Genomic DNA, 71577 nt, shown 5'->3' on the forward strand with positions numbered 1-71577 from the left:
ACGTGCGGATGCAAGCTGCACGTTGAGAAGCAACGTGGGTCACGTGCTTCGCACCGAAGTACAGAATCTATTAGCAAAAGGGGCGATAGAATTAGTCCCCCCCAAGCTAAAACATATGGGTTTTTACAGCCGCTATTTTCTGATTCCGAAAAAAGACGGCGGTCTCAGACCCATTCTAGATTTGAGACATTTGAACAAAGCTCTCATGAGACAGGCGTTCAAAATGTTAACTATCAAACATATCCTCGCGCAAGTGCGCACGGGGGATTGGTTTGTCACAATGCAATGCAACTGCACATCCAATGGCGCGAGCCAAGGGGGCGTGACCTCAGTCTATAATAGTCCCCGAATTCACCATTATAGCAGATTTTACTCCTTCAGCAACAAACTTCACGTCTCTGACCATTTATTGAGCCTTCGCCGTTGAACAAGCCTTCAGCCTGAGCGAGCTACAGTTCAGCAGACGACACATTTCACCGTGTTTCTCCTGACGCCGTCTCTCCTGTGGCTATCCGGTGATATCCTGTTTCATTACTCATTGTATTCTGTGTGTTTTATCTGTACGAGCGTTGTATCAAATGCCTCGTGTCAAGACCTGCGCCACTTGCGGATGCAAGCTGGACGAGGCGGACGAACACGCCAGCTGCATTCCATTCCTGGGACTTCACCACGCGGAGAATGCACTGTCTGCCGGCGGATGTGCGGCCTGCGAGAGCATGCCTATCTCCGTGCTGCGAACTCGGCTGGCCCTCTCCCGTGACGGCGACGCCGCCTCTCCCACGCTTCCTTCTCCGGCCCTACTTCAGCCGAGGAGGAAGAAGCGCCGCAGCCAACGGCAACCGGAGAGCATAGATGTTAGTGAACACACGCCGGCCACGTCCCCGCGTGCCTCACTCTCTCCAGCTCGTTCATCTCCGGTCCTGTTCGAGGGAGGATAGACAGGCTGTCGTCGTGCTCGCTAGGCCCGCCGAAGGAGACAAGGACCCTGAGGCCTTTCGGGACCTTCGAAGCGCCACGGACCTGGCCTTGAGAGCTACCAAGGTAACAGCGCAGGCTATCGGGAGGAATATTGCGAGTTTGGTTGTGCTCGAGGGCCACCTCTGGCTTACCCTCACTGACATTAAGGAGAGAACGAAGTTCCTCGACGCCCCAGTATCCAGCACCGGCCAAGGCCAGGCGTCACTTCCTGCCTAAAAGCTCAAGCTCGGCGTCGAGTACTCACAAGCCAGCCCCGTCGACGCCTCGGCCATTAAAGCCCGCGAAACAGGCCTCTCAGCCCCGCCTTGTGGCTGATGCCCAGCGCCAGCCGAGAGCAACCAAGAGCTTCCCGCTTCTCAAACGGCAAGGCCCCAGACCAAGCACCGCGCCCCACACAGCGCCGCCAAAGTCGTCCTAACATGCAGGGGAAAGAGAGGGGGCACGGGTCCCGCACTCGCCGGACCACCCTCAAAGAAGCCAATAAAACTTCCCACAGCCCCCTGTTCGGTTCAGGCGGCTGGGGATTTTATTACTGCAAACAAGCCCGCAACAGTAAGCGCGTTCTTGCAAACAAACGGCGTTTTCACAGCGACCCATATAAAGCAAAAAAAAAGTATGTTTCACAAACACAACACATGGGTTCATGGTCCCCCTTCATCAGGCGGCCCCTCCCCCGTTGTAATACTGACTTCCCCACACGCAAATGCTTGTACAGTCAGTCCAATACTCAATGTGTGCACATCACAATATAAGGGTATCAGGTCCCCCTTCACTAGGCGGCCCCTCCCCTGTTGTAACACTGACTTCCCCACACGCATATGCTTGTACAGTCAGTCCAATACTCAATGTATGCACAAATCACAATATAAGGGTATCAGGTCCCCCTACATTAGGCGACCAGCCCCCATCTGTGTGTCATGCCCTAGCCACACGGGTTCTAGCCTGGCAAGCTATCCCCGGTGTGTCGAGTTGGTTCATAAACACTATAAAGCGAGGTTACTCGCTCCAATTCGCTCATAGACCCCCAAAATTTCAGCCGGTTCTCGAGACTTCGTTGAGAAGCAACGTGGGTCACGTGCTTCGCACCGAAGTACAGAATCTATTATCAAAAGGGGCGATAGAATTAGTCCCCCCCACGCTAAAACATATGGGTTTTTTACAGCCGCTATTTTCTGATTCCGAAAAAAGACGGCGGTCTCAGACCCATTCTAGATTTGAGACATTTGAACAAAGCTCTCATGAGACGGGCGTTCAAAATGTTAACTATCAAACATATCCTCGCGCAAGTGCGCACGGGGGATTGGTTTGTCGCAATGGATCTGAAAGACGCTTACTTTCACATTCAAATAAACCCTCGTCACAGGCCATTCTTGAGATTCGCCTTCGAGGCCCAGGCTTATCAATACACCGTTCTGCCGTTCGGTCTATCGTTGGCACCCCGTACATTCAAGAAGTGTGTGGATGCAGCGCTTTCTCCTCTGAGACATCAGGGAGTGCGTGTGTTAAATTATCTCGACAACTGGCTGGTGCTGACACAGTCGAGAATCGAGCTTTTAGCTCACAGGGATTTGATTCTCGGCCATCTAAAATGCCTGGGTTTCACAATCAATGTTTCAAAAAGCAAACTAACCCCCAGCCAGAGCGTGATCTTTCTGGGCACAGTTTTAGACTCGAGAGCTATGACAGCGCGACTCACACCAGAGCGCGCGGTCTCAGTGCGAGCACTTGCTGGCACTTTCAGAGCGCGCGAGCACGCGCCACTGGAGAAATTTCAGAAACTGCTTGGTCTCATGGCAGCAGCATCGCCAGTACTCCGCTTGGGATTACTGCGCATGCGCTCACTGCAGCATTGGCTGAAACTTCGTGTGCCAACTCACGCATGGCAGTCAGGCAACTTGCGCATTATGGTAAATCACTGTTGTTTAAGGACCCTGATTCCCTGACGGGCTCAGAACTGGTACCACGAGGGGGTGACTATGGGAACAATTTCCAGGAGGAAAGTGGTTCTTACAGATGCGTCCAACCTGGGTTTGGGAGCGCTGCACGAGGGCATGCCTGCATCCGGCCTCTGGTCGAGCACGGAGCAGAGCTTACATATCAACTGTCTGGAGATGAAAGCAGTTGGATTGACCCTGAAGGCATTTCTGTCGAACCTCAGAGGTCACCATGTTATAGTCCGCACAGACAATATGTCAGTGGTGGCCTACATAAATCGCCAGGGGGGCATCAGGTCAGGAAACCTGCATGCGATGGCGAGAGACCTCCTCTTATGGGCACAAACCAACCTGAGCTCTCTGAGAGCAGCGCATATACCGGCCGTCCAGAATGTGGGCACGGATATGCTTTCATGGGGCAACCCTCCCCTCGGCGAGTGGTCCCTGAACCCACAGACGGTCAGTCTGATATGGAAGGTGTTTGGCGAGGCCGAAGTCGACCTGTTCGCCTCGAGAATCAACACCCACTGCAAATTGTTCTTCTCGAAGGACAGGGACGCGCTGGCCCATGTCTGGCCCAACCGTCCCCTTTATGCCTTTCCCCCCGTCTCGATGATTCCACAAGTCATCAAACGGGTCACAGAGAGCGGGTGCCCAGTCCTTCTGGTGGCCCCTCTCTGGAAAACCAGACCGTGGTTCCCGGAACTGGTTCAATTATTGGACACAATCCCATGGCCTGTCCCACTGAGGAAAGACCTCCTCACACAGGCGAACGGGACATTGTGGCATCCGAGACCCGATTTATGGGCCTTCCATGTTTGGCCCCTCAACGGGTACCCAAAGACCTTCCTGAGAAGGTCTTAAGCACTATATCTGAAGCCAGGGCCCCGTCGACCGGCGCCTTTATGCTTGGAAATGGTCTGGTTTTTCCAGCTGGTGTTCGAAAAATCAGGCTGCCCCAGAGTCATGTGAGATATCTGTGGTTCTCTCATTCTTACAGGAGCTGCTGGATGCGGGTCGCTCCCAGTCCAGGCTCAAAGTGTATGTGGCAGCCATAGCAGCACATCATGTTCTGGTGGCTGGCAAGTCACTGGGAAGAAACGACCTGGTCGTGAGATTCCTTAAAGGTGCTCTGAGAATGAACCCCTCCAGACCTCCATCTGTGCCGTCTTGGGACCTCTCCACGGTCCTGGGGGCTCTGAAAGGTCCGCCTTTCGAACCGCTCCAATCGGTTGATCTAAAACCCCTCTCGCTGAAGACCGCTCTCCTTATGGCGTTGGCATCTATCAAGCGGGTGGGAGATCTGCAGGCGCTCTCTGTGAGCCCTGCATGTTTGGAGTTGGGTCCAGATGACTCCAGAGTCATCCTCAAGCCCAGACATGGTTACGTTCCTAAAGTGCTCTCAACACCGTTCAAAGCACAGGTGGTGACGTTATCAGCCCTCCCTCCTTCTGCAGAGGATGGAGAGGTTAATCTTCTCTGCCCTGTCAGAGCGCTGAGAATCTATCTGGAGCGTTCTGCGTCTTTTAGACAATCAGAACAGCTTTTTGTCTGCTTTGGTGGTGGATCCAAGGGGGATCCAGTCACTAAGCAAAGACTGTCTAGATGGATAGTGGATGCTATTTCTATGGCTTATACCGCAGCGGGTCAAGTTTGCCCTGTAGGCATCAAGGCCCATTCGACCAGAGGTATGGCCTCGTCATGGGCTTGGTTATCTGGCATTCCCATTAGTGATATTTGTGATGCGGCCGGCTGGTCCTCGCCTTCCACATTTATGAGTTTTTATAATATGGAAGTGCCTTCCCTGCAGGCGAAGGTGCTTTCGGTATGATTAAGACCCGTCGGTGGCCGGTCTTGTCATATATTACAGTGCACAATCACATTCACATATATATATAAAACCCGCTGCTGGCCGGTTGTATTTCATGCATAAACCTGCTGTTGCTGGTTATATTTACATATATAAAACCCGCTTTTGGCCGATTATATGACATATATAAAACCCGCTTTTGGCCGGTTATATGACATATATAAAACCCGCTTTGCCGGTTATATTCCATACATATATAAAACCCGCTTTGGCCGGTTATATTCCATACATATATAAACCCGCTTTGGCCGGTTATAATTTGATATATAAACACACTTGACTGGTTATATGTTCGTATACTAATAACCCCGACAGTGTCTGGGTTCATTGGTGTAGTATATTGGGTTATTTCTAACTGATGTAAACTATTTTAGACCTGACGGTGTCTGGTCTATTTATACATAATTATGCGGTTATGGCTTGTTCTGTATGCTCAGGGGTCCTGAGCTGCAGTGGCAGCCAGTTACTCAGTGCGGCGTTTTGCATGGCGTCCCCACTGCGTATAGCTACGCAATACGAAGTGACCGTTCGAAAGGGAAATACTCGGTTACTCACGTAACCCTCAGTTCCCTGAGTTAGGGAATGAGTATTGCGTAGCCAGCCGCACTATGGTAACATGGCAAGTTGTCGCTTCAGTCGTTAAACCTGCTATAATGGCGAATTCGGGGACTATTATAGACTGAGGTCACGCCTCCTTGGTGGGCTCTGACGTGTATGACGCAGAGTGTTCTAATTGGTCGCACGTCAGAGGCGCCCGCGCCATTGGATGTGCAGTTGCTGCAGCGCAGCCTATGAGCGAGCCAGACGTTCATGTTAGCTGTGCAGCTGGTAATGCGCTTTGCATAAAGGCTTCAGTAAATCGAGGAAAAGGAGTTTCCCCACTGCGTATAGCTACGCAATACTCGTTCCCTAACTCAGGGAACTGAGGTTACGTGAGTAACCGAGTAGTTTATTTTGTTTTTTCTTCCTGAATACACCCTCTGTCATTGGTGAAACTTTACTTATGTTATTGTGAAAGTCTTTGTGGTGTGATTACAAAGAAAACAAACTATAATGGTTTACTTGTAGTTGTCTTAGCATTTTAAGCTGTTATAAGAAATTTTTACAACCGTACACAAATCAACTTTATAATTATGGACAGACTTTTAATGAGACAGACAAGATAAAAAAAACTTCTTTAATGTTTGTTTTACAGTGTGACAATGGAGATATCCTGCAGCACATAATGAAAATTGCAATCTGCAAGAGGGATTATCAGGAGGATTTCAGCATCATCTTGGAGGGGATGCAAGTCATGGCATGGCTTGGAAAATCTGGCAAGAGCCTGTGCTGTTCTTCTTGGACTCACGTATACACTAAACCTCACCTACCGGAAAGAATTGAGGCACACTTCTGAGGCCTTTCAGAAGCTCTTCTTGGAACTGGATGTTTGCATGTTTTCCCCGAAATTACTAACACTTAAAAACAAACTCATGACTTAGATTGAGACAATGCATTATGACCAAGTTCATTGATGAATGTTTAATATTGTTCTACATACAAGCTTTCAGCGAGTACAAATTATTTTATATGTTTTGCTACAAGTTATTCACAAGTTTTAGTCAAGAATGTGACTTTTCCAACAGAAATTTGTATGCACATGTTTTTGTGTAAAAAAATGACTTTCTCAATGACATGGAAAATGTTAGCATTTTTTTGCTTTTATTTTTCATATCTTAAAACTGCTGTCTTACATTTTATATAGATTTGTTTTATTTGTGCAAAAAATACAGAATAAAAGCATGTTTGATAACAAAAAGTGCATTATGTATTCATTATTATCTTAACCTGAAAAAGGCAGTAAATGTTATAATTAAGTAAATTTCATTAATACAAATGAGTAAATTCTGCTTGATTTATTTGTGAGACAACTTAAATTAAAAAAGCACATTCCACTAATAATATTAAATTCATCTTGTGCCATAGACTAAATAATTTAGGAAATTTGACTTAATTTATTCGGGTACATTTCACTAAAAAAACAAACCTTAAAATCTACACAAATATAATACGTGTAATATTGTTACCATATTTTTTTAAAGTAGACTGCATGTAATATTTTTTACAATGTACATGTAGTGCAGTTACTGCTCGTGTATGCGAACTGACAAATCACCATTCAATGTGTTATTTTGAAAAGTGTTTTTTTATATATTATATTTTGGCTTAATTCTATTTGCTATTCAGATTTTACCTCAAATATTACATTTGAATTGGAACAACATAATGAGAAGTAATTGGGATGTTAATGCTACAGTAGAAGTTTTCTTGATAATCGTATCATGTTTACTGTGACTAGATAGCTACTTCAGGTATATCACACATTTCAAACTAGTTTATATTGTACTTCAAGTACAAAAAATAATTTGGTAATTCTGTATTTTTGGGTTTATATGATAAACATGTTTGAAAGTGAAAAATTCCCTATGTTTTCCCTTTTTTTCAAAATGGGCACCTTTAGCATCATTTTTCTCAAAAACTGCAAGGTTGTGTGCGGAGAACTTTTTCCTAAGGAATCTCTATATATTTCTGATGTTCAATATAAAAAAAGTAGGTAGTGCCCCACTTGGTGGAACGAAACCCTATTTCTAGGCCTCTTTTAGGCTACCGACAGCGGCTTATGTGGATTTGGAAAGAAAACAATATAATTTAATAGGGTTTATTATTTATATTTTATACTATTGAGTTAAGAACTAATTTCTCAGCACACAGCAGTGGAATTAATATTAACTACCATCATTGTTAAAATGGGGGGGGGGGGGGGGGGGGGGATGGGATGGGATGGAGCACCTCTTGCTCGCGTGCTCTAGATTCCGGGAGATTTGAACTAATTTGCAGGCATCAGGGAGCCGCTATCAATATGCGGGAGACTCCCGGAACTTGTGATATATCTATTCACGTAGCCTTTCGAAAACCGGGACATTCAGTGTCCCGGGAGAGTGGATAGATTTTCCGGGACAGGTTATTTTAAAAGAAGGACAATCCTGGTAAAACCGGGACAGGTGGCAACCCTACTTAGCGCCGATTCCGCCAAATGCATAATCAGTTAATTTGAAACATTCACAGCATCTACCTCTAATGCTTTTTTTAACGGGTATGGTTGTAACACGGGGAGAGTTGTAACACCACCATTTCTACCACTTAGGGATAAGATAGGAGTCATGTAATCATTTCAGTATTTACCTACTTCCTCCCTGATACTGCATTGTGGTTGTCAAGTCTGGAAACCGACACATTCTGAATTTATAGAGAAAAAACTGATTTTGAGGTAAGAAAGTAATTTTTTTGATCAAGACTATTTTTTGTCTAGTATCTAAACTATTGCAGATAAAATAGTTTGACTTATATTATATTACAATGTAGTTTCTTAGGCAACATGTGATGCAGTTTTCCCCTGCTAATTTCAAACCAGTATGCTAATACAGCTAGCTAAACAGTGACTGACAGGGGTGGGGTGGGTTGTAACACTTTTTGAAAAAGTGTTACAACCATCCCCTATCATACAACTGATTGATTTTTATATTTTTACAGAATACCCTTACAGAAGGGCAAGTCAGTTAGATCAGCTGCAAAGGTACATGGGACCCTATGCAGTCTCTGGGCCCACAAAGCTTGCACTACAGGGTTACCGGCATTCATTTGTAAGCACTGTGACTCTGATTAAGAAGACACACACACACACACACACAGATATTGTTTTTTGTTAGAAATTGTGATATGTTTATCAAGTATACTGTTAAGTAAGTTTGTTCAAGTAGACACAATTACATATACATATACACACACAAAAACACACACACACACACACACACACACACACACACACACACACACACACACACAAGTTAATTAGACAGTCTGTTCCATAGAGGGAGTGAGACTGTTCTTTTATGTCAATAAACCTGTTTTTGAAGCATATCATATAGTGTGGCATGATCCATTTTGCCCAATTCTTTTGGACCATGTATGTGGGGCTAGATTATAATGACGCTGCTCTCAAGGACATTTTTAATTCCTGCTTGGATAACCCCCTGCCTGCATGGGCGATGGATTCTGGATTTCTGGGGTTTCTCCAGGTACCTTGGTCATCAGTAGGTGGGGAATGCCAAGTCGACCAGTATCATCTTTCAGCTAGCTCCCTCCCCTTCCTCGTTTGTCACGTCAAGTCTATGATCCTCTTCTACCAAGAAACTAAGATCCAAACGGAATGGGGCAGTCCAGTCCACCACAGCTACCCCAGAGTCAGTCAAACCAACCGCCATCTTCCAGGCATCCAGGTCAGTCCCAATCACTTCAACATCTGAGTCAATATCTGTTATTCACGAACCAATCAAGTCACCCACTGTCATCTCTCATACATTCAAGTCTGTTCCAGCCATCTCTGGGTCTGCTGACTTTAACTCTGTCTTCCCAGTAACTGCCAAGAGTATTCCTGTTACTTCAGAGTCTGTTTCAGTCACTGCTGAGACGACGAAGGTCAATGTGTCATGATTCTGCCCTCGTGTCCTTGATTTTCTCTTGTCTTGAGGCAGGATCATGACAGAATCATGTTTTGTGTGCAAGCACATGGTCTTATTTTGAGCCATGTGCTTGTGTTGTCTCGTTACGTTACCCCGCCCCCTTGTTATCCTCATCTCGTCATTATTGTCTAGTCAGCTTCACCTGTCTTTGTCATTAGTGTCTCCCTATTTTATCCCCTTGTGTTTGCTGTCTTGTGTCGGTTCATTGCCAAACGTTACTTGTGAGTATCCTGTGAAAGTCTTGTCATTGAAGGTCTAGTCATTGTTAGTATCTCTCGAAGTGTTGTTTGTTTTCTAGTATTTTGTCAGTGTCCTTGTCTAGTTAGTCACCCAAGTCCTGTCTTGTTTTGCCCCCTCGTGGGCTTTGTTTTCCCCTTTTTGTCTTCAATAAATTGTGTGAAGAGCATTCAGTCTGCTTTTGGGTTCGTCAATCTGCATCCACGTAACACAATGTTATCCTGCCTGGGTTCGCTGAGTTAGCTGTAGATAATACAGAGGCAGCCCAGCACACAGTATCAGTCCGTCGAAAGAGGAAGAGAAGGGCCCGTTCAGAACCGACCACGATTCTCCATTCTCAAGCTTCAGTTCCAGTGGTTCCTGAGGTATCAGGTCCAGTGAAATCATCCAAGCAATTGACTACTCATGTCATGCCCTCAAAGACAATTTCTGCCAGTCCTGTCATGTTCACAGAGGCCAGTCCCAGGCTGCCTCTGTGAAATCTAACGAATTTAACAAAACTAAATCTAACAAAACTAACGAATCATGTGAATTCGTTACGGAGAGAGGATCTCTATCCACAGATAGAATTCATCTCCCGGCAGAGAGAGAAAATCTCTCTGAACCCAGGCATCTGAACCTGGGGCCTATTTCCTGTGTGTTATTGCTACTAGGCCTATACAGAATGCCAGGGCCGTTTCTACACGGTCCTTATATGGCTGTAAGTGGCAAGTGTTCGAAGGGTGGTGCGATGGGCGCGGTCTCATCTTATCAGTGGTCAGTTCCTGATATTTTGTGTTTCCTCCAAGACCTCATGGAAAAAGGGAGGTATTTTTCCACAATTAAGGTCTACCTGGCTGCGATTTCGGCCTGCCATGTGGGTTTTGATGGCTCAACAGTCGGGCAGCATTCGCTAATCCGCAGATTTATGAAGGGTGCCCGTCGCTCTTTGCCAGTCATCAGGAGAACTGTTCCTGAGTGGGACCTCTCCATGGTGCTGGAGGCTCTGTCTCAGTTTCCTTTTGAGCTTTTGGGAAGTATTTCCCTGAAGTTGCTGTCTTTTAAGACAGTTTTGCTCTTGGCCTTGGCATCAGCTAAACGTGTCAGTGAGCTACATGCACTAAATTCTCTCTTAGTGGAGATAAGGTTTCCCTTAAGCCTAATCCGGCCTTCATGCCGAAATGCTTTCCTGCGTTCACTTCAGAGGTGTTGGAGCTGTCCGCTTTTCACCCTCCTCCTTTTCCCTCCCCGGAGGATCAGAGGCTAAATGCTCTGTGTCCCCTCCGTGCTTTACAGACATATATGACCAGGACCAGTGCTTTCCGGAAGAGCGACCAGCTCTTTATTTCATGGTCGCCCCCTCATAGAGGGGATCCCATGTCTAAGCAACGCCTCTCACATTGGCTTGTGAATGCTATAGCCTTGGGCATATGGATCAAAGGGAGTGCAGCCCCCAGGGGACATCAGAGCTCATTCCACGAGGGGCTTAGCCGCCTCTTGGGCTTTGTTTAGGGGAGTCTCACTGCAGGACATCTGCTCCGCTGCCAATTGGGCTTCTCCTCATACCTTTGTGCGTTACTACCGGCTGGATGTCACCAGTCAACCCAGTCTCACGGCAGTTCAATAGGGTCACCTCAAGGGTGTGTTTTGTCACCACTTTTATTTGTGCTCTACAGCAATGACTGTCAGAGTATGTTTGAATCAAGGCATATTATCAAGTGTGCTGATGATTCTGTAATAATTAGTCTTCTGCAGGATCACGAGGTGGGCCATGGACCAGTTTTGGACAATTTTATCTCATGGTGCAAACTCAACGTCTCTAAAACCAAAGATATGTGTATTGAATTTCGCCATAATCCTCCAACCACAGCTTCAACTTTGATTAATGGCATAGATGTGGTAAGCCAATACAAGTATTTGGGCACCATTTTAGATGATAAATTGAACTTTGACACCAACACAGACTATATTTGTAAAAAAGCTAATCAGAGACTTTTTTTAAGAAAGTTGAAGGGGTTTAATGTTGATAGATCACTTCTGAAAACTTTTTATTCATCCTTTGTTGAGTCCGTTTTAACCTGTGCTATGATCTGCTGGTTTGGCAATTTGAGTGTAGGCTAATTAACAAAAACAGACTGGGAAAACTGTAAATATAAGTCGGAAAATAATTGGCAGCACTGATCTCAACAGCATTGAGCATGTGTGAGGCCAGAGCTACACAGAGGGCAATGGCCATTTTGACTAACATCACTCACCCACTGCACTCTTTTTGTTTTGAGTTTTACCTCCTACCATCAGGAAGGAGGTATACTTACCGAAAACGTGCTAAGTCAAACAGATACCTGAGATCATTTGTACCATCAGCTGTTGGGTTTCTCAACTAAATATGGGTACATGTGTATTTATGTTTTTATCTATTTATTATCTCATGTTTTTATGTGATTTTGTGTGAATGTGTATGTGTTGGCTACCTGCTGTGAACCAAATTGCCCCTTGGGGACATTAAAGACATTTCTATCCTTTCAATTCAATTCTCATTCAGTAATGTTTATGATAAAGCAGATGTCAATAGTTTAAATACCGAAAATAAATTGTTTAGATTATGTGTAATGCAGTAACTATCAAACATGTTCTAACATGTAGTTAGTTGTTCAATCATGTTATTCATGCATGAATCCTTATGACTACTGTCGTAAAGGATCGGTCTTCGTTGGTTCATGATTAGTTAATTTTTTCACTAATCATGAGTTCATGTTGAAGTAACTAGTAATTCAGATATTATTACATGATTATTCATGTACTGTTTTTGTAAAGTTTTACCAATTAATGAATAATCAAAAGTGTTTGCTGGATAAACTGATTCATTGGTTGACATATTAATTTAGCTACATCAAGTTAATCAGATTAACTAATACAAATATTAAGAATTATTCATAACAAGTTATGATTAATTATTAATATTTCCTCTTTGAGCTAATTTGCTACACATTTTTCAGTCCATCCATCCTCAGAAATCTTCTCATGCCTCTAAGAAATCCATATAAACACTTTGCAATTTGTTTTTATATTTTCCACAATACCGTGACCTGTTGCCGGATATAATATTATGTACTGTACTATGTCCTCCAAAATGCTGTGTGTAGTATGTGTGTTGTGGTTATTGTAAGAAAGTTCATGCAAGTTTTATGTTACTGCAGCAGGACCTGCAAGAGAAAACCAATTTCATCCCCACATATTGTAAACGACAATAACTCTTGAATTGACATGAATTGCAATACTCCCCCATAAGAGGGTGCAGACATACGTGTTTTTTTATCCCTATATTGGTTATACTGATGTCTCTTAGTACTATGATTATGAAAATACACAGAAAAAATTTTGATTTTTTTATTTCAACCCCTGTTGTAATAAAACAGAAACCTAATCACATCAATCTCTGTTCATGAGTGTGAGATTTACCAGCAATGCTACCCTTGTGTTTGATCATTTATAATGACACTACTGCAACATATGAACATCATGTTTTGCTCATACTGGTAACTTATAAGGAGAAACAGAGTGATTCAGAGATGTAGATTCTTAGTTCGGGAAACATGTCAGACAAAGCTCATATGGCCTGAAGTTGATTTGTATTCCTTTTATGAACTCAACGTACTATCGAAAGTGCATACCTTTACCAGATCTGTGAAGAAAAACATTAGAATAAATAAGTAACTGGGCATCATTTCATAAGTCAAAAGCAACAAGACACGGCTATAAAATCTTCACATTTTTAACAAAATCATTGTAGGAAATCATAGACATATTCTATACCTGGTACACCCTTTCCAGTCTCGAAGGTCTTTTCAATCATGTCTTTGTACGTTTTAGTCAGGAATTCCTCCAGAGATTTAGTATATTTCTGAAGGCATTTAGTGGAATCAGAGAAAAGGAGGTTTCTTTCACCTTCTGACTTGAACAGGTTGGGTTTAGATGCCTAAAAAATGGGGGAGAGAATTTAACGATGAGAAAAAAAGATGCTGCTTTAAATGCAAGTAAATAAAACGTAAACAGGACTGGAGATTTACATGACATCACAAAAGATGTAAACAGAATCTGTGAAAGAAGAAAAATGAGATCCACAGGAAAATCTACAAAGAGCTGAAATGAACTCACTTGAGCATCCATCAGAATGGACACCACATCACCGCGTACATCTTCTCGAGTGACCACAGCATGAGCCGGCACTTTGGCAAGGTGACATGCATCAAATTCAGAGTATTTGAATGTTTTGTCGGGTGATTGTGGGCAGATCAGTTCAAAATCATCTGCCTTCAGTTGCTTAGCCCAGTCTGGTCCTTTACCTAAGTAGATATAGAGAAGGAACCAGACCAGAAAAATACATATTTAAAAATGTGACACTATGAAAAGTGTGAAGCTTTATTAATGGACGTAAACCAAACTAACCATCTGTGTAATCCCCAACAATAGAGTGCTTGATAAAAGCAACGTCACCAGTTTTTTCTGCAAGACACCTACAAGAGGAGTGAGATTATGGTGTATTTAGATTTTGGATTGGAGTCAGCATACAGATCTAAAAAAAACAAATTTCCCGTTACATTTTTTCATATTTCCTACGGTCCATTACCTGAAAGCCCCATCATAGCCATAATATATCTCTGCAGAAGAGGCTTTGCACTTGCTCTCATCTCCAACAGCCTTCCCACTTCCTTTACACAGTTCACACATGGTTGATGCAGGATCAGCACCAGGAGCGCAGCCTTTACTGAAGAATGTGTCTGAGAAATGAAGACAAAATATGTTATTTTATGCAATTACATGAACTAAATCTGAAAGAATCAATAGAAAACATGAATTAACCAGCTGAGAATACACACTCAGTGATACTCACATAGACAGTCAGGTGTTTTGCCACATATTACTGAATCTGGGACTTTCCAACCAGCATTGCGGTTCAGGCCAGTGTGGCAGGACTTTTTCCCTCGCAGTTTACTCCACGTTACACCCGAGTCCTTACGCACAACCGCCACAACACTGTAAGTTGAGGTGTCTGTGCACATCACAGAAAGGTTCATAGCAGGATTATCAGATCAAGTATAGAAAACTGTTGTCAGACAATTGATGAGAAAATGCAGACTAGAGCTTCACAAAAGTGGAAGTATGTAATACTTGCCTCCATCGGGACAGCTTTCTGCAAGGAAGAAGAGAATAACATTTTAGGCTTCATCAAACATGTAAATTCTGACTAATAGGTTTCTTCTGAATTGATTCATGAAATATGAGGTAGTGTTCATTCTTACGTTCGATATACTGCTCAACCATGGCTGGAACTAGACCGCACTTTCCAGCAATATATACCTGGCCACCATCAGCTGCAAAGGCATCTGCTTCTTTGCGCTTTAGTGAAAATAAAACAGAATATTAACCTACAGGTGGACAGCAAGTAAAGATGACTGACATCAACCTCAGCACTCATACATGTGACCCAACAATACCATGACTTTCTGGATGCACTCTTCCACAGATGATGCCCTTCTGCACTCCATACGAGGAATCTGTAAACTGTCACACTTCTGTTGCTCTGCGTGGCTAATAGTACACCATTGAATTTTACGGTCCGTAGCCGGTGCTGGCGGGGTCCCAGCTGATGAGAAATTATAAATAAATACAATATACAATCATGCTTTTCAAGTAAATCTCAAGAACTACAAACTCAAGGACCCAAAATTGCTTGTCAGCCTTAAAATGGGGCATCTGAAAACACATGATGCTAAAGCATTTCTCAGAACTTTTTAAGGTGTTCAGATAACGTTCACACAAAAAATGTGGTAATACTTTATTTTACAGTGTCATTGTTACGTATGTTACATGTAGTTGCTATAGTAATAACTATAAATTAGGCATAATTACATGCAACTAACCCCAAACTAAACCATAATCCTAACCCTATAATAAGTACTTAATTGTATAATTACAGTGTAACAAAGACACTTTAAAAGAAGTGTAACCAAAAATCCTGAATAAAATTTATGTTTAGCAATTAAAGGGTTAGTTCACCCCAAAATGAACATTTTGTCATAATTTACTCACCCTCTTGTCGTTCGCAATCCGTAAGACTTCAGTTAATATTTGAAACATAAATGAAGATATTATAATGAAATTATAGAGATTTATGTCCCTCCATTGACAGCCGCAACTACCACTTTGACGATTCAAATAGTTCATAAAGAGATTGTAAAACTAGTCAATATGAATCAAGCTGTTCAGTCAAAATTTTATGAAGGGACACGATCACTTTTTAAAGGTGCAGTGTGTAACTTTTGGCGACAACTAGCGGTTCGGTTGCGAGTTTGCCCTAAGGGCTCAGCCCACTGCTCACCCCTCCCTTTCGAAGAAGCTACGGTGGCTAAAACGGGACAAACATCGTCGTCTGAGACGGCAGAGAATAGCCAGAGTAAACCAAGTTTCTGTACCACAGTCCATTATAAACCACATCATGGATAAAGATTACAAAGCGATAGTCAGGTGAGGATCAAGGGTCTTAATACATAATATAAGAATAGTAATCAGCTGATTGTCTCACGAATGTAACCAGCACATTCTCCCCACATAGCAAACCCATAATATAGCGAGGGAGAAGAACCACATGAAACTATGCAACTATATATTTTTTCTAACAGGGTAGTAAAAGTTTAGCTGGCTAATATGAGCTGTTACTGTGGATGAGCTGGTTAAAGCATTAAGCCTTGTTTATACTGGACGCGTGCGGCAAAAATGACATGATTGAAACAGCGCGTGCGCCTCCGCATCCCCTAGACACCACTTACTACACACAATAGGCTTTTTTCTCTGATTTTGGAAACTCGATCGACTTAAAATGCTTACAAGATCGACGGGTTGGTGATTCCTGTAACTGTTTTACGGTCAATGACAAGAGTACTAATACGTGAAACAATCCAACTACATATTTACACCACTGACAAGGGAAAAGTCACTACTCACGGTGTTTATGGCTAGCTTCTTCTAGCTTCCTGCGGCTTCTCTTTCAAGGTAATGACGAAACGCGCTCTGTAACGCTGTTTGTTCGCTGACGGCTACGGTAGAAACATGACAATCATGACATCACAATATGGCAACCTTCATAGAAGGGGATTCCCGCGCCTATGTAGATATAAATGTCTCACTCTAAGGTAATAAAAACATTACGGTTTATTAAGTAAGTTCTTTATACACCACTGAACACATAGTTATGGATGTCATATTGCATTTCTGTTAATAGATACTCAAAATGTTTACACACTGCACCTTTAATGATGAACAGATTTAATTTAGGCTTTTATTCACATATAAACATTCATCAACTATGGTAAACAGAAGCTCAAGCATGTTCGCTTGACCTGTGAGAACCAATGAGGTTCATTCTCGTGTTACGCAGCACGTTTGAGCTTCAGGAAGAACCAATGAGGTTCATTCTCACGCCAAGCAAGTACATGTGAGCTTGTTTATGTTCGCTGATCAATGTCTATATGTGAATAAAAGCCTAAATTCAATCTGTTCATCATATAAAGCGATCGTGTCTCTTCAGAAAAAAAAGTCATATGGATTAGTTTTTTGATCTCTTTATGAAGTGTCAAAGTCTCAGTTGCGTAGCTGTCAATGACCGACAGAAATCTCTCAGATTTCATTAAAAAAACTTCCATTTGTGTTGCGAAGATGAACGAAAGTCTTGCGGGTTTAAAACAACATGAGGGGGAGTAATTTATGACAAATTTTCCCCCTTTAATGAATGCTAAATAATTAAAATAAATGTTGTTTAATGCATGTTTATGTGTGGCTTCATTGTCCCAATACTTTTTTAGGGACACTGTATACATTCACATGTATTTTAAGTATAATTGTGTCACCTTTAAGGGCATGCATGGTCTCATAATAGTCTTGTTTCAGGTAGAGGAAGGAGTCTGTGCTCTTTGGGAGCTCCACCAGGCCAGATGTAGAGTCTGAGAATATCAGATCTTTTTCCCCAAAAGCATCGAAAAGATCTGAATCCTGTTGAACACAACAAGAGGCTTTCATTGTCTCCTGAATTACAGGGTGAAATATCTAGATTTAAATCAATATTTCTCACTTTCTGAAAACAATGATATAGTCTTTCTTTAGTAATAATGTAGTATGGTGAAATTAAAAGTTACTGATGCAGCATCTATTGCAATGACATACCGGAATCTGTCCAAGGACTTTATAAATGTGCTGTGAATCAGCATCCTTGTGGGCGATGACAGCACGGGCAGGCTCTTTGCCGAGGTGACAGTCCTTGTACTGGTCAACCTCTTTCCTAGTGCCGTCCGTGCACAACAGCTGGTAGTCCCGTCTCTCATTTTCTTAATAATTCAGATTAGACAGATTATCTCTAATAGTTTTGTGACATTGGATAATATTTTTGATTTTGGCAAAATATATCACTCACCTGGAATATACATCTGGATTGCACCCTGGCAAATAAAGGCAACGTCTCCATCACCCTTTTTCAAGCACCTGGAAAGGATGCATGAGTTATATTGTTGTTTATACAGAGAAGACAATGGAAATATGAGTGCATTAGTGTGGAAGACTCATACTGCAAGGCTTCCAAGCAAGGTGTGAATTGGCAGAGGCAGTCACCCTGGCAAGCTGCGCACAGGTTTGGGTATTCTGCTTTTGATATTCCAGGAACACAACTGCGCGAGAAGAACTGTGACACAGCTGGAGAACACAAAAAAAATGCCCCATTATTCAGTTATACTTCAATTACACAACAATTCACATAACCAAAAATCAAATTTAATACCTCAAAGGTCATTCACAAGTAAACATCCCATTTTGAATGAGATTTTTATATTTTCAGTTTTCATTTTCACTTTAGTTTGTTTTAACAATTTTGTTATATGCTTTTGTCCCTTTTTTATATATCTAGATTTAAGTTAATTACATTTTATTTCACTTTTAGTTATAGTAATTTTAGTACTTCAACTTTTTTTTATTTCAGTTAGTTGCCAATGCAACATTCCATTTTTGGTTAAGCTTTTTGAGTTTAGGTTTTTCATCTAATGTTTACATTTTATTTTTAGCGTTATTATCCCAGCTTATCATACGACTACTCGCCAAATGAATAAATACATAAAATATAATATAAAATATTGATTTGAGCTTTTAATTATTTTATCCTCTGAGAAAAAATAGTCCATTCACAAAACAATTGGTCTAGCAACAAGACGAACACTGCACCAATATCACAGCATAAAGCCCTCTAAAGGCTGTTGTTAGAACAATAGATACATGAGACTCAAGATGGCGGCAGTTTGGTTTGTATGAAACGAGAGTCTGTGGTGTGATACGATGGTGCTGGTTTCAATTGCATGGTTGAGTGGACTGATATACAGCGTTGCCATGGCAATGGTTAATATTAGGAAATACCAGGCCACTAAATGCCAGTATTTCAGAGAGCCAAATAATATTAATACACATACGATCTCCTATTAGAGCCAAACTTACCCTTCTCAAGAGGCATGTCATCAGGACCATCCCAGTCAATTATCCTGTCTTTAACCAGACTTCCAATAGGTAAATTCCAGCCTCCAGACGTTTGATAACAACCGTGGCAGGAACGCTTTCCCTTGAGATCTTTGATGCTGAATTGAGTGTCAGGCTTTACCACAGCTACAGCATAACAGGACTCTAGAGAAGAAGTGAAGCAGAGATGAGGGGAACAGACTCAAAAACACATCTGACAGAAACCACCGCTAAATTGAGACATATTTAGAAAGGATTTCAGCATGTACTGGAAGATGATGCATCATCCAATATATTTCTAAAGGAAACAATTGGAAACATTTGCTAACATAGTTGTTATAGCACAAATGGAAAACCATGAACATCATTATGTGTCATTATTATTAATTTGAAGAAGTGTCATTAATGTGAAATACTAAATCAAATATTGGTAACAATTTACAATAAGATTCCATTTGTTAACATTAACTATATTAGTTAACATGAATTAACAATTAAAAATATGCCTAAAGCATTTATTAATCTTAGTTAATATTTATTTCCACATTTACTAATGTGTTATTAAATTCAAAAGTTGTATTATTAGTTATATCTGTTCATATTATTTAATGGACCTGATCAAACATGAACTAACAATGAATTGTATTTTATTACCTCTATAAAGCCAACTTTGTGTGTGTGTGTGTGTGTGTGTGTGTGTGTGTGTGTGTGTGTGTGTGTGTGTGTGTGTGTGTGTGTGTGTGTGTGTGTGTGTGTGTGTGTGTGTGTGTGTGTGTGTGTGTGTGTGTGTGTGTGTGTGTGTGTGTGTGTGTGTGTGTGTGTGTGTATTTTAAGATATATTGTTATAAAGATCTCACTATTATACTTTAAAACCTATCGGAATTTCTTCTTGCATATTAATATCAACTACTGCACTTTTTCAAGGATGAGCTCCATATTCTTCTGATGTATCAAATATGATGCTCAACAAAAAACACATATGCAAACTTTTTTTAGATTTTTAAAATATTTTGTCTATAGATTTGTCTATAGATTCTATAAACTCTTGCATTTAAAAAAAAAATCTGACTATTGTTTCACATTTCAGACTACAGTGTAAAGTAACATTAACAAAAATGAATAAACACTGTAACAAATGCATTAACAATGCATTGCTCATTGTTAATGATCCATCTGAATTACACAATAGGCTACATCATTTTAAACAGACTTATATTTTTAATTCAATTGTTTGTCAATTAGCAATAAACCTTGTATTTAGATTGAAATATAATACTCAATTGGTCTATAGGTTATGATGATAAATTAAGATGTTTGAAATCCAATTCACTGAACTCCATGAATAATGAATTATAATAATTATTTCATTAAAAATAAAAAACATTTGTGTGTGCGTTTACATATTCTCTTCATCAACACTACAATAAAATATTTACCTTTTTTATTTTTTTCTGCAATGATAGGACGGAGTTCATAAGGTTTGAGTCCACCGAAGTAAACATGTTGTCCATCAACAGTGACAGCATCTACTTCACCTTTCTGTGAATTATAGACAATTTAATGAAAATGATATAGTTTAGACTGAACAAAACCCCCAAGGGTGAGTGAGGTAAAATAATACACGTTTTATTACCTCGATGCTCTTTATGCAGTCAGTTATAGAAGGCTGGCGAAAACACTCAAGATCTGGTGATTTGGTGGCAAGGTGTTTGCATTTATCCAGCTCTTTCTGTGTTTTCACACACCATTTGACTTTCTGAGCACTGGCTGAGGGCAGTGCCACAACTGCGAAAAAAAACAATCAGTGTTAAACACAATTATTAAATAAGAACTGAAGAAGACAATGAAAACAATATCAAAGACGAGAATTACCAAGGCAGCCCAGCAATGAGATGAGTAGGATGTTCATATTAGGCCGTCACCAGGGGTTTCTGGTAGGAGGAGACGGGAGAGACGATGCTTTTTATAGGAGGTCTGGAAGCACTAGTGGGCTCAGGCAAACACAAGACATCATCATCATCATTGTTTGCTCATGATTTCTCAATATCTGCTTGTGCAGGCAGTGAGCCAGTTCACATTTGCCAAGTGGCCATTTTCTTTTTCTTGAGTTTCATGGAAATTCCCTGGTGCAGCTAATGTTATTTTCGAACATTTATTATCCATTTAAAAATAAACATTAGCTTTCTCTTTTATATAAATAAATAAATAAATAAATAGTAGAACGGTACAATAATACCTTACATGCACCTAGAAAATCACATTAAAACATGACAATACCTTTCATTAAAATCTACAGTTAGTGTGATTTTATTATTTTTAGTTTAACATTTGCAACAAAAGTATGATATTGAAATTGTAGCTTGTAGTTTTGAGTGCAAAACCACATTTATACAACTGGACTTTTAACTCAAACTTATTGTTAAGGTAAAGTCCCTGTGACAACTAGCCCGGTCTCCCCTACTGCTGTATGCATCAGCATAAAAGTGTGTGTTGATTTATCCAAACACAGTCTAGATTCACATTCCTTACATGCTCCTAGACATGATTAAATCATTTTTTGGTGGGTATCATCATTTGTAAAGACATTTGCCCAGAGTAAACATTGTCTCTGTTCAGAGACCATTGCAGGTATGTGCTGTTGGTTGGTTTGTATTTAACTTTCGTACATTGTAAATATTACTCAATGCAAGAGTGTAAAGTGCAAACTGATAGAAGTTCAGCAAAGAAACCAAAAAGCCTTTTTTGGGGTATGTCAGTGATGACGTCCAGATTAAACATTGCTACTAAATCACATAAATCACACCAGTGTGTCACTGGCATTGCACAAGTCTGGGCTTTCCAGAGAGAGAACGGGAATGAAAAAAAAAACTGTACCAGTTATAGTTATTGCAAAATACGATAAAAGCATTTTGACTGATTAAATGCATTATTTGGCATGCCATTTGCACTATCAACATTGACTCTTTTTAATTTCAGTCTTCTATCCCAAAGAAAAAGAAAACATTTGTTTATAAAAGGCAGTATTATGAATTTAGAGCAGTGGGTTTCAGTCTTGGTAATGCATTGACAATGATTTGATCCCTGATCCTAATTAGGAATGGAATCCTGTATTGGGTCAATGACAAATGAATTTTTGCACAATAAAGAATAGGAAAAACCTTTTACAATCTGCATGTGCTAAGTTATAAGAAATGTACTCTTTGCTGGTATCATATGCACTTCTAAACCATTTTCAGCTTAAATGTAATAACTATAAAAATGTCATGTGAAAAAAAGTAGTGCACACATTTTAATAATTTCAAGGTAAAATGTTGTTACAAATATCATGAATTACTAATAAATATCATTATGTTTTCATTAATCACATCAAATGACATTTTACGTATTGATCTATCTTGTTTCTTGTCGTAAAAAGTTCAAATTATATGATATTTTAACAGACTTATTGACCTTGACACCAGTTTTATTACTGTTAACTAAAACTAAAACCATAAAAAAATTCATTACTTGAAATAAAATAAACATTAACTGAAATAAAATATTACAAGAAAATTAAACTTATGATACTACCGCTTGCCAGGTCAACATTTCACATTGTCATTTAGTTTAAGATTAAAAAAAAGTAAATTAAAACTATATATAAATAAAAATAACTAATAACTAATAAAAATGACAAAAACACAATTTAAAAGAAAATATAATAATAAATATACAAAAAGAATAATTCAAAATATTAACAAAAAACTAGTACATCAATGACACTAAAATAACACATTTTGAGACAGTCAAGAGGGTCTGCAGGGGTCATTGCTATGATATCATTTCCTGTTTTTTTCCCCTGCATGTTAATTGCATTAAATGACCTTGATTTGATTGGCATGCATTTTTCAAATATTAATAAGCAGTGAAGCGGTTAAATTAAAATATTATTATTTAAAATATTATTAAGAATCTCATTCTTATCATTGGCTTTTTGGAGGATTTTTTCTTCATTTTGTCAGAACAGTTCAAACAACCAACTTTGACTTTTCCAGGTCCAGCTGTCTATGAACTCTAACCTCGGACATTCCGCTATCTGAAGGAGATAACAGACAGGCTTCAAGCAGATGCTCCATCAAACATTTTCCACGGATACAGAGCCATTCTTTGAAGAGATCATGTGCCATACAATGAAATGCTGATAAATGGCAGATCATGATAAATATGGTAACATGTGATTGACTGAAAATATACTAAAAGCATCATGTCCTTCTCTTCAAGTACGTCAAACTAGGAAATCAAGGTTGCAGTACTTCAAAAGGAAATGCAATCGACATTGATCTTGAATTTTGTGCTAATACTTCAAAAGCTAAATACAAGACTTCATGCAGACTGCAGTCGCATTTAGCAGCACATTAACTGGTTTCTGAGAATGAACAAAGGTGACTGAGATTCAGCTCCCTTATGTAACCGCTTAGATATTGTACTGGAGCACTTTATAAGATCTGAGCATGCAGATATATTGCGCTGGTTCTAATACCAGATACTGGCTGATCTGTGCTGACTCACTGGTGGTGAGTGTTCAAGTCTGATTATCTCTCAGTTTCGATTATACATTCCCAAGTATGAGTACAGCTGTGCCTATATGTGCAAATCCTGTGGTTGACTGACCTGAGTATTTGACCAGCTGTAGCTATTTAACTTAGCCCTTTACCAATACTGCCGGGCTAGACAGCTTACAAGTTGTCCAATTCAGATGAATTCAGACATTTATATATTAGGTGGTTGATTTATTTAAAATTTCATCTTCATGAGGATTTTGGTACACCTGTGAAATAAACAATAATATGTTGCGTAGCAGTCAGAGTTGTTACATGATTTAGTTTTTGTGTTGGATCTTATTCATATTTTATTTGCTGGGCGTTCAATGCGAGACGAAAAGGAGAACTGGTTTGGTTGGTATAGGGTTCGGTTGTTTCAGTGTCCATTTCATAAGTGGCACCTTTTGATCCACAGTCATTGATGTTATAAAGAAACTAAAAGGCCAAATCCTGTCAAAGTTTTAAAAAAATGTCTATGTAGAAAAAAACAGTTTATATTAAAATATACATAAATAAAAAGATATTTCATATTTTATTTCTATCTAGATATTAAATTATGCAGCATTCTTGACATTATTAAGTCCATGAAGTTGGCTGGATCAGTGTGTGAATATTAAAAACACAATAATATACATTTCATAATTATAATAAATTCAGTTAATTACATAACCATTACTCAGCTGTGTTTTTTAAATAAGCATTTTCCTATAGATTCTCTTAAAATTGTTTTATCTCAATTCTTTACTAAACATAATGCGAATAAACACATAAACAACTTTAGTCATTCATTAAGAGAGGTTCAGAAATATTCTGTGAGTCTGTCACAGTGAGGTTGCAGCGAGGATTATTTGAGGCAGGATCTAGATGCAGGAGTCAACTTTTAAAAATAAATCAAAATGACAAACCCTCGGGATAACAAGAAACTATTTACTATACACAGACCTAATGAGTGAATTAACAAGGGGAATGTGGACACAACAGGTTGCTATGGTAACTAACAGGCACACAGGCTGTGTCTGAAATCGCCTCCTCTATCTTTCCGCATTCACTATTCCCTACATTAGTCCACTGATATAGTTTACCTGAGGGAGTGAATGAAAACAATTGAACAAATTCAGACACTAAGTAGGCTATGCCAGAAGGCAGGGCTACCGCTTTTGCATAGTTTGTGCTTGATGTTTAATTTGAACAGCAAACAGTAATTAAATATTTATCTTGAACTCCTTCATGGAAGCTATGTATAAACCTCAATTAAACAATTTAATAATCAATTAAAAATGAATGTATCTGTATGTCATTATGCTGTACTCACGCAAAGAGTATAGAAGTAACAAGAGGCGAAACTCCTTTGCAGTTTTGGTAACAATTAAGGGACTTTAAGCAACAGCTGCTGATGTAACGGCAACGGCAACGCAACAATCACTAAGCAACAGTGAAGAGTAGGCTACGGCTTAGGGGATAATTTAATCATTTGACAAAATACAAATAAAGAAAGTGATTTTAAAAAGCAGGAGAGGGTTGCTTTGGCCATTTAATGATATACAACATAAACAATTACAATGCCACATACCATAAAACATAACATTAACTTTCTTAATCTTTCACGTAGTAAACTACGGGAAATCAGCTGTTCTCCCGTAGTAGACGGTTACAGTAGAACGCCGTGAAGTAGCAGTTACGTCGCGCATGCGCAATAGATCGCCAGAACGCCGTTGCCGTTCCACCAGAGGCCGTTGCTTAAAGTCCCTAGCTAGATGGCGCTGCTGTCGCGCTGACGCCATTTTGGACTGAACCAACGGTTTTACCGTTAGCAGAACTGTACAGCATTATGTCTGGAAATAATTGGAAACAAAGAAAACAGTGTTCTGCCATCAACTGCAACAACTACCAGTGTACAACTAATCAACTAGCATTTCATAGATTCCCCAAAGATCCAGAGAGGTCAAGTAGAAAAGGTTTTTATTAATGTTAAAGTGAGCAGCGTACGTACGTCTCCATAACGTTAAATAGCGGCATGGATGTAACAGTGCAGAGAAGTTGTGTGTGACAAGGAACAGTGCAAAAACACTCTTGTTTACATGGTGAAACTATTCAATAGAGTCAGAATCCATCATATATTACGAACCCAAAATCGACAACTCTCACAGCCCAAAAAGAAGCGCTACAGAAAAGTTTTAAAGCTAAGTCATCTGTACATTAACTCTCTCTTTCTGTATCAAATGTAACATGTTGTACAAAGTTTTTATCAGTCAAGAAGATTAACTATATTATAATAAAACTAAAGACTAAAACATACCATTGCCATTCTATTTGTAGTAGCCTAACGTAAATGTGTGAACTTTACTTGCACAATGTTTGATTTGTGTAAGTTAATACAGGCAGAAATGATGTGATCTTACCATCACCAATTTAATTTGTTCATTTTGTGACGATCTTCTATTACTATTAAATATTCTCTCTTGACTATGTTGTCCCTTTCACATACTCACTGTTTATGTTTTGGCTTTTTCAATTAATTTGTTTATCATTTCATGAGGAACATGGGCTGCTGTTACTGGTGTTATAAAATTGTGCTGTGTATGAAAACGGGAGTTATCCCCAAAAGGGGGATAACATAATTATGGTTTAATTATAAACCGATCCATAAGTATTATTTTGCAGTACATTATTCAACACGCCGTTTTAGTTTAGGCTATAGAGATATTAAAAACTAGAAACTACTATTTAGTTCCTTTAACCGCTTTTGAATTGGAACCGGTATCGTTCAAGTCATATGACAGTGTTGCGTTCAGTCCAAAATGGCGGAGTTGCTGCTCTGCGCATGGGCGCGTTAGTTGCAATGGAACGTTCTATTGAGTTTCGCCTCTTGGTACTTCTATACTCTTTGACTCAAATTGGACTAGTGGTTTAGAAAATGGATGAATGGATGATTGACCTGGGGGCGGAATCTTCAGGTCATATGTGGGAACTCTCAATGTGCATTATGGGTATTCTCTAGTCGTTGAGCGTACATCAGTTGTACAGTCATTATTGCAGTGAATTGTGGAATTGAATGAGGTAACTCGATAACGTCCACAATGGTTTCATACACCACTACAAATGGCTGTTCCCTCAAACAGTGATATTTAAGGGTATAGGGGGTGATTTCGGACAAAGCACTATCAGGCAATGACTCTGCAGGCAGCATTTGCGCAAGACACTTCACGAAATTGATTTCTGACAGACTTCTGCGACAGCCTAATGGTTTAATGATCTACAACTAAAAAGAACGAGCTTTGGTGACTAAGTGAATATTTAATCAGTACAATAGGCTAGTAATTTCTCGCTAGAAATGACATCAGAAGTGGGAAAACGTTGTTCAAAAATGTAGACTACATTTACACACAAACTTTTTTTTTTTTTTTTTTTACACACAAACTGACCACCCACCGCAAGTTTCAGATGCCATCTTTATTTTTTTAGCTCTACTGTCACAGAATGGACATTTTGCACAGGATTGTGGGATATCATAAAACAGCGAAGGATACATCTAATGCTGCCTTCCAAAATCGATCATGAAGTATACAGTATATCAGTAGACAGGAAGTGAAGTGAAGCTAACAGATGTGCTTTCCTTGGAATGCTTCCTCCGAAGGCAGTATATTTAAGCTTTAGAACGCAGATCAACCAATGAAGACAGGAAATAAACACAAAACAGAACAAAAACCCGACAGTGACATTGAATTTTGTTTCTTTTTAAGCTTTAATTTGGACCTTGTTTGGTTATTTTAATTTTATTGTTCCACAGTGATATTCAACAAAGTAGGCTACAACCAAACAATGCTTTCTACTATTTATTCTTTTAAATTTAAATTTCTGAGTGACTCAAAAGGTATTTCTGTACAGTATTATTTTTTTCTTAATGAATTTGGCCACGTAATATTTACCATGTAAGCTTTTGCAAGACTTGAGATCCCATCACACATGTAAATAAATATTTCTCGGGACATTCATTGGAATTGTCTTTTTCTAACCTCATTTACCAGCCTTTGAACCTCATGTGACTCATTCACATTGTCCCTTTTCACCCTGCACACCCCTTACTCTGATTAGGAATATGACTGTTGGAGAGGCTGTGGGCTGTTAGGTTCTGATTAGGTGACGGATGAGTAAACCCTTCTGGGTGCCGATAAGAGCACAAATAATGAGGAGACAGGTGATCAGATTAATTCTTTGTATTGGAGTAGATGAATGGGCCACAAAGGTATATTCAATGATGTACATAGTCTGAAAGATAAATACAATAAAGAGAATGAATAAACTAAATATATAATAAGCATTCACTGTTACTTAATGAAAAATAATTATTCCTAATATGCATCATTGACGTTTCTCTACTCAACATCCAGTTAAATGAACAGAAACAAGGTATTCCACAGGGAAATACATGCTGTAAGCGACCATTTGTCATCAATAACATACAATGCCCATATATGGATAACATCATGGCTCATATGAAGAGCATTCAAACAAACATGACGCTAATCAGTAGTCTGGTATTATAACATCTTAACAGACCAACATCACCTCATTAATTACCCATAACACTGATATGTAGCTTAATAAAGAATGAATAACACTTTAAATAATATTACCGATCTGAATAACACAGAACGATCTCTACAGGACATGTCCGGACATGCACGTATGTCACAGACGCATAACTCTGTTCAGATTACGTTTAACACAATTATAATCAAATTGACTTACTTTGTAGGTCAGTTACTAACATCATGATATTACAGCTGCAGCAATCCCCACGAACGAAGGAATCAACAACTCTGACAGCTCGCACAGATCACACATACACAGCAGATAGCGGCAGCGCAACTAACTACTGTACACTGCTCGACATATTACCATGACTACGGTTTCAGAATAAAAGTCCCGACTGAATGAGCCTTTAATACAGCCGCCCCCAAAGATGTGGAGCATCTTTGCTACCATGAAAGGCGACTTCACTAATCAGGGCTAGAAGCATTAGGACCATCGTTTGGTAAGGCCGGCAGGATGACTAGGCGGGCTACCGGTCTGGTATAAACTTGGCCCTTTATCTCCACATCAGCTGAACGGATATGACCATCCGGGCTTAGGTGGGTCTTGATGACTTGTCCCACAGGCCATAAGCTCCGAGGTAGTTGGGGGTCTACAACCAAAACAAATGTTTTCTCCTTCAAGTCGGGAGGAGAGGCTTGCCACTTCTGGCGAGTTTGGAGGCTAGGAAGATAGTCCCTTATGAACCTGGACCAGAATCGGTCCGCTAGGACCTGGGAATGTCGCCAGTGCCGGCGACTTAGCATCTCTGATTCTGGGTAAATGACTTGAGGCAGAGATCCATCAGGCCGCCCCATGAGGAAACTATTTGGCGTCACTGGGTCAGCATCTGCAACATCTGACGACACATAACCCAAGGGTTTTGAGTTGAGGATGGCCTCCACTTCCAGCAAGACCGTCATTAAGACTTCCTCGGGAACTGACTGTGAACCCAAAACCGTGTACAAGGCTGATTTAACAGATCTCACCTCCCTTTCCCAAACTCCACCGAAGTGGGGGGCCGATGGGGGATTAAAGTGGAAATGGATCCTCTGGCGAGCAAGCTGATGCTGTATATCAGGAACTAATGCAGCATAAGCTTCCCGTAATTCCCTTTCACTCCCGCGGAAGTTCGTACCTCGATCCGACCATAACTCAGCCGGTGTCCCTCTTCTTGAGACAAACCTTCTAAGAGCCATGAGGAAGGAGTCGGTACTCATGCTTGGGAGTAGGTCTAAATGGACGGCTCTCGTGGTCAAACATTTAAACAGAATACCCCAACGCTTCTCCGTACGTCTTCCAAGTTTGACCAGCAATGGTCCAAAGCAGTCCATTCTACAAGAATGGAAGGCAGGCTTGTAGAGCCGCAGGCGAGCAGAGGGGAGATCTGCCATCTTAGGGATTGTCGGCCGGGCCCTCCACCGTTGACATTCTGGACAGTCATGCTGAAACCGCCGAACAGCTTCGCGGCCACGTAGAATCCAGTAATATCTCCGTATTTCCGCGAACAGCCGTTCAGATCCAGAATGATGTAATTTGTGGTCATAGTGGTGAATAATCAAACGAGTGACTGGGTGATTAGGATCCAGGACCAGAGGATGTAAAACGGAGTCCTCAATGCCTGCAGCTCTCCTCAAACGACCTCCTACCCTGATCAGACTACTGGACGGATCCATTTCAGGGGCTAATGAAATTAGTCGACTTTTGGACCTGACTGACTTTCCATTCCCTAACACTTTATAATCCTCAGGGAAGGATTCCTGCTGCACCCGTCTGAGGATATGGAGCTCAGCCTGATGGTAATCCTCAGCCTGTGGAGAAGTCCCTGGAGAAAGCGTAGTTCGAAGTTCTTGGGCTGTCACGTCCAATAGTTCCTGCCAGGTGTGGTAGTTCCATCCATCAGTGTAGCCAGAAGAGGGAGGGAAGGTACTGATCCCACAGAAGGCAGATTTCCGCAGTTCAACCTTGTCTGCTATGGTCTCAGACTTAGGTATTACTGGCCAATACTTGGGATCCTGAAGGAGAAAGGAGGGTCCTTGAGACCATCGGTTTGGTGCAGCAAGATATTGGAGAGGTTTCCCTTTAGTGAGGTCATCAGCCGGGTTGTCTGCCGAGCTTACATAATGCCAAGAACACTTATCCGTCAACTCCTGGATCTCAGCGATTCTGTTTCCTACGAAGACTCTGTATCGACAGGACTCCGAATTCAACCACTGGAGGACCGTGGTAGAGTCTGTCCACAGGGAAATAGACTTGATACGTAGGGTCAACTCGTTCTCAAGTAACTTAGCCAACTGTGCTGCGACTAGACTTCCGCAGAGTTCCAGTCTTGGAATAGAGTGAGCTCGTCTAGGAGTAACACGCGAGCGTGCTATGATGAAGGACAGGTAGGTCCGACCTTCCTGGTCGGTAGTCCGGAGGTAAGCCACCGCTCCATATGCCTGCTCAGAGGCATCCGAGAAGATATGTACCTCATGGGTAGCTCCACTCATTCCAACTTCAGTAGGGACATAAGGCCGGGGAAAGGTGATACAAGGGAGGTATTGGAGTTCCTCCTCCCAAGTATTCCAAGACTGGAAGAGCTCAGGTGGTAGGTTGGGATCGTCCCACCCTCTCTGTTTGTTCCACAGTTGCTTAATGATGACCTTTGCTCGAGTCGTATAAGGTAGAAGCCAGCCAAGAGGGTCGTATTGGGAAGCTAGGACCTTATAGATATTCCTTAAAGTAGGAGTGTTATATATCACAGGTCGGTGCTTGTAGGACAAAGTGTCCGTCTGCCAGTTCCAGCTCAGACCTAGCGTTGATTCAGGGATGTCTGACTTCTCCTGCGTCAACCACAGTTCCACACCCACAGCTCGGGCATTGGTTGGTAGGTGACTCACCACACCAGGATCACTGCAGGCCCACTGGCGAATTTCAAATCCAGCTCCAGAAAGGATATTTCGTAGTCGATCAATCAAACTTCGCGCTGCATCAACAGTAGGCAGGCTCTGTAGGCAGTTATCGACATAAAAACATCTCTCCACCGAAAACCGAATCGCCTCATCTGTCTGGGGATGTTGCTGTACATGGCGTTGTAGTGCGTAGGTTGCACAGCATGGACTGGAGGTCGTGCCAAAGGGTAGTACCTGCCACTCAAGAATCCTGGGTGCCTCATCCATCTTCAGGTCCCGCCAAAGGAAACGGAGTAGAGGACGGTCCACAGGTAGAAGGCGGACCTGGTGAAACATCGCCTTGATGTCCCCACTCACTGCCACAGGGTGTTCTCTGAAGCGGATAAGAACGCCCAACAGCGAGGCCCCAAGGGTGGGCCCTGGCAACAGGTACTGATTGAGGCTTTGTCCTTGATACTGATGGGAGCAGTTAAAGACAATGCGGAACTTTCCATTGTGACTAACAATGTGGTGAGGGATATACCAGCATTCAGTCGAATCAGGTAAAGGGTCAGTCGCTTCCCGAACAGCTCCTGTCTCAATGAGTTTCCTCATTTCCTCTTTATAGACCTCAGCCTTTACAGGGTCCTTCAGCAGACGCCTTTCTACACTGCGAAGGGTAGGTAGGACTGACTCCTTAGGTGCATTCAAAAAAGGCATGTCCTTTTGCCGCAGTAAAGGCGTAGCTAACCGATTGATACCCTGCATTTGATGGGTGAGAGTTTTAGTTTCAAGCAGCTGAAGAGCCTCGTGATCTTGCTTGGACCGGGTTACATCTTTACCCTCCCACTTCGGAACCGCATCCAATTGCCACAGGCGTTGAACGTTCTGGAAAAGTTCATCCTGAATTGGATCCATGGATGTTAACAGGCATTGCCGTGCTGCAGGAGGCCACCCCATGGAAGGAATGGGGCCCTGAAGCGTCCATCCTAGGCGTGTATGAACTGCAGCTGGCGCACCCGGGCCGCCCCAACGGACAGGCTCCGTCGGAATTATGAGATGGGGCTGATCGGAACCGATGAGAAGTAAAGGCTGGACGTCAGTAAGTGTACTGATTGGAAGACCCCGCAGATGTCTGTACTTCTGACGTAGCTGTTGTACAGGGTAAGACTGGCGTGATAGGTTAAGACGATCTGCTGTAAAGGCATGAGTGATCTTATAACTTGTTTGGGGTTTACAGAGGGAAGAGATTTGAAAGGATATGGAAGAACCATGAAGGACCTGAATATCGTCTCTCACTGTCCGCAATGGAAGATCTTCAGGGACACCCTTGATGCCCAAGGCCTTAACTGCAGTGGAGAGCAGAATAGTCCTCTCCGAGCCGTCATCCAGGAGAGCGAAGGTGTCCAGGGTGCGATCTTCATAATGTAAATTTACAGGAACCACTTTGAGCATAACTCGACCACTGACAGAGGGTTTATCCAGGAAGAGCCGATCTGGAGAGGAATTTGTCAGGCAACTCTTCTCCACTTGAGCTGAATTCTCCCTTGGGGATAGACCAACATTCACCTCATGAAGAGGGCGGAGATGGGTGCCTTGGCAGAGGTTGCAGGGCTTCTTAAGGTCACACTGAGCAGCATGGTGTGCCCTAGCGCATCGCCAACAACGGTTGTTAGTACGAATCCAGGTTCTGACCTGGTCTGAGGTAAGCTTATTGAAAGATGCACACTGGCTCAGGTAATGCTCAGTCTTATCACAGAATGGACAATAACGTTTCACTTTAGAAGGCTGAGTTCGTGAAACGGGACCCTTCCGAGAGACTGGAGTCTCAACCGGGGGTTCTCCAACCCCATGCAGGATGGTCACAGTTCTCTTTCCAGAATCTGGCTTAGCGTGAAAGACCTTAGACATCGGCTCGGAATCGTAGCTATGGCACCATGTTTCGTAACGGAGCCAGTTTGAAAGGTCAACCAGATTAGGGGTCGTGCCGGGTTGGTGGAACATATGACGACGAAAGTCAGCGCGCAGCTCAGGGGGAAGCTTACCGAGAAGGCGCGCAACATGGGACCCACAACTCAGCTCCAGTTCACCATCGCGTCCCAAGGTTCTCAGTAGGCCCACTAGTGACTGTACCTGTAGAGAGAACCTTTGGAAGGCAGATATATCACCTCGCTTGATGTCAGGACTCTCAAGAACAACAGAGATCCTCCTTAAGGCAAGCTGATGCGGTTGGCCGAATTTCTCATGAAGTGCAGCCATCGTATCAGTGAATGGGGTAAGGGAGTTCAGATAAGCATCCGCGATCATTCTAGCCTCCTCAAGCCTAAGATGATCCACTAAGATCTGGTATTTGAAAAGTTCCGTCCCGTCTGGAGGTAGCAGGTTCTCTAAAGCTATCCGGAGTCGGGCAAACTCACCCGGATCAGGCCGGCTGAACTTAGGTATTGTAGGGGTAGGTCCTCTGTACACATATTCAGACCTGGAAGGTGGTAGAAGGGGTCGATTGGGTTCTGCCTTTGGCGCTAAGGTAGGACGAATCGAATAAGCAGGCACCGAGCTGAACCGTGGGGAGATAGGCACTGACGTGCGGTTGACAGGTAAAGACATGCCCGCAGGTGTTAGCAACTCTTGAATCTCTTCAGGGGTAGGAGGGGGGGGAAATCCCCAAACATCAGGAAAGTAATGTTGAGGAGGGCGTGACTGAGTAGCTGCGGAAAGGGGATACTTCCTGGTCCCTGGCATCACAGGTGAGTAAATCGTGGCACCCGTATCAGACAACGCAAGGGCATCCACCCGTGTTCTCAGGTCAACGTCAGGCTCAGGCCATGGCGGTGGGGGAAGCTCAGCGACGTGTCCCTTTTCCATTAAGGTTGTGGATTCATACGGCCTCACGGGGGGACTGAATAACTGAGACGCTGTCGGCTGTGCTGGCGATAGGTTGTCTCCTTTAGCTTTACTGAGATCGACTCTAAGGGACTGAGCCTCCTGAACTAATTCTCTGACTTCTGCACGGACTTCTCTCAACTCCCTTAAGTCAGCCTGTAAAGCTTGATGTGTCTGCATTAGTTGTGCATGCTCCTGGCGCAAATGCTGTCGCTCACTGTCATGTGCAGAGGTGGTGAAATCAGCTGCCGAAGGTGACGAGAAGGATCGCTGAGGAAATACAACAGGCTGTGGAGGCATATAACTCGAGGACATGATCTGTGAGCCACCAGAACATACCAGGTCACCACCAGGGGCAATGGCGTAAGGCTGGAAGGATGGGGGAGGAGTCCGATGGACAGGTGCCTCCCAGGTGGGTTGTACATCATGCTCAGCGACAGGTCTGCCTCGGGTATAGTGTACCTCATACTGCTGTAGGTAAGCTGGAGGACGAGTATGGCGCTTAGGGCGAGTTCCTCCAATCATCTCCTCATCAGAGTCCATAACTTCAGAAGGGAATACTCTATCCGGCTCGAAGGACCAATTTGTTGGAGAGGCTGTGGGCTGTTAGGTTCTGATTAGGTGACGGATGAGTAAACCCTTCTGGGTGCCGATAAGAGCACAAATAATGAGGAGACAGGTGATCAGATTAATTCTTTGTATTGGAGTAGATGAATGGGCCACAAAGGTATATTCAATGATGTACATAGTCTGAAAGATAAATACAATAAAGAGAATGAATAAACTAAATATATAATAAGCATTCACTGTTACTTAATGAAAAATAATTATTCCTAATATGCATCATTGACGTTTCTCTACTCAACATCCAGTTAAATGAACAGAAACAAGGTATTCCACAGGGAAATACATGCTGTAAGCGACCATTTGTCATCAATAACATACAATGCCCATATATGGATAACATCATGGCTCATATGAAGAGCATTCAAACAAACATGACGCTAATCAGTAGTCTGGTATTATAACATCTTAACAGACCAACATCACCTCATTAATTACCCATAACACTGATATGTAGCTTAATAAAGAATGAATAACACTTTAAATAATATTACCGATCTGAATAACACAGAACGATCTCTACAGGACATGTCCGGACATGCACGTATGTCACAGACGCATAACTCTGTTCAGATTACGTTTAACACAATTATAATCAAATTGACTTACTTTGTAGGTCAGTTACTAACATCATGATATTACAGCTGCAGCAATCCCCACGAACGAAGGAATCAACAACTCTGACAGCTCGCACAGATCACACATACACAGCAGATAGCGGCAGCGCAACTAACTACTGTACACTGCTCGACATATTACCATGACTACGGTTTCAGAATAAAAGTCCCGACTGAATGAGCCTTTAATACAATGACATTAGATGTAATAATAAGAAGAAAGAAACTGTGTTCTTCAAGATCTTCCACTGAAACTTTACCAAAATACCTTGATGTTCTCTGATCCACCACAACTGACCATCAAAAAGTGTTTTAACCATACAATAGTATGATTAAGCACTCTATTTTATCTCTCACATTCTCTTAAAGTTGATGTTCTTGTGCTTGTTACCACGCAGGCGAGCTGTAATGGAAAGTTAATTTAGTACTTTCCTTTATGTGTTACCCTGAGAAAGAATCATGACCCATGTTGAGAAACATTCTAAATATTATTTTAACTCATTAGCAAAATGTTAATAAAGTCATAGAAAAACATTAAATGTGCAATAGAAATTCAGAGTATTGTAAAAATGTACATTATTGCCTCAGGTTTTATTATTTATGGTGTTGGCGGGGGTAGTCATCTAACAGTGAAGCATCTTGGCCACTATTGCGGATTGTGGCTTTATTTCCAAGTAGGCTATCGATTATAAGGGAATGGCGTTCACTGCGGTTCCCTAGATAAAGAACTGCAACCCACATAGTAGAATCATAGTAGACACATTTCTGTGATCTTTGCCTGGAAAACTGTGCTGTCTGCATGTGGGTGGTGGAAGCACAGTAGGTAAATATCTGAGCTGGCAGCACAGGTAGGGGTGAGAATAATCAATACATGGGCTAGAGAAACCAGATCATATGGCATGGTTTGTATGGTTATATTATGACCATATGGCCACATGGTGTGATGTGCAAAATACTTTTTTACAGATCAATATCTAATCAATCATATCTAAAATTGGGAATAAATGTAAAATAAGAATAAACAATGAGAAAATATGAACTATGAACACACAAAAAGTACCCTAATTATTAACAGGGGGTTGTTACAGTTTTACTCAATCACTTTGGCACATTTTTAAGACACAACAGTGTACTAACATTCTCTAAACTGTCAGTGTAAATGTGTCAACTGTTTGCTTGAACATCAGAACGCTTGCATGTCTGCAAAATGTACTTACTCACCCAAAACATTTAATCCATTCTTCAAAACCTAGTTATTGAGTCAATAAATTGGCCAATCATGTTAGCCAATCTGGTAAAAATGTCTAGAGGTTTTTTCACCATGGAAATATTTGTTATAGTATGTACTTTCAATACAATACATGAATGCCAGTTTTGTCTACAGATGTCAACAGTAGGAAAAAATATACTAGGAAAATTAAATTCTGTAGTACATAAAAAGAAAATTAATGTATTTATACAGTACATTTATTTGTACAGAAATGTATGTAAATTGAAAATTCACAGTTGCTTGTTTATTTTTACACACTCCTTCCCCTAACACTAACACCACCACCATTTATTCTTGCACATCTTCTTATTACTCATCCACAACAAGCAACAGTGAATTTCCAGTTTACATGTAATACATTTCTACAAAAATAAATGTGTGACAGTGACCTCTGGTGATCAATTTGTGACATGAATCTTGAGGGTCACAGAATTCTCGACAGAAAAGCTCCCAAAATAAAAATAAAATTCTGGTATTTTATACTCACCTTCATGATATAACAAACTCGTGTGGTTTTCTTTCTGTTTTTGAAATCACATCTTCTTAAGCACTGCTTAAGGCTGCCTTCTTAAAACGCTCTCTAAATTTACACATGAAACAAGTTCATTCCATTAGTCCCTCAGTACATAATTGTTTACGAGACCCATGCCATAATAAGTATCATTTTCTGGAGGTTACCTCATTGTACCATCACTTAATGTATTCGTTAAAACACCAATTAAAGGCACAATGTGTACGATTTTTGGATTACAATAGCCTATCCAAAATCCACCAGAACAATTTTATTTTGTTGACTTGTGTATTTTCCATTATTCCAAATGTTTCCAGCAATGTTCAGATCGAGATAAATCAGCTGTTTTTACCAGTGTAACGGCCTGTGTCATGGCATTACTGCTGTGCTGCAGCAACTGCACATCCAATGGCGCGGGCGACTCTGACGTGCATCCAATGAGCTAGCCCAACGTCAGAGCCCACCGAGGGGGTGTGGCCTAGCCTATATAGACCCCCGAATTAGCCATTATAGCAGATTTTTACTCCTTCAGCGACAGTACACATGTCCCTGAGCTTTCTACTGTTATTCGCCGTCGAACAAGCTTTTTCAGCCTGAGCGAGCTTCTCTTCAGCAGCAAGCTTTTTGTTTTATTTCAATGCCTCGTTCAGCCTGCGCCACGTGCGGAGGCCGTCTGCACGAGGCAGACCAACACTCGAGCTGCATTTCCTGCCTGGGGATCGACCACGCGGAGAATGCACTCTCTGCCGGCGGATGTGCGGCCTGCGAAAGCATGCCTATCTCCGTGCTGCGCAATCGGCTAGCTCTCTCTCTCTCTCGAGACGGCGATGCCGCTTCAGCCACGCTGTCTATTCCAAGGAAAAAGAAGAGTCGCAGCCAACGGCAACCGGAGGGTATGGAAGTTGGTGAACACACGCCGGCCGCGTCCCCGCATGCTTCACTTTCTCCTACTCGGACGACATCACCGGTCCTGTTTGTAGGAGACCAGCGCCCTCCCCCCCACGTGGAGGGCCTCGTCTCCTTCGGCGGATCTCTCGAGTGCAACGACAGCCTGTCCATTGCCGCGGAGGATGAGTGGCCGGGCTCTCTCGACCCTGTCACCGCTTCTCAGTCTGTGGCTAGTGGTTCAGCGACCAGGACAAACTCCGACGCCGAAATGCTTCGGATCCTGACGAAGGCCGTCGCGGACCTCGAGCTAGAGTGGACCACGCCCGAAGGAGCCGCCGCGTAGTCGGCTAGATGGATGGTTCCTGTCGGGGCGCCAGCAGGCCCCTCGTCACAAACCAGCGCCATTTTTCCCCGATGTCCACGAGGAGCTCACCAAGTCCTGGCGCGCTCCGTACTCAGCACGTGTGGGATCTGCAGTTTCCGGGACGCTCTCCTCTGTGGATGGCGCAGCGGAAAAGGGTTATGAGTCTTTGCCGCCCCTCGAAGAGGCCGTGGCTGCTCATCTTTGCCCGAGCACTGCAGCTAGCTGGCAAGCTAGAGCCTCTCATCCCAACAAACCCTGCCGAAACACCTCAGCCCTCGCTGGACGCGCGTATTCCGCCTCCGGTCAGGCTGCATCGGCCCTGCACACGATGGCCGTGTTGCAGGTCTACCAGGCCAAACTCCTCCAATCTATGGACGAGGCTGGCCCGGACCCGGAGGCCTTTCGAGACCTGAGAAGTGCTACAGACCTAGCGCTGCGTGCTACTAAGGCTACAGCACAGGCCATCGGAAGGAACATGGCGAGCTTGGTCGTGCTCGAGCGCCATCTTTGGCTTAACCTCACCGAGATCAAAGAAGCCGACAGGACTAGATTTCTCGACTCCCCGGTTTCCAGCTACGGTCTCTTCGGCCCGGCCGTGAAGGGATTCTCGGAGAGGTACACAGAGGCACAGAAAGCATCCCAGGCTATGCGATACTTCTTGCCAAAACGCTCCAGCTCCACGACCAGCAAGCCCAAGCCACCGCCTTCGCCTCATCCAGCCAAACCGATGAAGCAGGCCTCTCAGCCCCGCCCCGCGGCCGCTGATAGCCACCGCCAGTCAAGGCCCGCAAAGCGCTAACCGCTCCCCTGGTGTCAAGGCCCGCGGCCCAGCGCCGTGATTGACCAGGTACCTCCGAAGTCGTCCTAGCACAAGGAGGAAAGAGAGAGGGCTCATGTCTCGCGCTAGCTGGACCACCCTCTAAAAAACCAGCAAAACTTCCCACAGCTCCCTGTTCAGTTCAGGCGGCTGGGGATTTTATTATTGTAAACAGGCCCGCAGCAGTGAGCTCGTCTTTGCAAACAAACGCCGTTTTGACGCCGTCAGTTGTACTGACTCATATATATTTTTCAGGCCCGACAGTGTCTGGTCTGTTATGTATATAAATATATTTGTTGGGTTCTGGCTTTTTCTGTTAGCTCAGGGGTCCTGAGTTGCAGGGCAACCAGTTACTTAGGGTGCGGCGTTTTGCATGGCGTCCCCACTGCGTATTGCTACGCAATACGAAGTGACCGTTCGAAAGGGAACTATTCGGTTACTATCATAACCTCAGTTCCCTGTGAGAGGGAACGAGTATTGCGTAGCCGGCCGCACTATAGTAACTGGTGAAGTTGTCGCTTCAGTCGTATAAACCTGCTATAATGGCTAATTCGGGGGTCTATATAGGCTAGGCCACGCCCCCTTGGTGGGCTCTGACGTTGGGCTAGTTCATTGGTCGCACATCAGAGTTGTATAGCGTATAGCTACGCAATAGCTTTTTTTCACAAGACGTCACTGCGTTGCCATGGCGATACATACAGATGGAGGGCAGGAAGTGATTTTCTATATTTAGGAATCAATATAACAAACTAAAAATGCCTATGTTTTGCGTTGTTTATGGTCGCTCAAATCGATCAAACCACAAGGAGTTTTTATCGTGTGCCAAAATTTGTTGTTCATAAGGGGGGGAAATACAAGAAATTGACAGAAAAACATCGGAAAAATTGCCTTGCAAACCTACGTCTGCGGTCGTGAGGAGCCGAATCGGAAAATGCCCATGTGTGTCAGTGATCACTTCGTCAAAGCTGAGTTAATACAGCTTATGTGTCTGTTTGTGCAACGTACCAGTCTTTGAACTTTGTAAAGTCAAAGTATGTCTGTGAGACGAGGTAGTTGCTGATATCTACCGCCTCAATGGCAGGCAAATCTTTCAATTCAGTTGAAAATCGGTCCTCTTCATAACTTAAGGATCACGTCCAACACATGTTTAGATTTTTTGTTTATATATTTCTCTTGTAATAGCGTCTAAAGTAGTACAGTACGGACTTTCCTCCATCTCGTCCATTGCGTTCTTCACTTCCTGCCCTCCATCTGAATTTCGCACGTCAACACAGTCACGTGATTGCAAACAACCTATACTCGTTCCATCTCTCAGGGAACTGAGGTTACGATAGTAACCGAGTAGTTTTACTTCCATAGAAACCATGGAAACACATTGACTTATTGTGTTTTATTGGACAGTCTGGATACCTTAATCAACAGAAAAACTAATCATTATAGCCTACTGTAGCTGTTAGTCTTGTTTGAATCTCATTTTCTTGATTTTCCGCAAGTAACGTCCCAGCTAACACAGTTACGTTGTGAAGACAAAAATAAAAATATATATATAAAATATTTTTTATAGTCGTAAAAAATAAATAAAAATAAAAATATGAGATGTATCGGCCCAAAAAGCACGCCGGCCCACCGGGCATTTGCCCGGTATGCCAGATTACCAGTCCAGCCCTGAACGGAACTGTTGCATGATAAGCCTGTGTTGACTTATTTACAGCACAATAAACTATAGCATGTTCGTTCTGAAAGCTTGTTAATTACTCACTGTTTTTCCATTTTAATGCAGTTAAAATAATCTTAATGTTTTCACTGTCACGTGCTCACAGTCAGCCTGTTTAACGTTACCCACAATACATGTTACGTGTACATCTCTTCATTTTGACATGGTTTTATAAAGTTGGTTGTTGGATCTTTTAAATATGAAATTCAAAATTAGAGAGTAGAACATGTTCAACTAAATGTTCCTTATTTAATTCACTTCTCTTTCTCTCTCTTAGGAGTCAGTGATGATGTTGTCCATGTGTTTGTCCATCCATTGAAGTTCTGTCTATGTGGTTCACGTCATGATCAAATTTGTTTTTGTGTGTGTTCAAGTTCAGTTGTTATATATTATTTTGTAAAATATTTTGTGTGTTCAATTTCAGTTGTTATATATAATTTTGTAAAATATTTTGTGTGTTCAATTTCAGTTGTTATATATTATTTTGTAAAATATTTTCTGTGTTCCAGTTCAGCTGTTATATATTATTTTGTAAAATACACAATCTTAAATCTACCCCCAGAGTCATCCTTGTCTTCCCTCTGTACTTGAAAATGTGGTCCATCTAGTGACTGAAAAGACTATAACGTGATTCCTTGTTTATTTTACTTGAGTTATATAGTATGCTACTTAGACCCAATAATTTCTCAACATTCCTAGGAACCCGGTTTAATTGCAATAAAGAAAGTAGTATTTGGGTGTAATAAAACTTGAAAAAAAAACTCTAATGAAGTTAAAATTGGTTGGAAATACTGCCTTGGTGGCACTTTTTTCGGTCCTCCAAAACTAGGGTCCTGGAAATGCGTTCCTGGGACTGCGGTTCTCCGACTCGGTAGGTGGCGCTGTCACAAAAAACTAGGGTTCTAGAAATGCGGTCCTAGAAGTGGGGTCCTGAAAATGCAGCCTCCGGGACTGCAGACAGATAATATTGTCCTCTCCTCGTGGTTGTTCAAAGTTCCAGGCAGAATCTATGGGAGACGCATTAACATCTCGCGAGATAATCCCATCGCAGGATTTTGTAATATCGCGAGATCTTTTGTTACTACATCTTGGCAGCGCAGTTTATGGTCTGGGCAATTACATCCAACTCAGACATAAATGGTGATACATGTATATAAATACATTCCATAAAAAATAACAACGAATATATCAGGTACAACAGGTTAAAATAATGACTAAAATGCAGTGGCTTTGCCATCACTTGACTACACTGGGCATTTTTGATTATAATTTATAAAAACAAGATAAAGTAAATATATTTTCTTTTGTATACAAATCGTGTATTTCATAAAAATAATTCCTGATAATTTTTTCTGTCTTGCTAGACTAGACGTGCAAAAGACGCCAGTGGACGTCTTTACAACCTCTTAAAACTATTTGGGCAATTACATTAATTATTGCAGTATTAACCATGCGAGGATTAAGGGCAGCTTTTGCATATTTAACAAGGATTTCATCGAGGGTCATGATGGACTATAAATGCACGTGTAAAAGACGCGCATATTAGAGGAAGACGCTGATATCTGGACTGAATTGATGCGTGAAGAATGCACTTCCACAGCAGTCACGAGTAACAGCAGGAATAGGCGGTTAAAGTTTTCTATGCTTAAAGGGTTAGTTCGCCCATTTAAGACATGAAGTTGTATGGAATCCTTACCAGCAATATAGTGCATAGCATACACACTGACCCACTCTGTCGTCACCTCCCTGGACAGAGTTCTGGCCGCTGGAAGTTTTTCAACAAAGTACTCCCGGTTAGTTTCCGGGGCCTCAAAACTGTGCGTTTTTACGTGAAAAAATGATTGCGCATTGCGGAACGTGCGCACTTTTGACGTTGACAGCAGCGCGGATTGATAGAAATGGAAAGAAAATAGTGCCGATTAAAACTGAGGTATGAATTTTGACCGTCGTGTTTTTGTGTGTTAAATTAATCAAGCTTTGAAACGCAAATCATTTTTTCACGTAAAAACGGACAGTTTTGAGGCCCCGGAAACTAACCGGGAGTACTTGCTTGAAAGACTTCCAGCGGCCAGAACTCTGTCCAGGGAGGTGACAACAGAGTGGGTCATATGCACTATAGTGCTGGTAAGGATTCCATACAACTTCATGTCTTAAATGGACGAACTAACCCTTTAATTTGATTTGATGACAGTCACGAGACCGATTACTCGATCCAATCACGTTGATGGATAAAAATAAAATAAAATTAAAACAAGCATGTAAGGAGTAACGACCACAAACAGAAGGAAAATAGCGGAGAAAAAGTACCGATACATCACTTAAAATGTACTCAAGTAAAAGTAAAATGACACAATTTTTAAACTACTCAAAAAAGTACAATTTCTAAAAAAAAACGACTTAATTACAGGTCCTTCTCAAAAAATTACCATATTGTGATCAAGTTCATTATTTTCCATAATGTAACGATACAAATTAAACTTTCATATATTTTAAATTCATTGCACACCAACTGAAATATTTCATGTCTTTTATTGTTTTAATACTGATGATTTTGGCATACAGCTCATGAAAACCCAAAATTCCTATCTCAAAGAATTAGCATATCATGAAAAGGGTCTCTAAACGAGCTATTAACCTAATAATCTGAATCAACTAATTAACTCTAAACACCTGCAAAAGATTCCTGAGGCTTTTAAAAACTCCCAGCCTGTTTCATTACTCAAAACCGCAATCATGGGTAAGACTGCCAACCTGACTGCTGTCCAGAAAGCCATCATTTACACCTTTGTAAGGGGTGTACAGTTAAAGACCCAGAACCAGATATGAAGAATGAAGACCCAGAGTCAGAATTATAAAAAATTAAAGAAATATTTACTGAAGATAGTTTGCAGTTTCATCAGCAGAAGTCAGCTTCAAGACTCACACAGGAGTTCGTAGGCCGCCCCCCTTACAGTTACAAAGATCACAGCAGTTATACCATTTCCAAGGTCTAAGCTACGTCATTGCTTACAGGATGAATGACTCTCATTGGCTATGAAATAGATAAACACAGTAATTTTCCACACATATACAGATAGACTGAAGCATATCTTTTTATCTCCATGCCACGCCGCATTGAAGCAGTCATTTCTGCGAAAGGATTCCCGACCAAGTATTGAGTGCATAACTGAACATAATTATTTGAAGGTTGACCTTTTTTTTATTAAAAACACTTCTTTTATTGGTCGGATGAAAGTGGATTATGCAGCTGAAGTTAGGCACGTCATGACCTTCCAGGTCGCAGATTTGGGTTGCTGGGCGCCAGCATGTCCAGAACAACAACTCAGTCAATCTCCAATAATGCCAGTGGTTCCTTAACCTGTAACCAAGAACACTAACACACACACCGACACACAGCTTGTCCAAGGTTGGATTTGGCCAGGCTCTCACTATAAACAGGAGAGTCCTCTCAAAACATCAAGATAATGCGTTCTTTCTCTCAAGGATAGTCTTGAGAGGATAGACTTTAGTCTAACTGGAAAGAAAGGCTTTAACAAAGAAATGGCCCCTTAAACTATTGGCTTCAATGACCCCTATATGTTTTAACACATTGAAGACCTTTCTCAAACACAAAACAAGTCCCTATTTCATTTCTGGAAGCTGGGTTAAATAAGCAAGCACTGCATTCAGATATCAAATACAGACATTAAAGAATACATGAAAATAACATTTCAGTAATCACACTGGTAACTTATATAAATAAAGTAAAATCTCCAGAGAAGTCATTCAACTCATTTGATATTTAGAAGGAAAAATATTGATTAATACCTTAATTATAATCAATCATTACATAAACATTGAAGCAGCAGTGGATTCCAATCCACCCCCTTCACCTTCAAGCAAGAGGGTAAGACACAGAAAGAAATTTCTGAACAAATAGGCTGTTCCCAGAGTGCTGTATCAAGGTACCTCAGTGGGAAGTCTGTGGGAAGGAAAAAGTGTGGCAAAAAACGCTGCACAACGAGAAGAGGTGACCGGACCCTGAGGAAGATTGTGGAGAAGGACCGATTCCAGACCTTGGGGGACCTGCGGAAGCAGTGGACTGAGTCTGGAGTAGAAACATCCAGAGCCACCGTGCACAGGCGTGTGCAGGAAATGGGCTACAGGTGCCGCATTCCCCAGATCAAGCCACTTTTGAACCAGAAACAGCGGCAGAAGCGCCTGACCTGGGCTACAGAGAAGCAGCACTGGACTGTTGCTCAGTGGTCCAAAGTACTTTTTTCGGATGAAAGCAAATTTTGCATGTCATTAGGAAATCAAGGTGCCAGAGTCTGGAGGAAGACTGGGGAGAAGGAAATGCCAAAATGCCTGAAGTCCAGTGTCAAGTACCCACAGTCAGTGATGGTCTGCGGTGCCATGTCAGCTGCTGGTGTTGGTCCACTGTGTTTTATCAAGGGCAGGGTCAATGCAGCTAGCTATCAGGAGATTTTGGAGCACTTCATGCTTCCATCTGCTGAAAAGCTTTATGGAGAAGATTTCATTTTTCAGCACGACCTGGCACCTGCTCACAGTGCCAAAACCACTGGTAAATGGTTTACTGACCATGGTATTACTGTGCTCAACTGGCCTGCCAACTCTCCTGACCTGAACCCCATAGAGAATCTGTGGGATATTGTGAAGAGAAAGTTGAGAGACGCAAGACCCAACACTCTGGATGAGCTTAAGGCCGCTATCGAAGCATCCTGGGCCTCCATAACACCTCAGCAGTGCCACAGGCTGATTGCCTCCATGCCACGCCGCATTGAAGCAGTCATTTCTGCAAAAGGATTCCCGACCAAGTATTGAGTGCATAACTGAACATAATTATTTGAAGGTTGACTTTTTTTGTATTACAAAAACACTTATTTTATTGGTCGGATGAAATATGCTAATTTTTTGAGATAGGAATTTTGGGTTTTCATGAGCTGTATGCCAAAATCATCAGTATTAAAACAATAAAACACCTGAAATATTTCAGTTGGTGTGCAATGAATCTAAAATATATGAAAGTTTAATTTTTATCATTACATTATGGAAAATAATTAACTTTATCACAATATGCAAATTTTTTGAGAAGGACCTGTACCGAAACGTGAGTATTTGTAATTCGTTACTTCACACCCCTGAACGCGATGGATTACAGGGCGATAGAAGGTCCATTAAATACACAGGAGCTAAACCATTTAGGGCTTTATAGGTCAGTAGTAGTACTTTGTAGTTGATACGGAACTTAATAGGTAACCAGTGTAGAGATGATAAATTTGATTTTATATGATCATATTTTCTTGACCTAGAACACTAGCAGCTGCATTTTGCACTAAAAATGTCCCATATGCCCGGCCGCGACCTGCTTTATACCACAGTAACGTTAATAAAACTTGAATAGCCTACATTATCTCATCCATGACCATGACCCATGAACATGATTTCTGCCTGAGTCCTGTCGGCCGTGCTTTCCATCGGCTGTGGAGCTGAAGACAACAACTCCCATGATTCCACGCTCATTCACATCGTCTTTAAGCTATACGCTTTTGTTATTGATTTGACTAAGCGACCTCTAATGGTGAAGCTTACATACAGCGTCTTTAAGTATGTGTTGTTCTGTTGTGTAATCATAAATGTCTGTTTATGATTCTAGTCTTCCTCACTTCTCTGATCCCAGTTCAGGTTTTCACATCCTGTCTAAGAAGGTGGTCCGAAAATCCCTTTGAATCCCGTCTCAGTCTCGGAAAGCTGGGTGCACACTGTGCAATTTATTGTAGCAGTCTTTTACGATTGTTCTATTTTAGACTGTTCGAACATGATCCTAGTAAGCCATGTCCCACTGTAAGATCTCAGTTGAATGTCAGCTGTATGCCAGCTTTACCTTTTTAACCTTGATTTTGAGCATAAACCAAGGCAAAAATCAAAAGAGAAATATTATGGAATGTTAACATAAAATAATTGTCTTCTATCTAAATATATTTTAAAATGTAATTCATTCATGTGATGCTAAGCTGAATTTTTTGTATCATTAGCCTACTCCATTCTTCAGTGTCACATGATCCTTCAGAAATCATTCTAATATGATGCTCAAGAAAGATTTTCTTATAAATTTTGAAAAAAAGTTGTGCTGCTTAATATTTTTTCAGGATTCTTTGACGAACAGTCAACTTTTCAGATACTGCTCATCACTCACACTAACAAACCAATGCATTTTCACTGAAGAAGTTGTAATGTGTAGCATACAGCAAGATTCTCTTATAATCAATATTTTTTTTAGAGCTTCAACCAATATTATTTTATTTTTTTATGTATACAGAATTATCTAACATTAATGGTAAAGTAAATCGTGCAAAAATTACCTGTTTAAGACTATTGCAGAAATAGGTTGCACCATTCCAATCCAGTGGACGTCTTGAGTTATTAGCATTAAAAAAAGCTATTCGTCTGCCCCCAGTGGCCAAATCCTTCTGCTCATACTGTTCATAATGTTGGAGCACTACTAAGAAACTGTCACTTTGAATCACTTTACATTTTGTTCAAAACCGCAATGTTCCAACCAAGAATCATGCCACGAAACCGGATACTGTTAGATCAGTTAGTGAAGAAATACTCAAGTGGACCAGCTATCCCTTTTGTTTCAATGATTATATTTGAGAATCAGTTTTTGTGGAAATGATGCAGTATATAAAAAAGGAGACAGAAACAGAAACTATAGCTAAATGTCACTCTACTGCATTCGTCCCTGCACATTGCAGATGAGATATGTGAGGGTTTACCTCTAAATAAGCATCCACCCCAATTCATCACCTGAGCCCATGTTCAACAGGATCCCAACCTGCGGATTTTGACAGGAACTGGTAGACATTTTGGAACTGATGCTCCACCCCTTAGAAACTTTGCATACACATGATACACAATGTTTTTCTTATATCAAGGCCATCTGTAAAAGCTTTTGGGGTTTGAATTCCATATCAAAATGAGCTTAACTCGTGTACATGGACTGTCTTGAAGAAATAGACCCAGACAGAATGGGATGTGCCAAGTTGTTTGTAAATAAATACGTTGACAAATGCAGCTCAGGGGACGGTCCCTATGAACTACCAAATGTTCTGTGTATCCTGGACTTATAAAAAAAGGAAAAAAAAGAAGACAAGTGGTAACAGGGCACAGTCAATTCAGTCTTTCTAGGGCACAAGTGACAGGATAGAAGGAGGTTTGGTTTATCTACAAGGGGAGGGGCTAATTTCTCTCCTGCACAAACACAGTCTCCTGCGGACACAGTCCTGCTTCCTGCAGTGTGATGTCATAGTCCAAATGAGCGAGTCTTCGGCGGGGGAAGTTGGTGACAAGTTCGAAGCGTTCGTTGGGGAATCCCTTAGACTGAACATGTCTCACCAGTGCCTACAAAAAAAAAAAAAAGAACAAAGGAAGAAAATGAAGGCTACAACAACAAATTGACTTTTTTGTTTTTAGATTAGATCATTACTATCTTAAACTGAAAAACATTAAAAATCAAAATTCAATATATATCAAATTTGGAAAAACTTATTTTTAAGAATGTCTTTGTGTTATATACATCGAATTAAGGCTTTAATGCCCGTTTATGTTATCGTGGGCACTTGAAAAACTGTGAAAAATTCTAGATATCTTATTATCTGAATCGTTTCTTTTCCATCAACTGGTTAAAATGTACAAATTAACCGGAATGAAAATACAAATTTGCTTTCTGACAGTATATGGCGCTTATGGAAAAGCAGAAATACCCCAGTACTCAAAGCAACTGCGCAACTTTCTGTTTCTGACAACCGCTTGAAGTTGTCACAGAGAAGAAAGGAAGTCAAACTGTACAGGTCCTTCTCAAAAAATTAGCATATTGTGATAAAGTTCATTATTTTCCATAATGTAATGATAAAAATTAAACTTTCATATATTTTAGATTCATTGCACACCAACTGAAATACTTCAGGTCTTTTATTGTTTTAATACTGATGATTTTGGCATACAGCTCATGAAAACCCAAAATTCCTATCTCAAAAAATTAGCATATTTCATCCGACCAATAAAATAAGTGTTTTTGTAATACAAAAAAAGTCAACCTTCAAATAATTATGTTCAGTTATGCACTCAATACTTGGTCGGGAATCCTTTTGCAGAAATGACTGCTTCAATGTGGCGTGGCATGGAGGCAATCAGCCTGTGGCACTGCTGAGGTGTTATGGAGGCCCAGGATGCTTCGATAGCGGCCTTAAGCTCATCCAGAGTGTTGGGTCTTGCGTCTCTCAACTTTCTCTTCACAATATCCCACAGATTCTCTATGGGGTTCAGGTCAGGAGAGTTGGCAGGCCAATTGAGCACAGTAAACCATTTACCAGTGGTTTTGGCACTGTGAGCAGGTGCCAGGTCGTGCTGAAAAATCAAATCTTCTCCATAAAGCTTTTCAGCAGATGGAAGCATGAAGTGCTCCAAAATCTCCTGATAGCTAGCTGCATTGACCCTGCCCTTCATAAAACACAGTGGACCAACACCAGCAGCTGACATGGCACCCCAGACCATCACTGACTGTGGGTACTTGACACTGGACTTCAGGCATTTTGGCATTTCCTTCTCCCCAGTCTTCCTCCAGACTCTGGCACCTTGATTTCCTAATGACATGCAAAATTTGCTTTCATCCGAAAAAAGTACTTTGGACCACAGAGCAACAGTCCAGTGCTGCTTCTCTGTAGCCCAGGTCAGGCGCTTCTGCCGCTGTTTCTGGTTCAAAAGTGGCTTGACCTGGGGAATGCGGCACCTGTAGCCCATTTCCTGCACATGCCTGTGCACGGTGGCTCTGGATGTTTCTACTCCAGACTCAGTCCACTGCTTCCGCAGGTCCCCCAAGGTCTGGAATCGGTCCTTCTCCACAATCTTCCTCAGGGTCCGGTCACCTCTTCTCGTTGTGCAGTGTTTTTGCCACACTTTTTCCTTCCCACAGACTTCCCACTGAGGTGCCTTGATACAGCACTCTGGGAACAGCCTATTTGTTCAGAAATTTCTTTCTGTGTTTTACCCTCTTGCTTGAGGGTGTCAATGATGGCCTTCTGGACAGCAGTCAGGTCGGCAGTCTTACCCATGATTGCGGTTTTGAGTAATGAAACAGGCTGGGAGTTTTTAAAAGCCTCAGCAATCTTTTGCAGGTGTTTAGAGTTAATTAGTTGAATCAGATGATTAGGTTAATAGCTCGTTTAGAGACCTTTTCATGATATGCAAATTTTTTGAGAATTTGGGGTTTTCATGAGCTGTATGCCAAAATCATCAGTATTAAAACAATAAAATACCTGAAATATTTCTGTTGGTGTGCAATGAATCTAAAATATATGAAAGTTTAATTTTTATCAATACATTATGGAAAATAATGAACTTTATCACAATATGCTAATTTTTTTAGAAGGACCTGTATTTACATGCTTTCAAACTGCCAAAAACCTTTCATCAAAGTTATACATGAATTTTGAAAAATACCCATTCTTGTCTTAGGACAACTTTGATTAACTTCTTTGATCCACTTCAAATGTTGACTACTGTATAATCTTAGTACTTTGATTCTAGTATTCACTATATTTCGTATTCAAGTCAAGTTCAAAGACATTTAAAGTCGTAATATTTATTTTCAAACAGTTGTTTACACTTTTACCAAAACATGCCAGCCCAGACAAGATATCTAGATATTGGTTAAAAATTCTTAAATATTGTTATTTTGCATTGGTTTACTTTATACAGATTCTTTTTGTTACTTGAAGAAAAGTTATAAAACTTAATTGAAAGGACTGCACTGAAGTTGGTTTATCTTTTCAACATGTTTGTGTAATTTGATTAAGGGATAAGTCGGCAATGGTGAAAGAAAGAGTGACACCTTTGAACTCTACAAATCGAGAAACGCTTTACCCACCATAAGTTTAGCTTTAGCAGACAATGCTATCTGTTCCCTCTGGCCATCTGGATATCGCAGCATTAAGCGGGCCTTTGGACCTGCGGACAGAGTCATTTTAGTACATTTGTTATTACCACATTCTCTCTGAATATTATTACCATGTATAAAAGTTCAAATCCTTTAAGAGTCACAGTTCACCGAAAAACTGTCATTATTTACCCCACGTCATTCTAAACCTGTATGTTATTTTTTTCCTGCAGAACACAAAAGGACAATGTTTGAATATCAGCTCTTTTCCATAAATAACAGAACAAAACCTACACAAGCTTATGACTTGTGTGCTCTAATGTAAATCTTCTAAAGCCATCCAATAGATTTGTGAAATGATCAGAATGAAATGTAAGTCATTATTCACTGATGATATGATATGCATATGATTGAATCACTGAATCAAGAGTTAAACTCACAAACAGGTTTGTAAACTAATCTTTCAGTCCGATTTGGAATTTGGATCGACTAGTTCTCGTCTGGCTTAAAAGAATGATTCATTCACAAATAGGATTGCTTCGGTTCTCACATTCAGCTCACTGTCTAAATAAGTTCATAATGGTTCACAAATGATCAGAGAATAATGACTTCAATTTCAATGGGTTTCTCACACAAATTTGACTTTATAAATTTGGAATATAATGCACAAGTCATATGAACTACTTTTAGGCTGCTTTTACATCCACTATGATCATTAATATCCTTTTGTGTTCTGTGGAAAATATAACTGCAACATAGGGTGAGTAAATATTGAGAGAATTTAATTTACTTTGGCTTAAAGCGCTAGTTCACCCAAAGATGAAAGACACCTGACACAACAGAGATGCCGTATACCGTTGTCATCTGGATCTGCTGTGCTGGTGCCGGCAGGTTCTGAGGGCTGGTGTGATGTTGATCTGTGGTTTTCTCCCAGCCGCTGTTGGGATTCTGTTTGTCCTGTCTGACTGTGACTGAGCCCAACTGGCTCTAGGTGATTCTTCTTGCTCTCCTCTTTCCTGTGGCACAACTCTTTGTGTGGGGACTTCCTGTGATGGGCTGGGCTGTCCGGCCTGGTGGGAGGAGCTACCTCTGCAGAGATGAGTCCATCTAAAGAATCCTCATTCTCATTATCCGAGCCGTCAACCGAGATCAGGCCCTCGCTGTCAGAGAAAGGCTCGGCATCTGAATCATCATCTGAGCGTGACTCTGCCTTGTCCTGGGCGGACTCATAGTGTGTTTCTTGAAGAGAGGCCCGGATGGCTGCTTCTAACTGACTGTCCTCACTGGCATCTATCAAACTCTCCTGTATAGACAGATAAAGGATTGTGATGTTAAGAAAATATGTTTTTTCAGGAAGCTACAGAACCTTAAAGGGGACACTTACAGAACGAGCACGTTTGGCCGGAGGTTGACTGGACTGGCCATCCAGCTGCCCGTGCTCTGATAGGAAGCCTGTGACCTGATCCAGGAATGAAGACACGTCTAACTGGTTCCACTCAACCATCTTTTGTCCTGTGTTTGTCAGAGATGAAAACACTGAAATACTCTGAATTTCAGACAGTAATCAGAAGCACTTAGATACATTGTAATTTTTTTAACCCAGTTTTGACCATACATAAGCTTATGAAATATTCATACTTTAATATTTTTCAACTTAAGATGATTTTGTATCTGATGAACAATTTATTAATGAATGAATGAAACATTTAAAAGGTTTGCATGTTACCATGTTATTACCACTTTTTTTATTTAAAATAAATGAGCAATTCTTTGAAAATTCTAATTACACCTGAACTGTAGCAAAACCAGTCTGAAGCGAGAAAAACACTTTTAATCAATATTTATGGAAAATGTTAACGTTATATTATACAGTATGTTAAAAATGTCATATGACAATTACCAGTACACCATTGTAATCAATGGATTTTAATTAAACATCTAGTTTAAAACACACATACCAGGTTCATGGAAATATATTCTCGGAATTAATGTTGGTTTCATATGGTATATTTTTTTATTTCCATTTTCAATAATATTTTTAATTTAATGTCTTTAAAAATGTCATGTAAATTCAAGTACAAGCAATAATAACATTAGTTTTTAAATATATTTTACCAAGGTTAACTAATAAATATCATTATGTTATTGGGTAATCATTTTACAACCTAACTTACCTTGCATTGTCATAAAATATATTTTGTGATCATTTAATTTTTTTATGATGCATTTTTTACTTTATGCCCCCTAAAATGAATTTTACATCAGGAATTAAAAACAGGCTTATTATAGAAAAGGTCTTTTCAAGTCAGTGAATTTTTGAAATTCATTGTTAAATAAAGGATTACATCCAGACAAAATTAGCATCATGTCTTTGATCCAAACATTTTGTCAAAAAAAGTAATAAATACAGTAAAAAGATACATTGAGGAGTGATTCAGCGATGCCTTGTGTGTCTCACCTGTACGGGGGTCCAAGATAGAAATATAGGGGAATTTGTTAAGCTTGTAAAACTGAATGTACCTCTGGCCTTCCTCGCTGTCATGGTAAACCTATAAGAAAACACAGCTTGCCTAAACAATTCAACAGCTAATATTCACGTCATGTAAGATAGAGAGACAGAAGACATTCATGTCTGTGTGAGTTGTTTACCTGCCAGAATATGAAGTGTTCTCTGATGATGGTTTTCACAGCATCATTGCTCCACACGTCTCGGTTTAAACACTGACAGGCAAAATCCTGGACATTCTGAATGTTGATCATCAGCCATTTGTTTTCAAGCTGACCGGAGTCTTTTGCCTGATGTGAAAAATATATATTGTGGGAAACAGTTAATACAAATAGTTGGAAATAATGGCTTGACTTACAGAAATGTCCCAGATTTAATACAAACTAAAAAGCAGAAAAATGCCGCTTATACTTTTGTAGAAGAGTTTTTTTTTTTAGAGCTGAGAAATATAATTGTTTTTAGGTGAACAATTCTGCATTGATGCACAACAAAAGAACCGATTTTTAAAGTATGTAATTAAATAGGCCTTTCTTAAATATGAATGATTTGTTTTATTGTAAAAAACAATCTATTATATTCTCTATTCTTCTATTATAGACTATATTGATAAAAACGTTGCGTTTGTCCTTCACAAGCAAAGCACTAATGAGGCTGAATTAGTTCAATTAGGACATTTAAGTAGCTTTTATAAACATGCCTTTGAAAAACATTTCTGGTGTGCCATTACTGATTGAGACAAAACAATGGCAGTGGCATATTTTAAGATATGTCAGTGCAAGTTGCTTTCAGTTAAAACACCTCAAACATTCATTTTGTTTGACCTGGCTTAAGCCTTGTCTGTGAAAGCGAGGGTATATGTGTAAAGCCTCAGTTGATACCTGGGGATAAATGGACAAACTTGTAACTTTTATAAAATAGTATTTCTAAGAAATATAAGAAATATATTTCTTAAAAAAAAACAAAAAGTTAAAAAAATTCTAAAAAAATAAGTAAATAAAATAAAATGTGTATTTTGATAGTCTTGGCTCATTTGCAAAGTTTGTCAGTCACAGATGCTGAACTTATATTGTACCAGGAACATTCCTTTAAGAACTTGTCCACTGATTCCACCCAGCCTGATTTCAGTTCTTTCCTTTGTGTAAGGCTCACAACATCCCGAACCTATGTTTGGACACTCCCTGATTTGCAGGGCTTGACTTGTTCTTTGCCAGGAACAAAAAAACATGACTATGCTGACAAAGTTTGAACTTAATGACATAGAGGACTGAAACACGTGAATTAGCCAATTACTGGAAGCGGTACTGGTAATACTAATAGGTGTACTAAAGCAGTCATAGACCTTACCGTCTCAAAGCTGCCTTTGTGCATGAGTTCAATGGGAGGACGGAACAGATCGGCTAGAGTGCTCAGCTTCTTGTCCACTGCACTACCGTTTCTCAACTCCTGCTCCTGTCGGACTAAAGATTCACAACACAACAGCAGGGTTTCAGAGGATGAAGCGGACCATGTGTGCTGAATGTGATGACCCATCAGAATGCCTCACATATACTTACTGGTTTCAGTCTGAAAATCCCGAAATCCATCAAAGATTGATCGTGCTGGTCTACGCCTCTTTGGTACTGTGAAAGAGATATACATTAGCGTATGTAAACACAACCCTCTGAGAGTACATAAGGGAACTGCAGGGGGTTTGATAAAGCTAATAATTAATTATTATAATTATTCAAACTTTTGGGAATGCAACTTTATTTACACATTCATATAATTTGCAATATTTTTTGTGGACAGAAGTTTACAAAATAAAAGACTGAGTATTTGACATATTAAAAAATAGTAATGCACCAAAAGTTTCAGCCAAAACAGTTTTGGATGCCAAAATCATTGACCAAAACGGTATTGTTTAATTAGTGCTTCTCTGATGGCACGTTTTGACTGTGTCAGTCTCTATTTTGTGCGCACAAAGTGGATAAACTACAACAGGTAAAAGTCAACTAAAGGCTGAGCTGACAATATCAATTCCTCGTTCTTAATAGATCTTTATTTTGATGAACTGAGATCTTTTAGTCTATGCTGTTGTTGCGATAACAACACTTTAGTAAACATTATTTGTAGTGTGCCTCCCATTCAATATTCGCAATAAGCTTAGTTCTTCGGATATGAAAAAGTCTGAACTTTCAAATTATGTCAAGTTTATAACGAAAATCAAAACAATTAATTAATTTTTAAATGTGGCATGACAGATCGTTGTAGTTCAAACGGCAACATAAACTGCTAATCTCTTCAGTTTTACAACTAGTTATAGCACAAAATAAACAGAAATGAATGCAGAAAAACTTACCGAAATGTATAAATGTCTCATGTAATTGCTTGATCAGTGTTTAACAGCGTGAAGACGTCCATAAAATAGCTTGTAAACAATGTTACATTTACCTCAGGAAAGCCATTCAATGACCATAGCCTTATAGTCAACTAGAAGCAAAAAATAACTCCAGTAAGGAGTATTTTTGATAAATACATATATATGCAGTATATTACATATTCACTATATTTTTTACGTAACCTGTTTTCTTCATTATGCCACTGTTTAAATGTTTATATTTCAATAGTATAGTAGAAACAATTACATTTTTAAGACATTTATACAAAAACTGCACTTATTTAAGTGTTGATTATTAAATAAATTCAATGAATTAATTGATTAATAAATAATTTTAATTTTTGGTAGCTGTTTCTAGCTAAATTAAAACTTTAATTTTGGTTTCTGTGTTTCTATAAAAAAATCATTTCGGTGCATCACTAGTTAAAAGCTTGACAGTTCAAACATTGGAAAGTTTGAAAGTATTAATATAGTTATCAAATATTGATTTATTTCACAGCACAATTATAATATACAACAGTAATATTTTTCTGTCTTTCTCTTTGTTTTTATGAGTTAAAACACAATAATAACTATTATTATTATTATTATTATTCAATTGGATTGGGTTCCTAAAATACCAGTGTGACTGTAATGCGGACTGAGACACTAAAACAAATATATGTTTTTTGTTGTAATCTACTTTTAAGTTTCGCAACAAAGTCAAAATAAAACACTATTTTCTCCATTTACTTGCATGTCATGTGACCATTAACTGGCATCAGAGAACTGTGAACATCCAAATTTGTTATTGAAGATTATTGTGATTATTGTTATTTCAAGAAAATATTCTTTGAATAAAAAAGTTTGGAAACTCCTAGGTTAGGCAGATAAGATGTATATATGTGAACTTTAATACCTCCAAACAAGGGCTCTGGCTCCACCAGAATGTCTTGCTTCTGAGGAATGGGTGCTCGCACATCATCTCTGCCAGAGAGGAGGACACAACAATCAAACTCAAAGCCCAGAGCATGCAGTGACTTACAAACACCACAATGCTGCTTGAGAAAGACGGTCACTCACTCTGCAGGAGGGTTTCTGCTGCTGGAGGCTCCGGCTGAACTGGCGCTTGTGCTGGGCTCCTCTGCGATGCCTCCTCCATCTAGAAACATGGTGACGGCCATCTCTAGGTTATTGTTACATGCTTCCAACATATGCTTCCCTACACTCTCTGTGGCTCCTGCAAACAAACATAATGCATTCAAAGATTTGTGAGGTGAAACATAAACACACTGTAAAAAAAGAAGAAAAAATAGATTGGAAATACATTTTACGGGCACTGCTGTAGCAAATATCTTCAAATCACACTGTTAGACACGAAATAACAAGGATTTGATTATATAATGACAGCATTGTTTTTCTTTGTGTTGAAAACATCATGATGTCTCGTCAAAAAGTGACATAGCACTACATTGTGGCATATCCATCAATTGAGTTCAGGTCTGAAAAAAATATGACATCTTATCTAAAGACCCGCTTTCGATTTAAATAAAATATAAATATCTTTTAGGGACCCCTAGCTGCAGAATACAGAAAAAACAGTAATATTGTGAAATATTATTACAATTTAAAATAATGGTGTTCTATTTTAATATACTTTAAAATATAACTTATTTCTGTGATGCAAAGCTGAATTTTCAGCATCATTACTCCAGTCTTCAGTGTCACATGATCCTTCAGAAATCATTCTAATAAGCTGATTTGATACTCAGTTATCAATGTTGGAAACAGTTGTGCTGCTTAAAAAAATGTTTTAACCTGTGATACTTTTTTCAGGATTCATTGATGAAGAAAAAGTTTGAGAACAGCATTTATTCAAAATAGAAATCTTTTCTCACAATACAAATCTTTACTATCACCTTTTTCTCAATTCAACACATCCTTGCTGAATAAAAGACTTAAAAATAAATAAAGAAACAAATTAGTGACCTTGAACTTTTGAATGGTAGTGTGTACTGTTACAAAAGATTTCTATTTTTAAATATATTTTTTAAACTTTTTATTCATCAAAGAATCCTGAAAAAAGTATCAAAGGTTATAAAAAATGATTAAGCAGCACAACATTGATAATAGCTGAGTATCAAATCAGCATATTATAATGATTTCTGTAGGACTGTGACACTGAAGACTGGAGTAATGATGCTGAAAATGCAGCTTTGCATAACAAAAATAAAGTATATTTTAAAGTATATTGAAATTGAAACCATTATTTTAAATTGTAATAATATTTCACAATATTAATGTTTTTTTCTGTATTTCTGATTAAATAAATGAAGCCTTGATGAGCATAAGATACTTCTTTCAAAACCATTAAAAATAGTAATGTTTTTAGACGTTTGACCGGTTTAAAATGCACTTTTAAATGAATGGTACACTGATATGAGGCTGAGGGTTCCTGGTCTGAAAACGGTTGAAGAACTGGTGCGAAATAAAACAATTAAATGAGCTAAAATTTGTGTGATAAGGTTAAAGTTGTGCAATAAGGCTATAGCTATATAAATATATATATATATATATATATATATATATATATATATATATTTTTTTTTTTTATTTTTTTTTTTTTTTTTTTTTTATGGTATGTGAAACATTGCAAAGGAAGCCGAGAATAAGAAATTACACTGTTCAATACTTATTCAAAAATATCGTTTGATCGGTACCTTTTTTATTTAAAGAATTTAAACAAAATAAGTAGGTAAAATGTGAAATATGACTTTGGAAACGCATAGAAGCAGCGCGAGCTGGAGCTGGACTCTCTCGCTCGCTTCAGTTCCTAAACCCCGCCCCTTCACATCGCGCATGCGCACAAGCACCGCATCTTTCACCTTTCACAAAAAAAGTATCGAGCTGCTTAACATGGTTTGTATTTCTGACCAACAGAACCGAAACTATCAAATTATACTCACCATCATGCGAGGCTCTAAAGTAGCCTGTGTGTGCACTTCTAACAACAGTTAAACTGAACATCCCCAGCCCGTGTAGGACATCACAGTTTTGTGTATACCTTTCACTTAGATGTGAGTTGTGAGAGGCATACAGTCCAAACGGATAACTGATTGAGAATCAGCCTACACAACCCGCCATGTTGAGAACTGTAGCTCATATTCACAGACACACTTGCTGAAGTTGTTAAACATTCCCGGTGGCTGGAAACATCCAAACACACATTATCAACCTGTAGCATTTACATTTTACAACGGGGACTATAATCGTAGAGTGAAAATCCTACTGCAGTACCTATCTAGTTTTAATTTAAAGGTGTTACATGTAGCGATGGTGAAATAACACAAGTAACGTTACAATCACATGCTCAAAGTTCAGTACGAGGGAGTTTTACATGTCCATCGGAGCACTTTAGTAATTAGTCTACAACTAAACGCCCCTTTCCTGTTCTGATATATTTTCTTTTGCATGTAGATTCATATTAAAGCAAGTGGAGATAGCAGCTAGCTCTTTCGTTAGTCCCTTTCCTTTGCATGACAGAGGGGGCAGTAATGATGATGCCTCTCGATTATTCTTCCTTACATACAGCATTTCTAAAGACCCCATGTTTTACTCAAGCGAAATGGCCAGTGCAAAAAATCCCGCAAATGCAAAATGTCAATATTTACCAGTTATGGCTGTAAACTGTTGTATTAACCCATTAACCCCCGGGGCTGATGCGTCTCCGAGAGTCGCCATCTTGCCGCCACTGACAACAACACGACTGCACGCATGCACGGCATCGACCAATAGGAACACTTTCTACGTCTGACTCCGTGCGTCACCTCACTGGATCTCTGGGTAATGTAGTTCATTCGAAATGTTTCATGAACAAGTTGCCACTATGCACTTACTAAACTGATTTTTTTTGTGGACACAATTAAAATGCAATTTTTTTAAATAAAAAAATTGTATTGCTTAAATTTGGTTTAATATGCCATATTTAGTAGCCTACAAGTATATTTAGTACGCATTTCTAGGCCTAAATTACTTTGTCAAATACTGGTGCTAGTGCTTATGCCTGTGGTGTTACCATTATTTCTGTCAAGGGAGACAGTAAAAGCACAGATAAATTAGCACAAATCCAGCCTTTGTAAAATGGGGACTGCCCTCATTAGGCCTAACCAAGATAGTTTCAAAATCACTGGACATTTTGGGAATATTAATAAGACTATGGCCTGGTTTCAGAGACAGGGCTTAGATTTAGCCAGGATTAGGCTTTAGTTCAATTAGGACATTGACACTGACAAAACAACAGACATATTTTAAGATATGTCAGTGCAAGTTGCTTTCAGTTAAAACAGCTCAAACATGCATTTTAGTTTGAGACTATAGGCTTAAGCTTTGTATATGAAAGCGGGGGTTAATTTATTGCAATTTAGATTAAAGTATGTAAAATCTATAAGTTGTCAGTGTAACACCAGTCTATAATGAAGTGCAACATGTGAAATTGTCAGAATTATAGCAAAATTTGTGAAATATTATAATGAACTCACCATGCACACCTCAGTTCAACCCTGCAATGACTTTTACACACAGAAATAGCCCAATCACGATTCCTTAAAATAAGTATGTATTTTTAAACAATTTAATGAAATGGTATATGTTAAAAAAATCTATATATTTACAATATAACCACTTTATTTATGATTATATTGTGATTATTATATTGTTCCAATTACATCCCAGGATAGCTCTTTGATGTAACAGATGTAGAGGGAACATACAGATTTTGTTACACATGAAATCTCTCAAACTCAGTTAAATATGTATTTTAAAACAAAAAACAGCAACATTAATAATTAGACTACTAAGACTACCCCACACCCCCAGATCATTAATTTTCAGCTTTGTCCAACACCTGGTCATCTTATGGTTAGATGCAGACCTGGAGAGGCCTACAAGCCACAGTGTCTCGCACCCTCTGTGAAATTTTGTGGAGGATCAGTGATGATCTGGGGGTACTTCAGCGAGGCTGCAATCGGGCAGATTTGTCTTTGTGAAGGACGCATGAATCAAGCCACATATACAAGGTTGTCCTAGAAGGAACACTTGCTTCCTTCTGCTCTGACAATGTTGTTTTTTCCAGCAAGACAATGGTATCCATGCCACACAGCCAGGTCAATCAAGGTGTGGATGGAGGACCACCAGATCAAGACCCTGTCATGGCCAGCCCAATCTCCAGACCTGAACCCCATTGAAAACCTCTGGAATGTGATCAAGAGGAAGATGGATGGTCACAAGCCATCAAACAAAGCCGAGCTGCTTGAATTTCTGCACCAGGAGTGGCAAAAAAGTCATCCAACATCAATGTGAAAGACTGGTGGAGAGCATGCCAAGACGCATGAATGCTGTGATTGAAAATCAGGGTTATTCCACCAAATATTGATTTATGAACTCTTCCTAAGTTAAAACATTAGTATTTATTTGGAATTTGGGAGAAATGTTGTCAGTAGTTTATAGAATAAAAGAAAAATGTTAATTTTACCCAAAGACATATCTATAAATAGAAAAACCAGAGAAGCTGATAATTTTGCAGTGGTTTCTTAATTTTTTCCAGAGCTATATATATATATATGAAACCATTTACTTATATTTGGATCACTACATTTATGACTTATTCAACCCATTTGATCATTAGTCCTACCTTTTTTATTATAAGCTTAAAGCTCTAATTCTGTTCTGTATTTGATCAATATAATTCACAAGACCAGTTTAAACATACTTAATGTTTGAATTTGACATCTGCAATATGTAGGTCTGACAAGACTATTCTTGTCAAATAAGATGGTAATAGGTTGGATCTGTCCATTCACTTTTGTGTGTTTATGGGAAAATACGTTCTTCTGTATATTAATTAAATAATCAAATTAATCCAAAATTGCTGTAATTGGCAATGTATAATGAGTTGCATTGTATAAAGATAGGTAACCTGTGTGTCTTGAAGGCAAAACAAGTGTCTGAAGGATGAGCACTGTTCAAATTCAGTTTATTATTTATAGTACATTCAATTCTGAAACAGCCAACCAAGCTTGTAAAACAAAGTGAAAATTTGAGCAAATTAAAAGCAATCCTACGCAGTTGTTCTTTGACCCTTTTAAAAGGGTTTGTGTTCATTTTATGCAGCATCAGCTGAGCCCTCTCAAACCCCCCTCCCACTGGTCAAATGGGAGTGGCCTAAGACAGTCACCACAATGTGGCCTCTTCCATTCATCTCCTATTAGGGGGGACAACATTACTTCTCAGGTCATGCATTAATATGAAGTGTATGAATATTTTGAGTGCATGTGATATTTAATTCTTCAAAAAAAAAAAGGTCTAACAAAAAAAATAGCGATCGCCTAATATCACCTTGCTCTGTAGAACATCTAAAATGCCATGAACCTTTTAAAATGAAATAAATCTCTTACTGAGGCTGTTATTATATATTCCGTATTAATGAAGTGTGAACAATATGCGTTGTCACATTTCAACCAGCTAATATTTCAACATACTGCTACAACCAGAAACAGAACTGATATGCAAATTGAATCCATGAGTGTAGCCTTACATATCACTCAAGGAAATAGTCCCTGATCATACCAAAGAATAAGACTTTCCACATAGCTGTCTCCAGTCCCTGAACGCAATGTGACGTTTTTACCACCTCATAAAGTAAGCAAGATCTCAATGCCTGATGTAAATCATACAGGGTAGAAATGTCTAATTTTAGCCTATCACCTACAAGGATGGAGGAAGATTGTGAAGGGACTAGAATGAAATCATGCGCTAGCCAAAATGCTAAAGGCAGTAAGGGTCAGCATTGATATATTTTCTGAGCGATAGGCATCAGCTCCTCTCAGCTCACACTGATCAGGTCTTAAAGTGAAAATAAATTAACAAGCATTCACGCTATAGTATAAGTCAGAGCATAGTTATATAGTCTCAGTGTGAGTAAAAGGTGCTGGCACATGGAATGGCAACACTTGGAGCGTGAGATCATTTTTTGTTAAATAAAAGAGGTAAATAGGGCAGGTGTCCATGAGGTGCATGAGGGAGATATGGTGGCATTGTGTTTGTAATGTGCAGTGGATGGTTGGGCTGGGGAGGTGAAGTGGATGATCAGAAACGAATGAAGGTGGCATCGATCTGCCTGACATTGGGAAGCGCCAACATGATCTTGCGTCTGTATTGAGGGTCCTTCTGCAGGGGATTTCTCTCCAGATAGACAGTCTCTAGACCTTTGGCGTTCTTGAGTTCGTCTAAGTCTCCCCAGTTATCTATCTGGTTGTCATTCATCTGTATAAGAGAGAATAAGAAAACGAATATGAAAGCTTCAAGTGTGTTAAGGATTTATAACTTTTTAGAGGAAGAAAAAAAGAAATATTAGCATAATGGCTAATATTTTTTTTACATTTGTTTTGTAGATATTAGAATAAACTAAAATGATAATTGTTACAAATGATAATAGCAATATAAACTGATACTCGGAAGTACACGTTTTACATACACTACTGTTCAAAAGTTTGAGATCGGTACGATTTTTTTTAGTGTTTTTTAAAGTCTCTAATACTCACCAAAGCTGAATTTACATGATCGAAAATGCACCAAAAACAGTGATATTGTGAAATATTACTACAACTACGATTATTCCTATAAAAAATACTCCTATAACGAAATGAAAAGATGAATTTTCAGCATCACTACTCTAGTTTTCAGGGTCACATGATCCTTCAGAAATCATTCTAATTTGCTGCTCAAGAAACATTTCTTAATTATTAATGTTGAAAACAGTTGTGCTGCGTAGTATTTTTGTGGAAACATTTTTTTTAAACTTTTGGCAACACTTTAGTTTAGGGTTCAATTCTTACTATTAACTAAGTTGCTAATTAAAATGCATATTACTAGGATATTGGCGGTTTATTAGTACTTATAAAGCACATATTAATGCCTTAGTCTGTGACTATATTCTACATCCCTTAATCCAAACCTAACAACTACCTTACAAACTATTAATAAGCAGTAATTAGGAGTTTATTGAGGCAAAAGCCTTAGTTAATAGTGAGAATTGGACCCTAATCTAAAGTATGACCTGGCTTTTTTTTCAGGCAACTTTGATGAATAGAAAATTCATAAGAACAGCATCTATTTAAAAAAAAAAAATGTATTACAAATGTCTTTACTGTCACTTTTGATCAATTTAATGCATCCGTGTGAGCTATCAGTAAAAGTATTGATTTCCTTTCAAATAAATCTTATTGACCTCAAACTTTTGAACAGTATCGTATTTTGTTATTACATATATGTACAAAAAGTAAACCTTTTTCTTCTTACCCAAAATTCTTTTAAATCAGTCAAATGGCTGATATTTTCAATCTTTTTTATCCTGTTTGCAGCGATGTCCAAAGTTGTTAGCTTTTTCTAAAAAAAAAAAAGAAAGGGAGGAAGATGAAAGATCTGTATATTCTAGCACTAAAATATTCTGGGACGGATAAAAATAAAACCACTGCTAAATGAGACGACAGATCAGAACACAAAGAAAGCCCCTGTGGAGTAAAGGTGCAGTGGAGAGGCACAGAACAAAATAGCTAGAGAAATAGGGAAATTAAGCATTTAGCAAACTATTAGATACTAGTAGACAGCTTGAATAGATGACTTCTTTATCTCGCAATTTGCTACAGAAGTTTGTACACCCCCGCTCAGTCACAAATATTTCATGCAAGTTATTATTTTAGAGTATCTTAAGGATAAATGTTGAATTGAGAGGAAAAAGTACTGCATCCACAAACAACCATGGTAGATCTTACATTGTTCTCCAGGCCCTCCATGACTTCAATGCCATTATGACTCAAGTAAAGCTCTCGCAGGTTCACAAGATTCTGGAGTCCCTCCAACTTCGTGATGCGGTTACTCTGTTACGCAGGAACAGATGTTGTAACACCAACGGAGAACGTAAATATGGCTTAAAAAAAGCACTTTCTAATCGCAAACGCACCTGGATGCTGAGGACCGTCAGACTGTGCAATCCATCAAGGTTCTGTAGTTGAGTGATTTTATTCGTGCCAAGGAACAAACTCTCCAAAGAACTAAGAGAATCCAGATTCTCAATAACCTAAAATGAACATTCAAGTATTTACATGCATTAAATTCGAGCTTGAAAACACATTCCCAATATGGATAGAACAATGTTAAGTAAGCAAAGGAGAATATATCGATAACCGATTTGGTCTTGGAGGTCTCACCCGGATGCGGTTAGAGCCCAGCTCAAGCATCTGGAGGCTCGTCAGCTGATCGAGGTTGGAAATGCTTGTAATCTTATTATGAAGCAAGAAGAGCTTCTTGACTTTTGTCAAACAATCCAATCCCTCAATCTTCCTCAATAAGTTGAACGATACATCTAGCTGCCTGCAAATCACGATCACAAATGAGAAAACTGCATGCAGCAACTCTTTTAAAAGCTTATTATTTCAAATACAAGAGAAGAAAGTTTTTAAAGCTCTTAAAAATGTACTCTTTGTATTTATGTTGGTTTCATATGATTTAAAAAACAAAAAACTAAAAAAAACACTAAAATAATAGGTCCGGAAAAAATAATATCTGACTTACTCGAGCTCTGTTAGGGCCTGAAGATTCTCTAGTTTACGGATCTGGTTGTCATAAAGATCAAGTTCCTTTAATGAGACGAGGCTGTCCAAGTTCTCAATCCGTTTGATGAGGTTTTGTCTGAGAGAAATTGTCTGATGGTGGAAACAAAGAAAATTACTCATTAAAGATTAGTAATTAGGCAAAAATCCATACTGTAAATAAATAACTGTCCATTAATCTTTATCCAGTAACTAATTGTACTACATCAATAATCTAAAGAAACAGCCTTTGATACTCTCACCTTTGCCTTCTGGAGAACCTCCAGACCCTCAATCTTCCCAATGCGACAGTGGACAAGATCCACATCCTGAATAAAAAAGAGGCAATGAATGTGCTAATAATGACATCATCTGTCTAAACTCTCTAAAAAAAAAAACCAAAAAAACAAGTCACCTCTTCATCTGGGTCTAAGGTTATGGTGTCCATGTCAACGGGTGACTCCTCAGGTACTAAAAGTGGAAGTGAGAGATGTGGTAAAGAAACAGATTTGTGGAATAAAGAATGTTTTTAATGGTTTCCCTCAAACTTCATATAAAACCACCAAGGTGGGTTAAGGTTTCACTCACCAGTGGAAGGGGCTTGCAGAGAGTCGACCTCTCCATTGAGACTCTTCCTCTTTGTCTCATCATCACCAGATTCCTCAGACTCACCCCTCCTGTCAACTTTAAATCACAGCTTATAATATTTTACAACCCACAGTAACAACCTGCTTAAAAAAATGCCACTGCTGTTATCGAGGTCAAAAATGATTGATGCCCCGTTCTAATACGAAAGCACTATTTCAAAGCCTCCATCTATTAAACGAGCCCATCCCACACACCCTCATCCCACAGCAGCAGCATGCTAGCAAACTGTGCTGATACAGCAGCTGGAAACAAATGGAGGCATCGAGAAAAGCTCGATTTGTCACGTCTGATAGCTCACATTCATGTTCTCCTACACTTTATCCATCCGAACAGGTGAGACTTTGACAGGTAATGCGAGCTGGTGGGCTACATTAGCAAACCAGTAAGATGTGCTGACATTGACGCCCTGTACACAACTATACAAACAGCCAAAAGAGGTCTACTAAATAATGGCTTTTAAATACACTGAAAAGAAATAAAGAAACGAAGCAGCTTTTATCGCCATTTAATGCTTGCATACTATAAGAGTATCTTTTGTAAGCTGTGTGATAAACGTAAACAATCACACATTGCAGTCTGAATGAATGGTAAGAGGACACTAAAATATGAACTGATTAAAAATAAAAACTCAGCGCATGTACAAAAGCTTAGGGCAAAAAGAATAATCGCTATTTTATGAAATGCTCATTTGAAAATAAATCATTAAAAATAAACAAGTCCGCTCACCTTCCATCTCTTGAGGCTCTCCGACAGATAAAGTCGCCATTTTTGCTCTAGACCCGCCCACTTTACTAGATGATTGACACCTGGATCGACCAATAGAAACCATAGAGGCCGCTTCTTACGCCCGTGGACTATAAATAATTACGGTTATATAATACATTGAATGCACGACAAAACCAAACGCAAATAATGCTCGGACATTATACATTTTTAAAGATTATTTCGTGTTCATACCAATTGGTTTAAAAAAAATCCTTTACATGTATAACCTTTATTGTGCGATTTGCACTGTTTTATTACATTGTTAGGCACAGACTCACACAGAGCTTCAGCAAACTATTTTAATTAAAGCACTACTGTCTGTAACTAACAATTTTAGACCCATACATTATATGCCTACACATCTAATATATACATCCAAATCCATTGACCCTAAATTGAAAACCTTGGATTTATTTGCATGACAAAGCACAATATCTGACATAAAAATGGCAATTGAACATTTATTAAAACAAACATTTTCACATACTGACATGAAACATGGCACAATGTTAAGAGTTCTTTGACAGTCTATTCATAAAATACTTTTCTTTACAGCAAATATGTCTATTCTTTCCTTTAAACCCTGATGACAGCCTATATTACAGTTTCACAGTCTCTTATTTCCTACATTTGAATGCATTAGATCATTAGCCACTGTTGATTGTATCAAGCAGTGCAACATTGCAACACAATCTAATATTAGTGCAACACAACCTATACAACATTAAACCTATAAGCACAATTAGAAAATATCAACTAAAATTACATGAAAATTACCATAGCATTATTGAATGATTGTATAAATTACCATACACTACTAATGGATGAACATTGTGTATGAACTCAGTTTATTAATAAAGGTGAGAAAGAGCAGCATCACTTACTCCCATCCCATCTATGTAAACAACATGAATTACATATAATTACTATAGTCCTCTCAGGGTGAGATGTCATAATTTGGGAGATGAGAAACCGGGTAACCACTGAGGATCTCTCATGCAAAAGCACCTTATTAAGGCACATAGAGAGTTTAATTAATTTGTTGAAACTTATTTAAAAAAAACAGTAGTTGGATAAAGGCACTGATTTAATTCCAGTGCCCTACTTGCTAAAGTATTGATTTGCAAAATCATAATACAACATCTATCTTATTCTAAAGTAGGAATTGTGCTGTAGCCTGCCACCACCTCGTCATAATAATGCTGGATTCACAACTGAGTGATTTGCACAAACAAGTTGTAAATCTGTAAAGCTCTTTGTGATTAGGCAAGACTCATAAACTATACTCATAAACCATTGATCTGCAAGTTTCTAGATTGGAATTCATACTGTTCAAGTGTTTTTCTCAGTCAGAAAGAGAATGGCCCCACAGCTGGTAAATCAGGGCTGGTTGTACCAGTGCATGGACCGCTGAAGAGCCCTCTCCCAGCTCTGCAGGACACCTCTGTATTGGCCTCCCTTGTCCCCTTCTGCTTGACTCCTTCGAGGAAGGAAATGTAGGTCAGTGGTCAAAAGCTTCTTCAGCTCCTCTTGGTTCTTCCAGTAGCCTAAAGGAGGCCCGAACATAGCAAAAATATAAAATTCTGATATCATGTAATATCAATAGATCTTTATAACAATACAGCAGACTACTTAATTTAAAAGCATACACATATGATGTGAGGCGACAACACCATCGGTTTTCGTCGTTGCTAGTTCTTTGAAGTCGGCTTGGTGTGTCCCAGGCTTTAGGCTTTGAGATAATATTTAAATGCTAATGTTTTATGAGCAAAGCTTATCACATATATATTAAAAGGCCTTTTACTTGCTAAAAAAGTATGAACTATCAATCAGATAACAGACAAGTACAACAAAGTTTTCAGCAAATATTTGATCATGTTGATAATTTAAAGGCCTTAGAAATGTGCATATCAAATACGATACAGAAGGCTTTATTTGCTGCACTATAATGTGTTTTTCCTTACCTGTTCCTAGTCCCGCAACAAAAGCGGCTCCAAGGCAAGACATGTCAAAGTTACTTGGACGTGCTATCTTACGCCCCAATAGATCAGCGGTCAGCTGCATGATGAAATCATTTGTGCATACACCTCCATCTGCCCTATAAATGTGTAGAAATACATGCAAGTTCAGACAGGTAGGTGGATCAGGCTATGCCACAAGACTGAATTGGGCTAAAACCCTCACCTGATTTTAGTGATGGGAATACGAGTTTCCCGAAGCATGACATCAAAGAGCTGTTTGTTCCTGAAAATCAGAAGCAGAATGGCTGTTATTTGCCTGTATGTACACAAGGGGGTTATGACTAGAGATGCACTGGTATTAAAACTTTGGTCGTTGCCTATAAGTCCATCACAGCCTAATGGATTTGTAACTATTATATGTGTTGGCAAATTGTTGGCTATTTGTATGAATTAGTACAAACAAACTCATCCGTACATTTTCATACGATCTTCTCATGGCCCACTGAAGGTTAGGTTTACAGTGTTGGACACCATTTACTTCATGCTTTGATGAATACTTTTTTAAAATGTTTGTTTCATTTGAAATTAAAATGTTTATATTTATACGAAATTGCAAACTTGTAAGGTTTTCTCATGAGATGGGATTGGATAAGCGAAATTATTACGATGGGCAAAGACACCAGCTGAGGAGTAAAGTAGGAACAGGGGGTATTCCAGAAAGCAGGTTATGCAACATACCCGGGTAAGTTTACTCAACTTATGACCTCAACTTTCAGTTCCAAAACCTGAGGTAAATTTCATGCAAGTTGCCATAGAAGCTTATTCTTTGAACATAACCTGCTCCAGAGGTTTTGGAACCTGCATACCACGAGTAGACAAGGTTTGGGTTAATCAACCGAGAGTTCAGGGTATATGTGACAGTACGTTAATCTTGTTTTCTGGAAAAATGGATGTTAAGTAAAGTTCAGCCATTATTTATCTGAAGGATAACACTTTTCTTAAAGATGAAAAAGGGGAAGCAAGTAGGAATGGGTCCCTATTAATATAGTCCTGATTAACTACTTTAGATTGGTAGAGAATGCCAATGCCATAGTGGTTTGCATCCAATCACCTTCTCATTTATTTTTTTCTGATTGTGCAGTGGAACAACCTAGTCAGATGACAAATCGAAGAACTCATTTTTTACAATAATGACTGATTGTGAGAATGTGATGTGTGAAGAAAAGCCTCATCAGGGGTCTCAACAGGCCAATATGCTTTCTTTACAACTCAAGTGACATTTTCATCCCTGCAGACACTGTGTGAGAAGCTGTGCCCTAAGAATTCTCAGGTTTTCTCTGGCGAAACTTGTTTTTGTCTACAAATTTCACAGTTTGATCATTCCCTGCAGTAAAGAACTGTAGTGATAGGTTTGAAAAAAAGTTTAAAAAAATGCATTGCCAATATTTGACATTCATTGAGGATAATTCATTTATGTTTATTTAAGTCACCATGAAATCAAAGTGCTTTCTTGTTTTTTTATGGCATATTGCAGTTTATTATAAATTATTTATCTGTCATTTAATTATTTTAACTACATAATTATAATTGCATTATTTTATTATATAATTCATGTGTCCTCAATAAAAATAACTTCCCCTCCCTCTTGCAGTATCATTCTCTTCTCTGATGACAACCAGTCACTCACATGACATCACAGCAAAAGAAAACCACAACCTTCCAATCAATTCTAGATGGACAAAATCAAGTCCCACCCTACATTTTTTCAAGAAGCCATTTGACTCGGAAATGCGTCACAATAGAGAATAAAAAAGGGCAAATACAACTTCTGTTTAATGCCGACTTCAGTGGGAAAACAGTGTTAAATACCAAGCTAAATTCTACGAAAAGGATTGGACATGCCTCAAAATACATACGGTTGAGGACAAAGTCTATTTACACTGTCCTGCAGTGACCTGAAATATTGTCCTGCAGTGAAATGAAATATTTTAGTTAGTTAATCATTTAAGTAGGCTATGTTGTGTTTTATCAGAACAGGAACAATAACCGATGATTTGAAGCAATCCAGCACTATGTATATGAGCACTTATTGATTGATTTGGCTAGCACAGTGTTTCAGTGTGGTTGATCATATTCTAGTGTCAGTAATTATTAACTTTAGTTTTTATTAAGGAGCATTATTTTCCCATTTTTCCCCATGGTTAATTTCTGACCTTGACAAGATCCATCCCTTCTGTCTTTTTATAACTTTAACAGATTATATACTTTGATTCATGAGAGATCTTTTGATGATACGGTCAAATCTTGCAAGCAGCTTTGCTCAGCTCACCTGAATGCTATGGACTCCAGAATGGCTCGGACCAGGTGTCTCTTGGTTGTGGAAGGTTTTAAGCCCATGAAAGAGGCACAGGCTCTAGGATCATTCAAAGGGGCCTGTGGCACATAAACACACATAATCATAGTCTTCCAGATTTTAGGTAAAAATAAATGAATCATCACCCAGTTAGTTCAGATAGTGGAACAGATTGATGGATCTCTAATCAAATGACATGACACGATTTAAGGATTTGCTGTATATATATCAAATCCATGAGGTGAACCATGAGTTAAAAACATGAAGACATAAAAAAAGACCAGCCTGTATAGGCAACAATGAAAGTCTATGAGGCAAAATATCACAGATGCACTTAAACACACCTGTAAGCCACTGAAAGAAGGCACAAAATATACGCCATCCGAGTCTTCCACACTACTGGCTATGGCTTCTGTTTCCTTCACATCAGAAAAGAGTTCTGTAAGACAGGAACCAAAGAAAGTACACTACAATAATAGAATTGCAACAACAAAATAAAGGAGTCACCACGTGATTTCAGCATTTTTTTCACCCAGCTTTTGCTTTATTCAAGTTAAATAAATTCTCATAACGGAGTTGAGTGTGCATCTA

At 39.7% G+C, this 71577-nt stretch overlaps 5 protein-coding genes across 6 annotated transcripts in view; all 5 read right to left on the minus strand.

Moving 5' to 3' along the window:
* Positions 1-12929: 12929 nt before the first annotated feature.
* tfa (transferrin-a) lies at positions 12930-21921 on the minus strand. The gene is made up of 17 exons (XM_077223854.1): positions 20976-21921; positions 20737-20888; positions 20540-20642; positions 19086-19268; positions 18173-18296; positions 18022-18089; positions 17775-17935; positions 17462-17603; positions 15053-15201; positions 14858-14954; positions 14730-14748; positions 14449-14609; positions 14185-14335; positions 14004-14071; positions 13713-13900; positions 13371-13533; positions 12930-13239 (listed from the first exon to the last, which is right to left on the minus strand). The coding sequence occupies exons 1-17, from the start codon at positions 21010-21012 to the stop codon at positions 13196-13198; spliced, it is 2010 nt and encodes a 669-aa protein (XP_077079969.1). The 5' UTR covers positions 21013-21921; the 3' UTR covers positions 12930-13195.
* Positions 21922-27884: 5963 nt separating this feature from the next.
* LOC143735945 (uncharacterized) lies at positions 27885-35366 on the minus strand. The gene is made up of 2 exons (XM_077226377.1): positions 35245-35366; positions 27885-34761 (listed from the first exon to the last, which is right to left on the minus strand). Exon 2 carries the CDS (start codon positions 34552-34554, stop codon positions 28684-28686), a length of 5871 nt encoding a protein of 1956 aa, XP_077082492.1. The 5' UTR covers positions 34555-34761; positions 35245-35366; the 3' UTR covers positions 27885-28683.
* A 12083-nt stretch (positions 35367-47449) lies between these two features.
* ubxn7 (UBX domain protein 7) lies at positions 47450-59415 on the minus strand. Its single transcript, XM_077223959.1, has 11 exons — positions 59287-59415; positions 56699-56855; positions 56535-56602; positions 54813-54878; positions 54604-54716; positions 53403-53549; positions 53212-53302; positions 52138-52265; positions 51609-52056; positions 50745-50824; positions 47450-48220 (listed from the first exon to the last, which is right to left on the minus strand). Exons 1-11 carry the CDS (start codon positions 59354-59356, stop codon positions 48059-48061), a joined length of 1530 nt encoding a protein of 509 aa, XP_077080074.1. The 5' UTR covers positions 59357-59415; the 3' UTR covers positions 47450-48058.
* Positions 59416-61629: 2214 nt separating this feature from the next.
* Positions 61630-66730, minus strand: ppp1r7 (protein phosphatase 1, regulatory (inhibitor) subunit 7). The gene is made up of 10 exons (XM_077224085.1): positions 66634-66730; positions 65848-65943; positions 65675-65730; positions 65523-65588; positions 65243-65373; positions 64879-65041; positions 64632-64748; positions 64444-64548; positions 63971-64057; positions 61630-62935 (listed from the first exon to the last, which is right to left on the minus strand). Exons 1-10 carry the CDS (start codon positions 66671-66673, stop codon positions 62759-62761), a joined length of 1038 nt encoding a protein of 345 aa, XP_077080200.1. The 5' UTR covers positions 66674-66730; the 3' UTR covers positions 61630-62758.
* Positions 66731-67067: 337 nt separating this feature from the next.
* gk5 (glycerol kinase 5) overlaps positions 67068-71577 on the minus strand; it is a 16431-nt gene continuing 11921 nt past the window's right edge. For both annotated transcript variants that reach the window (XM_077224207.1, XM_077224288.1), the window contains exons 12-16: positions 71331-71425; positions 70963-71066; positions 68857-68916; positions 68637-68770; positions 67068-68219 (exon numbers count right to left, since the gene is read on the minus strand). In XM_077224207.1, the coding sequence (XP_077080322.1) occupies positions 68053-68219; positions 68637-68770; positions 68857-68916; positions 70963-71066; positions 71331-71425 (560 nt within the window). In that variant the 3' untranslated portion in view covers positions 67068-68052. The remainder of the gene's footprint in view (positions 68220-68636; positions 68771-68856; positions 68917-70962; positions 71067-71330; positions 71426-71577) is intronic.

The sequence above is a fragment of the Siphateles boraxobius genome, unplaced genomic scaffold (assembly GCF_051911475.1).
Source record: "Siphateles boraxobius isolate OS27281-9 unplaced genomic scaffold, OSU_SipBor_1 1, whole genome shotgun sequence".
NCBI classification, from domain to species: domain Eukaryota; kingdom Metazoa; phylum Chordata; class Actinopteri; order Cypriniformes; family Leuciscidae; genus Siphateles; species Siphateles boraxobius.

What these genes read in the sequence shown, in the direction of transcription:
- LOC143735945 (XM_077226377.1), bottom strand. Translation starts at nt 34,554, where the DNA reads ATGGACTCTGATGAGGAGATGATTGGAGGAACTCGCCCTAAGCGCCAT.
- tfa (XM_077223854.1), bottom strand. Translation starts at nt 21,012, where the DNA reads ATGAACATCCTACTCATCTCATTGCTGGGCTGCCTTG. An exon ending in ACTGCATAAAGAGCATCGAG is followed by an intron (nt 20,643 to 20,736) that starts GTAATAAAACGT and finishes TATAATTCACAG; the next exon opens with AAAGGTGAAGTAGATGCTGT. An exon ending in CCTTGCTTGGAAGCCTTGCA is followed by an intron (nt 18,090 to 18,172) that starts GTATGAGTCTTC and finishes CATCCTTTCCAG; the next exon opens with GTGCTTGAAAAAGGGTGATG.
- ppp1r7 (XM_077224085.1), bottom strand. Translation starts at nt 66,673, where the DNA reads ATGGCGACTTTATCTGTCGGAGAGCCTCAAGAGATGGAAG. An exon ending in CCTTAGACCCAGATGAAGAG is followed by an intron (nt 65,589 to 65,674) that starts GTGACTTGTTTT and finishes TTTTTTATTCAG; the next exon opens with GATGTGGATCTTGTCCACTG. An exon ending in TGACGGTCCTCAGCATCCAG is followed by an intron (nt 64,549 to 64,631) that starts GTGCGTTTGCGA and finishes CCTGCGTAACAG; the next exon opens with AGTAACCGCATCACGAAGTT.
- ubxn7 (XM_077223959.1), bottom strand. Translation starts at nt 59,356, where the DNA reads ATGGCGACTCTCGGAGACGCATCAGCCCCGGGGGTTAATGGGTTAATA. An exon ending in ACAAAGGCAGCTTTGAGACG is followed by an intron (nt 53,550 to 54,603) that starts GTAAGGTCTATG and finishes TTTTCACATCAG; the next exon opens with GCAAAAGACTCCGGTCAGCT. An exon ending in CTGCTAAAGCTAAACTTATG is followed by an intron (nt 48,221 to 50,744) that starts GTGGGTAAAGCG and finishes TTTTTTTTGTAG; the next exon opens with GCACTGGTGAGACATGTTCA.